Source organism: Podarcis raffonei, chromosome 11 (genome assembly GCF_027172205.1).
Source record: "Podarcis raffonei isolate rPodRaf1 chromosome 11, rPodRaf1.pri, whole genome shotgun sequence".
In the NCBI taxonomy this organism is placed as follows: Eukaryota; Metazoa; Chordata; class Lepidosauria; order Squamata; family Lacertidae; genus Podarcis; species Podarcis raffonei.
The window spans coordinates 49382872-49454960 of NC_070612.1; the positions used below are offsets into that span (position 1 = coordinate 49382872).

At 43.8% G+C, this 72089-nt stretch overlaps 1 protein-coding gene across 4 annotated transcripts; it reads left to right on the forward strand.

Annotated features, from left to right (window-relative positions):
* Positions 1–2747: 2747 nt before the first annotated feature.
* CTXN3 (cortexin 3) lies at positions 2748–24079 on the forward strand. Of its 4 annotated transcripts, none has more exons than XM_053408248.1 (2): positions 2748–2860; positions 22919–24079. In XM_053408248.1, exon 2 carries the CDS (start codon positions 22963–22965, stop codon positions 23254–23256), a length of 294 nt encoding a protein of 97 aa, XP_053264223.1. In that variant the 5' UTR covers positions 2748–2860; positions 22919–22962; the 3' UTR covers positions 23257–24079. The 4 variants fall into 4 exon arrangements, with proteins under 4 accessions (XP_053264223.1, XP_053264219.1, XP_053264221.1 ...); XM_053408244.1 differs by lacking the exon at positions 2748–2860 and adding an exon at positions 17503–17943 and having other exon boundaries at positions 22919–24077; XM_053408246.1 differs by lacking the exon at positions 2748–2860 and adding an exon at positions 17976–18617.
* Positions 24080–72089: the final 48010 nt, after the last annotated feature.

Genomic DNA, 72089 nt, shown 5'->3' on the forward strand with positions numbered 1-72089 from the left:
CTAGGAAAATAATGATAATTTGTTCCTGATATGAAGCAATTTTACTTGCTAGATTCCATTATTCAAGAATTTTCTCTCTCAAATAAAAACTTTTGCATTCATCTGTACAGTGTTTCCTTTCCCTTTTAGGAAGCATTTACTAAGTGCCAAACTATAGCCGATATATAGTATTTTGGTCTGATGTTGAATTGCTGAACTCAGGTTGTTGTTGTTGTTGTTGTTTAGTCGTTTAGTCGTGTCCGACTCTTCGTGACCCCATGGACCAGAGCACGCCAGGCACCTCTGTCTTTCACTGCCTCCCGCAGTTTGGACAGACTCATGTTTGTAGCTTCGAGAACACTGTCCAACCATCTCGTCCTCTGTCGCCCCCTTCTCCTTGTGCCCTCCATCTTTCCCAGCATCAGTGTCTTCTCCAGGGAGTCTTCTCTTCTCATGAGGTGGCCAAAGTACTGGAGCCTCAGCTTCACGATCTGTCCTTCCAGTGAGCACTCAGGGCTGATTTCCTTAAGAATGGATGCGTTTGATCTTCTTGCAGTCCATGGGACTCTCAAGAGTCTTCTCCAGCACCATAATTCAAAAGCATCAATTCTTCGGCGATCAGCCTTCTTTATGGTCCAGCTCTTCCAACTCAGGTAAACAAGACTAATAGTTTTTGCTGTTATAGTTAGATATATTCTTCCCAATATATAGAAACTGGATTAAGATCAAAGTCATACCATAATGAAAGGGTACTGGAAGAAGCAAAGATCACCAGTGTCAAAGCAATGATTCTTCAACATCAACTTCGTTGGACTGGTCATGTTGTGCCAATGCCTGTTTATCACCTTCCAAAGCAACTACTCTGTTCCAAACTTAAAAATGGAAAGCGTAATGCTGGTGGTCAACAAAAGAGGTTTAAAGACTCTTTCAAGGCAAATCTTTAAAAAACGTAGTATAAACACTGACAATTGGGAAACACAGGTCTGCAAGTGCTCCAATTGGAGAACAGCCTTTACTAAAGGTGTCATGGGTTTTGAAGATAGAATCATAGAATCATAGAGTTGGAAGAGACCACAATGGCCATCGAGTCCAACCCCCTGCCAAGCAGGAAACACCATCAGAGCACTCCTGACATATGGTTGTCAAGCCTCTGCTTAAAGACCTCCAAAGAAGGAGACTCCACCACACTCCTTGGCAGCTGTCCACTGTCGAACAGCTCTTACTGTCAGGAAGTAAGATGCTCAAACTCAGGACAAGAAAAGTGCTAAGAGGAAGGCACGCTTGGCAAACCCTCACCACGATCAACTCCCACCCGGAAACCTATGTCTCCGATGTGGAAGGACGTGTGGATCCAGAACTGGCCTCCACAGTCACTTACGGACTCACTGTAAAGGCTGTGTTCATGGAAGACAATCTTACTCGGCTACGAATCATCGCAAAAGAGGAAGAAGACTATGCTGACTGGCAATGGCTCTCAAGGATTTCAAAGATGGGTCTCTCCCAACCCTACCCAGCAAGATCGTGGTATCATTTGCCTTCAGATCATGACCTGGAAGGGGACTAATATTAAAAGTTAGCTTGCAAAACCAATGAAATGTATGGTTTGAATGGGTCCAAAGAGTGTTTTGCAGTATGGTGTGGAAGAAAGAGGTGGCTTCTACAGGCTTTGCTGAGGTTGGTGCGACTGTCCTGCCTTCGAGAGTTTGCCTGATAAAAGTTTGCCTGATAAAAAGAATGCCAGCTGGTTTCTCAGATTCCTAAAGACGCCTTTCCCCAAAACTTCCCAGAGGGGGCTGTAGACATTCCATGGCAGCCAATCCTAACAGCAAGCTAATTTGCGAAACATCTTGTCTCCCTGCCCACTTTGGATGGCCAGAAGCAACCCTCTCCCCTTCGTCAAGGTTTTCATTTTTATTTAATTTATTTAACATAATTATTACAAAACATAAGCAAAATATTGCAAATACATACATACATATATATTTCAGATAAGCACACACATATAAAAAAGAACAAAAGATAAAAAAGAAGAAAAAATAAAGAGGGGGGAAAAGAAGAAGAAAAGTTGGAATAATTTCTTCCAAATTTATTCTACAAATATCTCAATAGGAAAATAATAATAAAATTTCATTGATTGACTTCCATCGCTTACACTGCACTTCCTATATACATTTTAAGCAAGATTGTATCTGTTATTCTGTATTTTCCCCATACTATCTCACACAAATATTCTAATCAATAAATTTTCTAAATCTCTCATAAATCTATTCTAAACACAACCAATACCTTACATTTAATCCTTGTCTACATAAATAATCATTTAAGCATTTCCATTGTTTCTGGATTATATTTTTTGGTTTTTGTCTTATCAAATCTGTCAACTTTGCTAACCAAAGAAGAATGGTTGAATAAATTATGCGAATACTTGGAATTAGCAAAGTCCTCAAGGACTTCATGCTTCTTGCCCCTAGCTGGGTCATTGCTGCTCCCAGCTTCTGATTCGCAAAAGAAAGCTTTCTATAAAAGAACGTGGTGTCAATGTTAAAATACTATGTTGACAGATTCCTTGGTATGGTTGTTTTTTCTTGTTATTCCTTCCCACAAAAGAGGGTGATTTTTTCTGGCAGCGAATATGCAAGCAAAGAGCGAGAGAACGGAATGGAAGTTGTTGCCCATACTGCCATGGTTGCCAAGAAGAATAGGAAGCCAAGGGCATTCAGTGGGCGGGAGCCCTGATGTAGCAGCACAGTGAATGAGACATTGGGTTTCTAGCCAAGGAGGCAGCGTGGAAGAGAAGCATCGCTCCAAGGATGTCTCGCTGCACCTACATAGGGAAAGGAAAGACCAGGACAACTGATGTAATAAAAGTCTTTGGCTTCAGGTAGGCATGCTGCCCTCATACTTCTTCCTCTATCTTTTGCTATATTTTGAAACGGCCATGTGTTTTTCATTCAAAAGCAACCATGGCTTTTAAGTATAAGGAATTGCTGATAACCAAATACAGTGGTACCTCGGGTTAAGTACTTAATTCGTTCTGGAGGTCCGTACTTAAGCTGAAACTGTTCTTAACCTGAAGCACCACTCTAGCTAATGGGGCCTCCTGCTGCTGCTGCACCGCCGGAGCATGATTTCTGTTCTCATCCTGAAGCAAAGTTCTTAACCTGAAGCACTATTTCTGGGTTAGTGGAGTCTGTAACCTGAAGCGTATGTAACCTGAAGCGTATGTAACCCGAGGTACCACTGTAGATAGATATATTGTATTGTGCTTGCAGTGGTTAAGCTTATGTCAGGCATGTCCAAAGTCTGTTTAGGGGGCCCAATCTGGACCGCAGGACAGTTTAATCCGGCCCCCATGGCAGTTTGGACACCTCTGGGCCTTAAGGCATTGACTGTGAGGAGCTGCCGTGGTGGCACATAATGTTCATGAACATTCAGTAGCTCAGGGAACAAAGCTGTCGGAATGTTTGCAGTCCAGCTTCTGTGAGAAGAGGGGAAACTATCAATACGGAGGGGATTAAATTCTACACAAGTCCTAGAAGCGAGAGGAGTTGCTTGGGGCAGGCTGAGGACTGGCAAGAAGACCCAGAAAATGGAGGTGCTAAGGGAAATGGGGATTGAAAGTAGAATGTGGAATGGGAAAGTGATAAAAGGACCTGAGGGAAGGAAGGTTGAGGGAAAGGGCAGAGGAGTCAGGGAAATAAAGCAAGAATGAACTGTGAAGAAACCTCACAGTCCTTAAGGTCAGGAGGGGGCTGTATGCTGCCGAATGGCTAAGGAAGTGGGACAAAGTAGTCAGTTGAAAAGTAGCAACTTGAGTAGGCAATGAGTTATAGGAGCACAGCCATGCAGAGGTACCACGGTGGTGATTCTGTAGGGCCTAATGACAGGAAGAGCTGTGTATTATTGGTAGGAGGGGAGTGAGTTCTGGAGGGTTGGGGCATGTGAGAAAAGGTTGAGCCTACAATCTGGATGCTGACAGAGATGGAGAGGGATGGCACTGTTGTCCCTTAAAGGTTGCACAGGAGAAGAAGTCTACCTGCTGTGGCTTCTGCTGCTACTGAGGTTTATGAGCTGCCAATTGTAATTATAATTATAATTATAATTTATTATTTATACCCCGCCCATCTGGCTGGGTTTCCCCAGCAAAGATTAAAAATACATTAAAATACCACACATTAAAAACTTCCCTGAACAGGGCTTCCTTCAGATGTCTTCTAAGTGTCAGGTAGTTGTTTATTTCCTTGACATCTGATGGGAGGGCGTTCCACAGGGTGGGTGCCACTACCGAGAAGGCCCTCTGCCTGGTTCCCTGTAGCTTTGCTTCTCGTAGTGAGGGAACCACCAGAAGGCCCTCGGAGCTGGACCTCAGCTTCCAGGCAGAATGATGGGGGTGGAGACGCTCCTTCAACCCTAATAGGCTCGCTATAAACAGAAAGAAGTGGTGAACATAGTGAAGAAGTGCCCACATCACAATGCCTAGCTATTGTGGCAAGCTACAAGTGCCTTCTTTTTCTTTCAAAGACTCATATAATTGTAGAGTTGGAAGGGACCCCAAGAATCATCTCACCGAAACCTCTGCGATGCAGGAATCTCAACCAAAGCACCCAAGGCTGATGGCCATCCAACCTCTGCTTAAAAACATCCAATGAAGGAGAGTCTGGAGCCTCCTGAGGGAGAACGTTCCACTGCTGAACAGTTTAGTCCTTATAGTCTACTGTACCAGTATTTTTTGTATTGATAAAAGGTCCTTCCATTTTTCTCATTGCCATTCAGCTCAAGGCATCTCTCTTCCTACTCATTTCAGTGGGACCGGCATAGGAGAGGCTTCTGAGGCAGGGGGTAGCAAAAATTCCGAGGCAATATTTGCTTAAATCACAACAATATGTCACATATTATGACTGCATGCACAGGGCATTTTCTTTACTGAGGATACGTGGTGTGCTCAGAGAGAAAGAATCAGCAGTGCTATGTGACTGGGAAATTCAGCAGTTGCTAGAAATTTGATTTTTGCATTTTTTACAATGTACATTTAAGCAAAGGCACCCAAGTATTGCTGCATTTCAATGAAGGCAGAGATATATCCATCCATCATGTTGAAGAGATTTTATTTTTTGCAATATAAAACCCAGACGTCCATAGAAGCAGTGCCTAAGTATTCAAGCAGCCGGGATATTGTTTTCTTAATTTCTTCCCAGGCCAGAGAAATAGACCCTGCTTAAAGTGGCCTTCTCTGTCTATCCTGAATTTGAATGTAAAAACACATCATTTGTAACATCAAAAAATTCAGTTTCACATAAAGTAACCAATGCATCAAGCTGAGTAATGCAATGAAGTTTGACGTCTGTGCAGCGCTCTCTGTCTTAACAGGATTACGGTTGCTTATGCTGGACAGAAAGAAATGGGAAAACTTTAGCCATAGATAACAAAGTCTGAAGCTATTGTTTGTATCTGTCTCTTCTCATAGCAAAGTGAATTGTTCCAGCAGGCCTCCTCCAACATTAGAAAAGCGAACTGCTCAAGTGGCTGTCTGGGAGAAAGTTTTTTAGGAGCAACAGTTTGGAAAGGCAGCATGGTGTACTTTTTCAGTAGGATCAGGGGGAGCAAATGGATGTTGAAGATACAGGCAACACACAAGGAATCTTTGCAGCTGGGGTGTTCTTGGCCCCAAAGATGATCGCCCATTCACTGTACAGTTGTTACTCGGAAGTCAAACAGAATCTGTTCTGGAAGTCCGTTCAACTTCCAAAACGTTCAGAAACCAAGGCAAGGCTTCTGATTGGCTGCAGGAAGCTCCTGCAGCCAATTGGAAGCCGTGGGAACCCTGTCAGACGTTCAGGTTCCAAAGAACGTTTGCAAACCAGAACACTCACTTCCGGGTTTGCAGCGTCCGGGAGCCAAAATGTTTGAGTGGCAAGGCGTTCAGCTTCCAAGGTACGACTGTACACAATTAAATATTGCTAATGTAATCGGATACGAAATAGGCACAAACATAATAGCATAAGCCTTTAGATCAAATTGTATCCATGTTGCCTAATGATAGAAGGCAGATGCTTCTAAATTTTACTCTTTGACATTTTCCTGTAAAATGGCATTACTAATAATGATCACACATTATCTTCACAACTCCAGCATGCGATATTTCCTCTCCAAGCCCACAAGTTACATTATAGTTCTCATGCCAGGATTCATACTGGTTCTGTACCAAACTCGACTGTTGAGATAAAGAACATCAAGATTTTATTGTGAGGACTTCTGCTTGACGCAGACAACAGATTAGAAGGCCATTCAACAGATTAGAAGGCCAGTGTGGTGTAGTGGTTAAGAGCGGTAGTCTCGTAATCTGGGGAACCAGGTTCGCGTCTCCGCTCCTCCACATGCAGCTGCTGGGTGACCTTGGGCTAGTCACACTTCTCTGAAGTCTCTCAGCCCCACTCACCTCACAGAGTGTTTGTTGTGGGGGAGGAAGGGAAAGGAGAATGTTAGCCGCTTTGAGACTCCTTAAAGGGAGTGAAAGGTGGGATATCAAATCCAAACTCTTCTTCTTCTTCTTCATTCTCTACTGCTACAACCGACTTTGGGTTACGCCTGCAATTGTCTGAACTATTGATCCAATTTAAAGCATTGGATCATGAATTGGCCCTCACAGGGACTGGTTCTTTTGCTGGGCCGTGAAGCGAAAGTCCTTGAAATAATGAGAGCTTTTGTCAAGCTAACGGAAGAAATCATGTTATGCCCAATTGGAACCTCTCCTGGACGAGTTCTTTTGAAAGGGGTGCAACTCAACCATTTCAGGGTCAGTTATACTTTCTTGATCCAGAGTCAGCCTTTAGGTTCATGTTAATATTTTGCCATGAGAATTCCGGGTCAAATATTAATATTATCAAGTTACAGAGAACCAGGCAGAGGGCCTTCTCGGTAGTGGCACCCGCCCTGTGGAATGCCCTCCCACCAGATGTCAAAGAGAAAAATAACTACCAAACTTTTAGAAGACATCAAAAGGCAGCCCTGTTTAGGGAAGCTTTTAATGTTTAATAGATTATTGTATTTTAATATTTCTGTTGGAAGCCGCCCAGAGTGGCTGGGGAAACCCAGCCAGATGGGCGGGGTATTATTATTATTATTATTAATAATAATAATAATAATAATAATAATAATAATTATCTAGAGTCATACCTTGGATCTCAAACGCCATGGCTCTCGAACAAATCGGCTCCTAACAATTTTGGGAAGCTGAATGTCTGGCGCGACTTCTGCGGCTTCCGATTGGCTGCAGGAGCGTTGCAATTGAAAGCTGCGCCTTGGTTTTCAAACATTCTGATCGACTTCCGGAATGCATTCTGTTCGAGAACCAAGGTATGACTGTATTTGAAATAGGGGTGAACCAAGATCACTGGTTGTTCAAAACTGGACGGGCATTTCAGCAGGAGGAAGCAATCTAGGGGTGCCATATCTCAAAGAGCAAAGAAGGAGACAGCCTGAGCTGCTGCCAGCCCGAGCCTGGGGGAAAAGGCGTGTGGGTGCGGGTGCACAGGGCTGCTGCCTCTGTGCCCGCATGCTTCTTTCCCTGACTAGGGCTGGCAGCGGCTGTGGTGTGCAGAGCAGCCCAAGCTTGAGCCCCCCCAAACCCTTTAAAATGTAAATATCCGCTGGGATGGGCATGTTGTCCTCGTATTTATGGGACCGCTTCTCCTGGTATGCCCTGCAGAGGACCTTAAGGTCCATGAATAATCATAGTTTAGAGGTCCCGGGCCCTAAGGAAGTCAGATTATCCTCCACCAGGGCCAGGGCCTTCTCAGTGATGGCTCTGACCTGGTGGAGTGCTCTGTCCCATGAGACCAGGACCCTGCAGGATTTAACTTCCATCCGCAGGGCCTGTAAGACAGAGCCTGGCTTTCAAATTGAATTTAGCCTCCTCTTTTATTCCCCTTCCTTCCCTCCCCCTCCCCTTTTTATGAAGATTACGCGCTCTGGGATCTCACAGCTAATTCTCCCCTGGTCTCCTCGCTGGCCCAAATAGGACTAATTTAGCCAGCTAGCCCTGGTGATCATCTAATGTTTATTGGATGGATTTCCCCCCTAAATTGACTTTTGAATTCTGAACTTATTATTCACATTTTATACTGTATTTTATGCTGTTTTTTGTTGCATCAATTTTTGGATTTGTTGTTAGCTGCCCTGAGCCCAGTTTTCTGAACCGGGAAGGGTGGAGTATAAATAAATTATTATTATTATTATTATTATTATTATTATTATTATTATTATTAAAAAAGAGGACATGTCCGAGTTTTCCTGGACATATGGCAACCCTAAAGCAATTACCATGGCAGGGGGCTATAGCATAGTGGAAACTTTCATGTTCCAGAAACTCTGCTCAACAAATCTCATGTAGACTGAAAGTGCATCTATAGGAGTCTGCCCATTGCTGATCTGAGGGGTTCCCATTGACAAAAGGGGTGTAAGCATTGCTTATTTTGTCTGTAATTCAGCTGTAATAAGCATCTGCTATCCTGCACTCATTGTTTTGGCCAAAGCGTTTGGATCCAGTAAAAGAACTGTTGCTGTTGGCAACACAGGAGGTAAATCATTCGAGCTGCTTCTTAGCTCTAGCTTTCTGCAAATCGAAGAAAAGAAAGATGCTGTTTTATTTGTTGATCTTGTTGTGCCATCTCTGGGGCATGGCAGAGATAGACGTCAAGGAAGGTAGAACTTGAATTCTCTGAAACTGATGGAGCCAAAGAAGGCCAGTCAAATGGCTCAAAATAGAAATGTTTATGAAACAAACTGTTTCGTGCCGGAGGTTCGGTGTGATGACAGCTATAAATATTTAGGTGCAGTTGTGTTAATGATGGATGGTTTATTTTGAATCTCAAAGGCTGAGTCACAAAGATCTCGAGAGCTCACTTTATTTGAATGGTCATATCAAATCAGCCGAGAAGTTTCATATTCCTGCCTTTTCAGTATGGTACTGTGTTGTTGTTTTTTTAAAAAGCAGGGATGGTGAACCTGTGCCCCCTTGGATTTTTTTAAAAAAACATTTATTTAATAAATGCTGAAGCTCTACAGGTCTAGTCATGCCTGGATACAAACTACTGTAAGGTAAAGGTAAAGGTAAAGGACCCCTGGACGGGTGGCACTGTGGTGCCTCTTGGGTTTGCCAGTCGGAAGATCGGCGGTTTGAATCCCCATGACAGGGTAAGCTTCCATTGCTCTGTCCTAGCTCCTGCCAACCTAGCAGTTCGAAAGCACGTCAAAAAAGTGCAAGTAGATAAATAGGTACCACTCCAGCAGGAAGGTGAACAGTGTTTCCATGTGCAAACTACTATGGCCCACCTTGCATTCCACAATAGAAGAAAGAAAGGTGTAATACGTATAAATGTAAGTAAATAAATAAAACTAAATATTCATGGGATTATGTCACACAAGTCCGCTCACCCCTTTTGGTGTGGCGGTGTTGCAGGACGACAGAGGCTCCCTGGGGCCCCAATGAAGGAATTATGGCCTCAGTTCCCCTTCCTTAAGCCTGCACTGCCTATCAGGAGCCAGATCTTGGCCTGCATCCCGCTTTGGCGAATAGGGATGCTGGCTTGGACACGGGCTGTGCAAGGGGCAGTGCCGACAAAGCCATTTAAGCAGCCCTCACCTGGGGCCTGTTGTCTTTGTCCATGGAGTTTTCTTGGCAGGGATACTGGAGTGGCTTGCTGGTTCCTGCTCCAGGTGGATCATATTTGGTCAAAACTCTCCACTATGACCTGTCCATCTTGGGTGGCCCTGCACAGCATAGTTCATAGCTTCTCTGAGTTATTCAAGCCCCTTCGCCACGGCAAGGCAGTGTGATCCACGAAGGGGAAGAATTGATGCTTTCGAATTATGGTGCTGGAGGAGACTCTTGAGAGTCCCATGGACTGCAAGAAGATCAAACCTATCCATTCTGAAGGAAATCAGCCCTGAGTGCTCACTGGAAGGACAGATCCTGAAGCTGAGGCTCCAGTACTTTGGCCACCTCATGAGAATAGAAGACTTCCTGGAAAAGATTGTTGGGAAAGATTGAGGGCACAAGGAGAAGGGGACAGAGGGCGAGATGGTTGGACAGTGTTCTCGAAGATACAAACATGAGTTTGACCAAACTGCGGGGGGCAATGGAAGACAGGAGTGCCTGGCGTGCTCTGATCCATGGGGTCACGAAGAGTCGGACACGACTAAACGACTAAACAACTACTACAACAACACCTGGGGCCACACAACCTCCACACGTTAAACTTAGAAGAAATTAGTGCTGAGAAAATGTGGTAAGGATCACATTTCAATTTTCTTTGTTGGCTTGATTGTGTTACAGTGACCTGGATCCAAAGGCGTTTTGCACAAGTGGAAAGGAGCTTCTACTCATGGGTAAAGCTGAAATTCTCCATTCTACTGCAATCCCCATGCACAGTGTTCCGTCATCCTGAGCACTGCGTGGCTTTGGGGGATGAGTTGCAGGGACCTATAGTGGAGAAAGAAATCTGGGAAACCTCATTGTACAAGTGGAGTTCTGCTCGTTCTTCTCTGGGTGCAATCCAGCTGCCATCATTCCCTTCGATTCTACTGCCCGCTCAACACCGCCCTGATAAATAGCTTGGGATTTTGCTTCTCTAAAATTCAAAACGTGTACAAATTTAACCAATTTTTATTTATTCATTTATCTCTGTTGATTAACTCTGCTAATTGTTTTCCTATTTGGAAACTCTCACTTTGCAGATTTTTATCAATTAGTGATTAAACAAACAAGCAGCTGAGAAGTTTCTTAAATCTCCTATAATATCTCGAACAATTCTTTCAGCAGTTTATGTTATGTGGGTTTTTTTCTTTTTCTTTGACTGTTTCAATTACAACAGGAAGAAAAGGGCGAGGCAGACATCTGAGGTTAACCTGAACAGATCCTTTAAAATTAAAAGGCATCTGTGGGTTGGCTTGTTTTTAGCATTTGGTGAGTGTCAGTCAGTTGACTCTGAGCTTCACTTCATTCCTCAGGAACTCACTGTAAATATTAATGTTCTGAGGCGAAGGAGAGAGACATGCCTCCTTTCAGCTTCTATCAAGTGGAAACTTGCAATTGGTTTGTGTGCCACATTTTTAGCAGGGTGAAATTTGAAGTGGTATCTGGGCGCCCACCCTGGATGTTTCATTAGAAGCAGGGATTTAAATGCACACAGGACTTGTCTGTCAAAAACCCGTTAACACCTGAAACTCAGTTTGGCAAACATTCAGAAGGGCCAAAGCTAAATGCTGGAGCGTTCAGGTAGTTCCAGGTCCCGGTGGCAGACTTTGGGCTCTCAAATTTGGTGTCCCCGCCTCTACAACATTGTTTTTGAGTCCCCTGTAGGGTTGCACCCAGTAAAGAGGTAAAAAGGTAAAGGACCCCTAGACGGTTAATTCCAGTCAAAGGTGACTATGGGGTTGTGGCGCTCATCTCGCTTTCAGGCCAAGGGAGCTGGTGTTTGTCCACAGACAGCTTTTCGGGTGATGTGGCCAGCATGACTAAACCACTTCTGGTGCAATGGGACACCGTGACAGAAACCAGAGCACATGGAAACACTGTTTACCTTCCCACCACAGCCGTACCTATTTATCTACTTGCGCTGGCAGGCTTTCAAACTTGTGCTACTCTAAAACCGCTTCTGTAAGTTTAATCCTGGTGTCTCCAGAAATTGCTAGGACTGATTCCTGTCTGAAACCCTTGACAGCTGCTACCAGTCAATGTACACGGGCTCCTCGAGGTAGCCTGGTCCTCCGGATATATGCATTGCGCATCATGGAATTCCTTTTCTTTCTGGACTGGGTTGTTATGGCTTGCCTAGCGCAGCCTTCAACTCCCATTGTGGACCTTTAGTCCAAAGCAGGGGTCAGTGAACTTTTTCAGCAGAGGGCCGGTCCACTGTCCCTCAGACCTTGTGGGGGGTCAGTTTATATTTGGGGGGGGATGGTCCGAGAGCACCATGAGCCCTGGTGGCTGCTTACCTGTGTCTTGCGAGCGGCAGGGGCTGGCGGCGGTGGAGGGACAATGAGCGGCGAGCGAAAGGGTTCCAGAGAGGGGCTGCTTAAAATGGCGGCTGCTCAAGCGCTGCTGCTGGCATCAACAAAGATCAGCCCCCTTCCTCCTCTAGGCAGGGCAGGGAGAAGCCAGGAGGGAGGGAGGGAGGGAGGGAGGGAGGGAGGATGTAGCGCCGCCGCTGTGTGAGGGAGAGGGATGGAGAGGGAAAGAATGTGCGCACTGGCGATCCATGCGGTGATTCCCAGACCATCCATGGGCCAGATCCAGAAGGGAATTGGGCCTGATCTGGCCCACAGGCCTTAGTTTGCCTACCTATGGTCCAAAGTCTCTGGAGAGCACCAGGATGGCGATGGATGGTCTCAATCTGCATGAATGACTACCACAACCTGCACGAATAAGTTGCTGTCAAAATTATCTTAAGAAATTTGCATAAGTAACTAGGGGTTGGAGGGGGAGGAGGATTTTGTGATGTTCATCCTCTATAATCCTTGATCCTTCCTCCCCGTCCACCCGCCCACAGCAGATGTCACCTGTTTTGCAATCTTGTCATCTTCTTTAACGCATCCTTTATAGGCTACGGTGAAAGTGAGGAACGGAGGAGGAAATGAAAAGGGGGTTGTGACAGTTTGAAATGTTTGTTTTGACAAAAAATTATGAATTATTAAAAGGGCATTGCCTGGTTCTCCCTACTTTGCTACCATTACAGAATAAACAAACGTTGCCAAACAAGCCCAATGCAAATTAATTGGTAAGGGCATTGTAATATGCAGCCACAATCTCTAAAATAATATTTTTTAAAATGCAGCACTCCAGTGAACTCTAAATGTTCTCTGCCTACATCCCTGCACAGGTACAGGAACTATTTGATCATTTCCAGTCCATTCTATTTGGTTTCCCAGTGCAGAGAGGGGCATATCATATAATACAATGGCCCAGTCCATACATAATCTGAGTAGGATAGAATTGCATGCTTCTTTGAGAGCTACCTGGCAATCCATTTCAGTACCAGATCTACAACCTTTGTGTGCTGGGCCCGGGGGTTAACCTGAGCAACGCGGTCCAGGTCCGGTCCCGAATCCAAGGATTCCGCGAGGAGTCAGTCTGACAGGGCCAAGGCAGGAAACAAGGCTAGGTCGGGCGCAGGGTCTCAGGCAGGTTCTAGCAAACAGCAATGTTACTCCCACCACCTGGGGCACAGTCCAACAGCCTTTTATCTTTGCCGGGGTAATGGCCGGTCCCAATCCCCCAGTGACTCACCTCCCTGTCTCGCCCGAAGGCAAGCACTCCTCCTGCGAGTACTCAGGTCTCTCCTTCTCTCAGACCTTAGTCTCTGCAGCTCGGGAGATGTCGGTGGGTTACTAGACCCAGAGGCCGCCTCAGCCTCTCCTGACCCAACTGGTAGTGGAGCAGCTGTAAGTGATGGCCCAGCTGAAGGCAACAAGGTAATCCCCGCATCTGGAGCCAGGGCAGGCTCAGGCCCCTGACTCGGCCCAGCTAGTGCTTGTTGCAAGGGAACTTGTGCAGACTGGGGCTCTTCAGAATCAGGCCCCAGACTTGGTCCTGATGCCGCTTGAGGCAAAGGATCTGGTGCAGACTGAGACTCCTCTGGTTCCGAGTCCGAGCCCGAGTCCCAGGCCATCACACTTTGACACGGGGGGCAAAGGCCTGCACTGCTGCATGTGGTGTGGTGCGGCAAAGTGCTTGTCCTCTACGTGCTCTAGGCAGGTTTCCGTAGAAAGTCCTGCCTCCTTGCCTACTTAGGAAGAGGAAGGTGATGGGGCTCCAGGAAGGGCAGGAACATGGCAGGGAGAGTAATCTGTAAAGACAAATCATACAATTATACAGTTGGAAGGTACCCCCAGGGTCCTCTGGTCCAACCCCTGCAATGCCAGAATCTCAACTAAATCATCCATGAAGGATGGCCATTCAACCTCTGCTTAAAACCCTCCAATGAAGGAGAGTCCACTGCTTTCCGAGAGAGTCCATTCCACTGTTGATGTTAGGGACTGGGCAGAGGAGGAATGGTGGAGACAGCTGTGGCATTTGTACGGAGCCCCCGGTCGTCTCATGGACTATAGACCCGTACACCACTAATCTGCTGCCCCCAACCAGGTCCTCCCAGGTAAATCACTTAGTCTCAGTCAGGTTCTCATGTTAACAAAGAAGAGTGTAGTTTATTTCAGACACAAACTTTAACTGCATTCCAAACGTTGTTACTCTTTACCTTCCTAGTCTTATTTTACCCTGTCTGTATCTCTTCTACCTCCCTCCCCTCACACAAGAACCAACTGCACCAACTGTCTCTATTACCAACTACCTGCCAACTGCTTTTCCAACTGCCTTTCCCAACCAACCAACCCACTAAAACCAACCAACTAACTAACTCAAACCTCAGGCTAAGCCCTTTTATAAACAGGGAGGCTCCGCCTCCAGCTTTCCTATTGGTCGACATTTTAACCCTTTCTCTCTCCCCTGTACAGACATTTTCTAAACGAATGGGCAAACGCCACATCCGCCTCCCCAGCTTGACCCTTCCAGCGAGGAGGAAGAGGAAGACAGTTTAGCTTTACAACAGGGGTTTGAGGGAGGTCACAGCTCAGAGGCAGATGAGGGGGAAAGTTAGGAAATGATGGGAGAGGACGAGGAAGCACCAGGAGGCAACAGCTGATGGACACAGTGTCTTTAGAAAGCATTCCAGACCCTCCATCTCCCAGAACCCAGCAAGCCTTGAAAGTAGGAGAGCAGAGAGCTCAAAGACAAAGGGCACATAGAAGTGACCTGTAGAAGTGTCAAATGAGGAAGTGGGGGTGGATATTCACTCAGGATAACGCCATTATCCAAGAGGCTGGGTTCTATAGCCTCTCTCTGTAAATACTGAATAAAAAGCAGACGATAAGAAACATTTCCTTGTCTTTGTACGTTCCTGGGCAACTGGCCAGCAGCAGCCTGACAGTTGAACAGCCTTACCATCTGAAAGTTCTTCCTGATATTTAGTCAGAATCTCGTTTCTTGGCACTTGAAGCCACTGATTTAGGTCCTATCTTCCAGAGTAGGAGAAAACAAACTTGATCCATCTTCCATGTAATCAACACAAGATGTCTTCCATGTGACAGCCCTTTAAGTCTTTGAGTTTCAATCTAAACCACTGAGCCTCTTGGGCTTGCCGATCAGAAGGGCGGCGGTTCGAATCCCTGCGATGGGGTGAGCTCCCGTTGCTTTGTCCCAGCTCCTGCCAACCTAGCAGTTTGAAAGCATGCCAGTGCAAGTAGATAAATAGGTGCCACTGTGGTGGGAAGGTAAATGGCATTTCTGTGCACTCTGGCTTCTGTCACGGTGTCCCATTGTGCCAGAAGCTACTGTTAGGTCCATCATGAGACGTCCGCCAGCTTCCAACCATGGATACCAGCAGCCTTCAAGGAAGCAAACTTGCCTTATTATCGCTCCCTAGCCTCCCACTGCCAGAGGATTGCCTCCTTCCATTCACCACTTTGCCTCCTCCAAGCGGAAGAAACCTGGGCAGTGCTGAATGTCACATCCATTGCCAGGTGTGTCCTCTTGGAAATAAAAAAAGGGCTTTTCTCTTGGCCTGCCTTTATATCCACTCAGTTGCCAAGTGCTTTTGTGACATCACAAGAAACCCACAGTCAATGGCAACAGCTGGGGAGGCATCACTTTCACTGCTTTGAGCTTCACAATGGCAGGTGGACCTATCAGTGATTGTGTGCTTGTTTATTTGGGACACGGGTAGAGCTGTGGTCTAAACCACTGAGCCTTTTGGGCTTGCTGATCGGAAGGTCAGTGGTTTGAATCCACGTGACGGGGTGAACTCCTCTTGCTCTGTCCCAGTTCCTGCCAACCTAGCAGTTTGAAAGCACACCAGTGCAAGTAGATAGATAGGTACCGCTGTGGCGGAAAGGTAAACAGTGTTTCTGTGCACTCTAGTTTCTATCACAGTGTCCCATTGCGCCAGAAGTGGTGTAGTCCTGCTGGCCACATGACACGGAAAGCTGTCTGTGGACAAACACCAGCTCCCTCGGCCTGAAAGCGAGATGAGTGCTGCAACCCCATAATCACCTTTGACTGGACTTAACCGTCCAGGGTTCCTTTACCGTTTTTTACTTATATTGAGCCAAAAGAGATTAATGGATGGGAGCACTCTGGGGAAGGGTTGCAGGGAGGAAGAAGCTACCCGGTAGATCCTAACCAAAATGCAATGTTCCGTTGGTGCACCTGTTACCAAGGCAGTCATTGTGTTTGTGCCCTTTGACCTTCACTCTACAGGTGATGGTAGAAAACGTGGGTTTTCCCAAGCATGGCAGAGGAAGCATGCCATGGCATGCACAGCCTTCCTTCCCTAATAGGAATAAGGCTTGCTCACATTACCATGGGAAGCAAGGACTCTAAATAGATGGAAATATCCTTCTCTGCTCCTTTTTTCTTTGGCACAAAGTGAGCGCAAGCACGCACCTCTGTCTGAACCTGTATTTGTCCCAGTGGCAACGAAAGTGTCTTTCGAACCAGAACCCACCTCTGAATTCATCAACATCCATTTGTATCTCTTAAGATTAGGATCTGCCACTCTAGGTTTGCAAATGGAACCCTGTCTGCACCAGGTATTTTTGCACTAGGCACCCCTGATCAATGAGAGTATGACCCTAGATTTTCCATTCACATTTGCACCTAGAATTCACCACTGATTTGTGGTGGGATACTTAGAACATCCCAACTCTTCTCATTTAGTATACCCACCTTTTGTGTTGGAAACTTTCAGCCAGATCTTAAGTACTGTTCATTTTTTCAATCCACGTAACCTTCCCCTTAGTAAGCAGAACGTTTAAGTTGTTTAACTTCTTTATAGGATCCTCCAGGACAGATTGTACTAAACTTAGCTAGTTCACCCTCATTTCTCCTCTACCCTGACCCCTTGCCTCCTTTTCCATGCTTATTTCCCCCATATTTTATCAGTAACCTAAAGGGAATACAGGACGCAGGTGGTGCTGTGGTCTAACCACAGAGCCTAGGACTTGCCGATCAGAAGGTCGGTGGTTCGAATCCCCACGACGGGGTGAGCTCCCATTGCTCGGTCCCTGCTCCTGCCAACCTAGCAGTTTGAAAGCACGTCAAAGTGCAAGTAGATAAATAGGTATCACTCCAGTGGGAAGGCAAACGGCGTTTCCGTGTGCTGCTCTGGTTCGCCAGAAGCGGCTTAGTCATGCTGGCCACATGACCCGGAAGCTGTACGCCAGCTCCCTCGGCCAATAAAGCGAGATGAGCGCCGCAACCCCAGAGTCGGCCATGACTGGACCTAATGGTCAGGGATCCCTTTACCTTTACTAAAGGGAATACAAAGTCTGGTGCTTTCCTTTAAGCCCATTTTAGGAGGGTTTAAGGAGAACCCAGTCCCAGGAAGGCTTCAGGGTAGCTGATGGATCTTGCTTAGCACGAATCCTGAGTTATTAACCTATAGGTTTTCCCTACAAGTCTTCTAATGAAGAAAAACTTACCCCTTCTGCAGAACTTAAGAGGTTCTATTGGCAATCATGCTGCATGTATACATTCTGTTAAGTAATGTAAATAGAAGAATAAATGATCAGTGGGCATGGAATGTTGGGGAAAGAACACGGGAAAACAGGGAGGAGGAAGAATCGGATGAATTGTCTTGGAAAGGGATACTTCACTGGCATTTTGAATAAAAACACTTTGCGCACGGCAACCTTTCGTTGGAGTCCAGCCTTGAACAGAACATGCAGCACACCCTGGTCTGAAACAGCACATGTGATCCTCTAAAAGTCTCCAGATCAAAGCTTCATGGATGTGGCTCCTCTTTGCTGATAGATGTCGGGTTGGCAGCGTTGTCAATATGTTTGGTCCTCTCCTGTGGAGAAAAAGCAGATCAAATCCAGCCAAAGAAACCTCCTAGGAACAGAGAGCGCAAGGTACCAGATTTATGAGAAAGAATAAAATGTGCCTTGATGAACAACGGGGCATCTTAGTCACCAGGTTTATTTATCTTCTATTAGCCTGCGGTATTAATGTATAAGTTTTCTGCACAAGTCTTATGAAGGAGTGCGTCTCAAAGTCACTGACTGTAATGAATATTTCCATTGGCTAATGCACGATTGCAAGGTGGCATCTGAAAGGCAGATTACTGACAGCAATCAATAGAGCACAAAAGCAATGTATTTCTTTGATTGTTTATTTTGCAAAGATATGGGGAATGCCCTGTGATTTTTTGATTATTTCTCTGTACTCCTTCTGAATGTTAATGTTTTCTGAAGATTGTTTCAGACAGGCTGTTAGGTTGCTGTTACTCACGGAAGCAGCAGCGAGCAAGGAGTTGCTGAGGCAGAATTCACATCATGGCTTGGGTCAAAGGAACGAGAGGATATGTCAGCTAATTGCTGCCTAACACAATCAGAATCTGTGTGTGTGTGCTTTGGAGACCAAGACATACTCGGGTCCTAAGCTTTTTTTCAATCCAGTTCCACAGCTTGGGCTGTTTGCCTAATTTTCTTTATGCCTTGGAAGACCAGCAACAAAGAATGGGGACAAAACTACCTGTAACTGCTGCCGTAGAATGTGGGCTAAGTTTTCTCTCGACTGGACGAAGGTACTTCTATGACAAAAGCTGAACTCCCCAATTGCCTCTTTCAGCTTATGTGTATAACTTGATGTGAAACAAAGGCTCCCTGGAAACGGTAAATATTGCAGAGAGGACTGCGCGTTCCTTTTAAAAAATATATCAGCTGAGCAGATTTACTGAGAAACAAAGACATATTAGATCTAGAAGCATTAAGAAGAAATTAGAAATCAAAGTATATTTTTGAGCAATTGTTTATAGATTCAGAAATGATGGTGAGTTTTTGCGGGGACGTGTTTCTTTTATGTGCTTTGTTTTGTTGTAATTGACTAGTGCCTGGAAAATCAAGCTTTAAACCAAAAATGTCTCTATCTTTTAAAAAAACAACCTTTTGGTATTCGTTGTTCTGCTAAACCTATGGCTGCAATCCTAAGAATGCTTACTTGGGAGTAAGCACCATTGAACTCAGTAGAGCTTACTTCTGAATAAAGAAACATAGCATCAGGTCACACATACCATAAAAATAGAGTTGTGTGCTGCATGGATAAAATCATACAGAATGACAGGTGGAATTAAAAAGCAGCAGAACCCTTAAAAATACATTGAGCATCATTAAGAAATTGTACAGTGGGTAATTTAGTTGACGGACTTTCTTTCTAGGGTGTTATTGGAGGAAAGGCTAACTATGATTAAAGGTTTGTTCTCTACTAGCCATTCGAATGTTCAGTAATTTCTTCCTTCCAAACTATTTCAAAGTAGTTCTTGAGAAGTGTTCACATTTATTTATTTAAGAGATCATTTCCTGCCTTTTGATTCTAAGGTCCCCAAGAGGGATGACCTGTACTTTATAAAATAAATTTACTGTTCAGGGATTTGCTGGATTTGCTGGAGATTGTGATGATGAATATCATGATACCACAACAAAGTTAATAAACAAGCCAGTGCTTTTTCCCTAAAAATAAATAAAAAATGTTTAGTGGTACTCTCATTTTCCTACTCATATTGAAATACTGCCCCTCAAAGAGGCCAAACTTAGATTCACAAAATGTTTAGGGGTGTGCGTCCCCCCAGGAAAAAAGCGCGGAACAAAACTGCTTTTAACAAATTCTTCAGAGCCTAATGTCTGATACAGTACAGATTGGTTTAAAGTATTACTGCCTAGAATGTATGGAACGACACTATAATTGGAAATCAGATACAAGCCTTCTTGTTTGTATCTTTAAAGTACTGTAAGAAAAAAGTGTGTCTTCCCTGATTTGGGGTGACTTGGGAGTCCCCTTTTGTCTCGACAGTTGCCTGTGCTCACAGGGCAGAATTGTGCTATTAAGCCAAGTGTTATTTGCAAGAAAGCACAGAGCCAAGTGTAAAACCGAAAAATTAAGCAAGGGGATTTGTGTGGTGGACGGAGCAGCACTTTCCCCTGTCCTGTGTGGTAAATGCGACCAATCTTAATCTAACACCTCAATCCTTTTGGAACGCATCAACAACATGAAAGGCTATTATATTATCTCTGAGAATTAAAGAGCACGAGGATAGATGCAATGGTTCTAGTTTATGGTTTGATTTAAAAAAGAAAGATATCTGAATAGTAAAAAACAGCAACCACCCAATTTGCATCCCAATTATACACAGCAATATTTTATCCTCATAACAACACGGAGAAGTAGGTTAGGGTGAAAATTTAGGATTTGGTCAGCCTGCCAGTAAACAGGGAACAACAGGTAGAAGCCTCTCTACATGGGCCAAATAGAATTTCAGCAAGATTATTAGCTTGCACTGCTTGCCCGCCAAATGGACTGAAATGTTTAAGAGCATGTTTTAAATTAGTTGTCTTTTTTTGCAGCTGGCAGTTCAATTTTGCTGCAAGGAAATATACAATGTTTTGAGAACTGTGTTGTATGGTTGTATTATAACATATATATATATATATATAGAGAGAGAGAGAGAGAGAGAGAGAGAGTTGTTTATTTTTTTACATATATTTCATCTGTGTCAGACCAACGCGGCTACCTACCTGAATCTATATTTTTATTGTGAGTTGCCCTGGGAAAGTTTTTTGATGCGTAGGTTGCAAACAAAAATACAAACATACCATGTGTAAAAGAAGGGTTTGATTCAAATAGCTAGGAGCCACTTTTTTTACTTTTACATTAACTCCAAAAGGCCACGCTCCTGCATATTTTTCTCACATTCTTACTCCATGTGTTCTTTTTAGATGCTTCTCTTTTAATGCCTTTTTATACAGCACTATGTAGCTCTGTCCCCCAACCGTTCATCAGAACACTTTTGGTCTCCTACTCCCTTGTAGGCTTCCTCTCCTTTGTATAAAAGGTAAAGGTACCCCTGCCCGTACGGGCCAGTTGTGTCCGACTCTAGGGTTGTGCACCCATCTCACTTAAGAGGCCGGGGGCCAGCGCTGTCCGGAGACACTTCCGGGTCACATGGCCAGCGTGACGAAGCTGCTCTGGCGAGCCAGCACAGCACACGGAACGCCGTTTACCTTCCCGCTAGAAAGCGGTACCTATTTATCTACTTGCACTTAAGGGTGCTTTCGAACTGCTAGGTGGGCAGGAGCTGGGACCGAAAGACGGGAGCTCACCCCGCTGCGGGGATTCGAACCGCCGACCATGCGATCGGCAAGTCCTAGGCACTGAGGTTTTACCCACAGCGCCACCCACGTCCCACCTCCTTTGTATAGTGTACATTTATACTTCATGTTGTGTCCGCTTCAGGTTTGTGTGTTTTCATCTTGCGTCCCGTGGGAACCTGGAAGTACCATAATGGGTTACTTCCGGGTTTCGCCGCTTGCGCATGTGCAGAAGCACTAATTCACGCTTCGCGCATGCACAGAAGAGCCAAGTTGTGCAGCATGCCTGAACAGACATGGCACTTCAAATTGTGGGTTTTTCACATTATGGACGGGCCTCCCGAACGGATCCAGTCCATAACTCGAGGTACCACTGTACTCTCTTTACTTTGGTCGAATACCATCTTCCAGCTACCCCCATTATTTCTCTATCCATTATTTCTCTACCCTACCCTATCCCACAGGTCTCTACTTCCTAATATCTCAGCTATGACCCATTGTACTTTAGTTCCCAATCTTCCCAGCTTCTTACTCCATTTGTAGAAAAGCATAAGACAAGGTCATGTTGGATCAAAAGCCCAGCTCTGCTTCCAGTAGTAACCAGGGAGATAGATGCCAGATTTTTCCCATTTTCCACATTCCACGCTGCTCTGGCCAGCGGTGTTTATTAAAACACTCAGAACAGGAGTTATGGCATTCTTCATTTTGCATTACTAACACTGTTAATTCCACCAAATCTTCAAAAAAAGGCCAACCAAACAACAAAATATACTTGACTGAATCGGAGTGATCCCTGCTCTGACAATGGGTGGGGGGGCAGATTTATTGCACCACCATAATACAAGCCTTTCCCTTGGTTCTTAGAAATATATTTTTGGACAAGGAACTACAGAGTGAGAAGAACTCTGAGCAAATAACTCAAATAAGGAATTGCTTCCAGACTCAAAGTTCAAACACAATCCCTTTTATGCATTTGGAAGTCACCTCTAAACATTGTTCGGGATTAGTCCTAACCAATTTTGTATTTCTATAAACTCTGTATCCAATTTAGTTAACTTCCAATTTGCCCTTTGCAAAACCTCATTTGTTACTTCAGTGGAATTAACTTTTGCTATCTTTCCTTATGCCGGGGCTGCCATATGTTCAGAATTTCCCAGACGTAGCCAGGATTCGTCTGTCAACAATGGCGTCTGGGCTGAATTTTCAAGAATGGTTTAAAATGTCTGGGAAAACCTGGGCATATGGCAGCCCTTCCCAATGTCCATGTCCGGATTTTCACTTTCTAAAATATAGCAACCCTACCTTATGCACCCTGTAATATTAAAAAGATGCAGCATGAATAAATTGTATTGTTATTGCTATGTTGGACACAAATGGGCAGATTGGCTGCTCTTGTCTAGAACAATGGGGGGTTTATTGAGTTGCTTTTATTATGTATTTGGTGCTTTTAAATTGTGATTTTATGTTGTAAATGCCCTGAGACCTCCAGGTATAGGACGGTATACAAATTTAATTTAAAAAGTAATAAATAAACTGACTGGAATGTCACCCGTCACACCTATCTGCTAGGACTTGGTATGAGAGCATTTCTTCATTCTCCATTCTTCAATCATCGGTAATTCTTCTTTCTTCCATTTCTGCCTGGTCTAGGGTCACAAAGAAATGTTTCTCTCTTTGCATCTTCAGAGCCTTGACATCCTACTCAAGACAGACTTACTTATACTTTCGTTTCTCATCTCTTCAGTTTCAGGTAATGAAGGACCTGCAAATGATTCCTACCATGCCCTGATGATGAAAAGAAGAAGACTGTGGAATTCCTTCGTTCCTCTTTCCTGGAGAATGGATGGTGAGCCCTTCACCTCTGCCTTCTTCTCTTCTGGGAACATTCCCGCAGAAACCGGCATCACCCTGGAACAGAAAACAACCTTTGTCTTTGTCGTTTTGTTATTCATTTTCCTCGGAATCCTCATTGTCCGATGTTTCCGGATCCTCCTTGACCCCTATAGGAGCATGCCAACCTCTACCTGGGCAGATGGACTCAACGGACTAGAGAAAGGACAATTTGATTATGCCCTGGCTTAAAAACCAAGGATGCAAAAACTTTATCGATAAGTCTCTGTCATGTGGAACACGTTTCTCGCACAGGCGAAAATATTAGGGCGTTGTTTTTAGGCAGCTGTAAGGCAGGTGTGGGGAATCTTTGGCCCTCCAGATGTTGGTGAACAATGTGGTCAATGGTTATGCTTGCTGGAGCTGTAGTTCATCAACATCTGGAGGGTCAAAGTTTCCCCACAGCTGCTTATGGGAAACCAGCAATTTCCTCCAAGAAGAAAAGATGGAAATTTTTCGTATGCAAAATTCAGCTTTGGGTATACAACGCACACAATATCTTTTAGCTCAGACAGCACTTTGATTTGCAGCTGCCTTATTTCTAAAAGGAGATGGCTCTTCCCTCTCTCCCCCCTCAACTACCTCTCCAAACCTTTAATGAGCATATCCATATTTAAAAGCAAGCATGTGATTTTTGTGGCTTGTGTGTGGACATTAGGTAATGTTTTTCGAGCACAGGCAAAAAATGTATTTCCACTCCACTTGTCCCTCTTACCAGAAAGGTAAAAGTTTCTCAGCAACCTTAATTAAAGATTGATAGCTTCAAGGGCTGATTTCAGTGGAAAATATGGCTCACTCACAGTACAACCTTGATTAGGAAACCATGACTGAAATCATAGATATAAATCAGGAGTGCCTTTCCAAGTCTGAAGGTATATAATCTGCTTCGTTTCAAATTATAGTAGGTTCTTTTAGGTTTGTTTCATGTTGGGTCAGCTGTAGCAATTTTAGTTAAACTCACTAAAAATATGTATATATTTTTAAAAAATGCACATCTGCTCCCAGTACAGTGGTACCTCGGCTTGCATACGCTTCAGGTTACAGACGCTTCAGGTTACAGACTCCGCTAACCCAGAAATAACTCAGGTTAAGAACTTTGCTTCAGGATGAGAACAGAAATCGTGCTCCGGTGGCACAGCAGCAGCAGGAGGCCCCCATTAGCTAAAGTGGTACTTCAGGTTAAGAACACATTCAGGTTAAGAACAGACCTCCGGAATGAATTAAGTACTTAAACCGAGGTACCACTGTAGTGCTGTCTGGACAGAGTTTTAGGGCAGGAGTCCAGAGCCATACTCAACAGAATGAGCAGAAAGGCCCCCTGAATGCAAAAGAGTTGGCTTACCCCATTTTGAAGTAAGGGCTACTCCAAATTTCTTTTTTATTGCATATTCATGATGATTTGTGCTCATTTGTGCTCAGAAGGATGTGTCCATTTGGTTCTTTCAGTTTTGCATACTGGATCGCACCACATTAAGAGCTCATCCGAATCAGAAGTTGGTTTCATGGATGCATCCAGCATTAGCAAGAAATAGACAATTCACAGCAGTTGAGGCTTGTATGAAATGCCCCCATGAAGGCACAACTACAGCTCATACATTCAGGTCGGTGCAATCAGTTTCCATTCACACTGTAGATCAGGGGCATAGCGTGGGTTGCTGTTGCCCGGGGCAGGGCAAGTGTTGCGCCGCCCTGGTGGATTGGGCAGCAGGCAGTCCCTTTGCTGACCAGCATCTAATCAAGGGAGTCTTTCCTTACAAGCTAGGCCCAACCATGGCCCCCCATGCTATGCCACTGCTGTAGAAGAAGAAGAAGAGTTTGGAATTGATATCCCGCTTTATCACTACCCAAAGGAGTCTCAAAGCGGCTAACATTCTCCTTTCCCTTCCTCACCCACAACAAACACTCTGTGAGGTGAGTGGGGCTGAGAGACTTCAGAGAAGTGTGACTAGCCCAAGGTCACCCAGCAGCTGCATGTGGAGGAGCGGAGATGCGAACCCGGTTCCCCAGATTACGAGTCTACCGCTCTTAACCACTACACCACACTGTAGGTTAATTATGTGCTAAAGGGGAACACTTGCACAGCTCACCTTAATACAGCTGAATTACCACAGCAGTTGTGAACCAGAGTGGAGCGTTCTTACCATTCAGTCTTCATTTCCTGGGCTTCCAGGGAGGTCAATGGGACACTGTGTACCTGGACAGAAACTTAAGATGCAAATGCAACCTTACAGCACAATCCTAGACATGTTTACTTAGAAGCAAGTACCACTGAGCTCAATGGGATTTAATCTGGATTAAAAGGGAGAACTGTAGCCCTAGGCAACTGCACAAACACAATGCTCTCATCTTGAATTAACAATAGTAATAGTTGCTACCTTTCTCACTGGACTTACACCAAACAGCACCAACAAATCTAAGTCCCCATTATTTAAAACTCATCTCCTAAAATTCACGAGGGGAATAGGAGATTGAGGCACATGCACAACTGGCTGCCAATGGATTTTATTCTTGCCCCGGTCGTAACTCTCCTTGCTCATGATGACCTTCCTGAACTGATGCTCCATCTTTCATTCTCCTCAACTTCCTCCAGTCTCTGGTCACCAGTGATTATATTCCACCCCCAGGTCCTGCAAGTCTGAATAATGCATGCCCCTCAACTTCCTAGAATAGCAGGCAAATCACTTTGGCAATACATCTTCCTCCCTTCCTCCCCCTTTGTCAGGATTCAGAAAGAAAATCTATGGATATTATAATTTCATTTATCATATAAATTCTAATAATGTAATATCCATGGTTTCTTCAGTGACAAAGGCTAAACATTTAATGGATTTATTGGCATGCTTCATGTAAGTGGTGATTTAAATTCCAGAAAGCAACAAATTTAGATGCAAGACAGAATCATTTTTCCTGGATAGAAAACAACATGAATTTATTTATTTTTACACTGTAGCAAGGCTCCAGCAAATATCTGCACATCTGCCCAGCTTAGGAAGAAATCAGATCTATTGATTAAAAGCGTGCTGTACATGATAAAGGCAGATGTTTCATTGCTCACCTTTAGATTTGCAAGCATGCTAGCAGTTTGCTTGACAAATATGTCAAACCCCATGCATTGAGACCATCCCCAGCTCCCTCCCCACAAGGATTCCAGTACTGTGCTTGCATTCTGACATACCAAAATATTAGGTACGTTTGTCACCCAGCTAATGGTCAATGGTGGACTTCCACCTTATGCACACCCCATCATTTAAGGTCTCTTTATATTTCCATCCTTTAGAAGTGGAGGCCTCATTGAACTTGACAGTCTTCCTTGTCTTTGACAGGGCCATTTATCCTTCCTTCCATCCATAGCTTCTTGCTCATACCTATTGATCTTCCAAACTTCCTTTAGACTCTACATCCCTTCATTCATAGAGGCACTTGTTTTCTCAAGGCTCAGACAGTGGCATAGCGTGGTTTGCTGGTGCCTGGGACATGCATGTGCACACCGGGGGCAGAGGGCGAATGGAGTCTGCTGTGACAGCCCAGGCCTCACCGCCAACCACCGCTGGAGCAACTTCCCCCATTGGACCCAAACAAGGCCATGCTGCACCACCTGCCTACCGCCTGACCATCTGAGGAACACGCCAAGTGAGGAGCAGGCGAGCACTGGCCAGGCAGCCATTCAGCGAGGGAGATGGGGATGTGGTGGTGAGGCTGGGCCCCTGGCAGCAAGCAGGGAAGGATGAGGTGCTGGGGACAGGGCCTGCCAGGACACGCCTGGGTGGGATCACCACAGAAGCTGGCGCCTGCTGTCTTGCCAAATGCAAGGTGGTTCTTTCAAAATGAAATTCAGAAGTAATACAAAACACAAGTGAGTGAGAAGATTAAAGATTCTATTCTAAGCAGCAAGCAATATATACATACCGAGCAAGCACTTCCACCTGCCACTTGGAAGCCCTCAAGAAGCAGCAAAGTGACTCCACCAGGTAGCCTCAGTTTGCACGGCCCCACAGCCGTCAGTCTGTGCACGAGCTTCTCCAAAACACTCTGCCCAAAGCCATCCAATTTATAGATAGCTAGCCTGTGTGGCTTGCCCAACTGACTACATGCAGATCATTCATTACTGGCTATGTGCAGATCATTCATCAGCCACCCCTTCCCAATGCCTCACTTTCTCAAAACAATGTCCAGCATCAAAGAAGGTACCTACCATTGTCATTTCCTTCCAACTCATTAGGGCATTAAAGGCTGTTCTCATGCCATCAAAGAACTTAGCAAGAGATAAGAAGGGTAAGGAACAGAGGCAGAAGGAGCAACCATGTTAGATCACTAAGTCCTCAATAAACAATTTATCTTCTGGATGGATTGCCCATACACCTGCATGGGGGCACCTGGTTCGTGCTCCCTCAAAAATGTGTGCCCAGGGCCACAGACCCCCTGTGCTCCCCACGCCATGCCCCTGTGCTCAGATATTGTCCATAGGATGACTGGCTGGCAGTTGAATGTATGAACTGGCACCATGGGAACACAGAGTGTCTCTAAAGTCACATAGAAGTTGTACCCAGCATGGACAATCTGTGATGGACAATTGATATATTCAAGCCATTCAGACACACCCGAATGTGTATGTATGAACTAGCCACATACTTGTAAGCATGCTTAGACTTTTAAGGTCTTATTTGATTCTCGCCATTGGAGATAAAGCTATCTGTCCAATTATTATAGTGCATTAGTGGACATGTCCTTCAGAACCACAGTCAATTAGGAAATCATTTGTCAAAACTGGATGCAGTTTATAATTTAATCAACCTGAAATTCTTGTGCTGTCTGTCGGAACAAATCTCTCTGGGTGGATCTACACGCAGGAAAAACACACACTATAAATAAGTCAGAAATTAAATCTTTAAAAGAAAAGGGAAAAAAACATGGAAAATCATGTAGAATTTTTTTTACTCTCTGGCACCATCTGGTGTTGCATGGTTACAAAACATTCAAAACACTGCTTCCTGACTAATGTAGCTGAGTCCCCAGTGTGTGATCTCTCTCTCTGAAAATATGTTGCGTAGGGAACATGTCAGATTAGAGAGTTGTGATATTGACTCAATTGTACAATATGTCCTTGGGTTCTGTGACTCAGTCCTTCTCAACACTAGGGAATTTTAGCAAAAACAATCTCACACTTGCTACTGGTTGCACTAGTAGAATCCATCATGCATCTATTGTTGTTGTTGTTGTTTAGTCATGTCTGACTCTTCGTGACCCCATGGACCAGAGCACACCAGGCACTCCTGTCTTCCACGGCCTTCTGCGGTTTGGTCAAACTCATGCTGGTAGCTTCCAGAACACTGTCCAACCATCTCGTCCTCTGTCATCCCCTTCTCCTTTTGCCCTCAATCTTTCCCAACATCAGGGTCTTTTCCAGGGAATCTTCTCTTCTCATGAGGTGGCCAAAGTATTGTAGCCTCAGCTTCAGGATCTGTCCTTCCAGTGAGCACTCAGGGCTGATTTCCTTCAGAATGGATAGGTTTGATCTTCTTGCAGTCCATGGGACTCTCAAGAGTCTCTTCCAGCACCATAATTCAAAAGCATCAATTCTTCGGCGATCAGCCTTCTTTATGGTCCATCTCTCACTTCCATACATCACTACTGGGAAAACCACAGCTTTAACTATACGGATCTATTAGACCTGCCCAAAAATGTTATATGAAAATAAACTTACAGTGCAATCCTATTCATGTCTACTTAAATGTTAGTCCCATTGAGCTCTATGGACTTACTCGAGGAAGGATGAAGAACTAGATCAGTCCAGAGAAGTGGCCAACTCTCCTTGGATCATTTTGACAAGTGGGTGGGCTCGCATAGCCCTGATCTTGCCATTACTGCACCCATTCCCTTCCCAGTAAGAGACGCTGTCACTGGGAGACTCTTGCTGGGGCTCCATCCCACAGGGCAACCCACTCTTGCAGTTGATTATTCAATATCATGAGTGCCAAATTCCATTCTGAAGTAGCATACTCCACACACAGGCAAACCACCACAGCAGAGGTCTCCTACTTTACAAAGGAGAAGAGGTCTTTCTGCTCCAATTCTGGTTTAAAAGTAAATAACCATAAGGAGGGAGAGCAGAGTCTCTGAAATTGTCCACCAACAATTAAAAGGTAAAAGGTAAAGGGCTCCTGGATGGTTATGTCCAGTCAAAGGTGACTACAGGTTGCAGCGCTCATCTCGCTTTCAGGCCGAGGAAGCCGGCATTTGTCCACAGACAGCTTTCTAGGTCATGTGACCAGCATGACTAAACCGCTTTTGGCACAACGGGACAACGTGACGGAAACCAGAGCACATAGAAACGCCGTTTACCTTCCCACCGCAGCGGTACCTATTTATCTACTTGCACTGTCATGCTTTCCAACTTCTAGGTTGGCAGGAACTGGGACAGCGCAACGAGAGCTCACCCCATCGCGGGGATTCAAACCACTAACCTTCTGATCAGCAAGCCCAAGAGGCTCAGTGGTTTAGACCACAGCTCCACCCGTGTCCCGAATAAACAAGCACGCAATCACTGATAGGTCCACCTGCCATTGTGAGACTCAAAGCAATGAAGATGATGCCTCCCCAGCTGTTGCCATTGGCTGTGGGTTTCTTGTGATGTCACAAAAGCACTTGGCAACTGAGTGGATATAAAGGCAGGCCAAGGGGAAAGTCCTTTCTTTTATTTCCAAGAGGACACACCTGGCAATGGATGTGACATTCAGCACTGCCCAGGTTTCTTCCACTTGGAGGAGGCAAACTGGTGAATGGAAGGAGGCAATCCTCTGGCAGTGGGATGCTAGGGAGCGATAATAAGGCAAGTTTCCTTGCTTGAAGGCTGCTGGCCACCTGTGTCCCTATAAAAATTAGCATCCAGACAACAGACTAAGCACCAGGTGACCTGATGTATTTCTATTTAAATCTGTGCCCTCTTTTGGCTTTTGGGGGTGGGGGTGATGTAGTTCCCCTGTTTTGGCAATGCCACTCTACATCTCAGTGGGAAGTGGCCGAAGACTTGGAAGGTCAGCATCCAGGCCAGGGCAAATGAATATCTCAAAGATTGCTCTTCCCAACAGATAATCCCATCAGCTGATACTGCTGGGCTTCTTGAAACTGCAGTAAGAGACACCCAAAAACGTCTGCTGCTAATAGATCGGATCATATCTGATGAGAGGCTTATATTGCTTTTGGCCAGCCGTTGCTGCTGTCCAGAGAATAAAAATAAATTTCCGAGATATGGCTCTCAGAGAGTCTGTTTCAAGATGAAAACTCGAAATTAAAACTTTAAAAACAATGAACGTACACCCAATGTACCAAGGGGGTTTTCATTATGGCCGCTGACTGCCAAATCAGAAATACTTTTTGCACAAATTATTGAGGTGACCACAGCATAGAGAGCATCGCTGCGGGCCACATAAGGATCAGTATAGCTGCTAATGGAGAAACTGACTCAACGGGGAATTGCAGTGCTGAAAATCCTAGGAAGCCATAACACTTTGCGATTTGGAGAGTGGTCTCCTGTTACAGGAGGCACATAAATGTTATTGTTCTGTGCAAGTGCGTACCGTTTTATGCACTTTTATGGGATGCCACTGACAGTTTGGCGAGAGATGGTATATTGTCCTGTTGGCAATTTCCAAATGCTTTTATGTGCTATAAAGAGGATATTTGAGTGCAATTCCCCTCTGCCTGATAACAAAGATGTATATATGTATTTGTGTGTCTGCAGGTCTGGTAGCTGACCATTAAATATCTTTATTAGCAATATGGGCAAATAGCAGCAGCTGATGTCATGTGAATTCAAACAGGAAGAATACGCTGTCAAATGTGATGGTTTGCTTCCTCAGAGAGGGATACATGTGTGGGTCATATTTTCTCTTTTTTAAAACAAAAAACATGTTAGAAATATGTATAAGCCCCATTAGAGTCTTACCATTTAAAATGCGTATATTGTTGCAGTGGAAGTTTTTAATGTTTGATGTTTTATCGTGTTTTTAATATTCTGTAGGGAGCTGCCCAGAGTGGCTGGGGAAACCCAACCAGATGGGCGGGGTATAAAATAATATATGATGGTGATGGTGATGATGACATCTATTGCATGATGTCACCAATCCATGTGGAAGCAGCTATATAAGAATCAGAAGCTCAGGTAGACAGCATGGTACTATTCAGATATCTGTTGTGCTCTGATTCCTGTCAGTGCCAACCAGCATGTCCAATGGTCAGAGAAGGTTGGAGTGGAGGCATCTGGAAAATACCACTCTGGCTACTTCTGCAAGAGTGGAGAAGGCTCCTGAACATTTAATGGTTATCCAACTTTAGGAAGGATAGGTAACATCACCCTCACAGATACAATATAATTTCATAAACCGCCAAATGTCCAAAAGACCGCCATGTCCTGCGCAGTTTAGAAGGTGGTGCTCCTACCAGCTGGGCAACTGATGAGTCATCTGAATTGAAGTCCTTCTCAAGTCTGCACCCTGAAACAGAGGACATGCCACCAGTCTCGCATCAATTTCAAATCAAGGACTAACACTGAGAAGGACAGGAATGGTAAGCCTTTCCCACCCCATTTAGCTAGGCTGAACCAGGGGTGAAGGAAAGGCACTGAAAGGGCTGAAATGCATATTTCCTTTTTTCCCCCCTATAATTTTTATTAAATTTTCTGTTTTACATTTTAGAGTATTCATTTAAACAAGTACCAGTGACTTCCCTTCTCATTCCATGGTTCATTTTGCATACCATAAATCCCTGCATATATTAGATCAACTAAACCATTCAGTATTCCATTATTACAGCCATCAAAACTTATTTACACTGTTGAATTTATCTGAATGCTGCCCACGTTTTCAAGTGTACACAATTCCCTCCCACATAATCAACAAAGGTTTTCTGATCTTCTCTAACCGTATGTTCTTCTTGTTCTCGTATTCTATATGTTAAGTCCGCAAGCTGCGCATATTCCATCAGTTTAAGTTGCCATTCTTCTTTAGTTGGGACCTTGCTCGTTTTACATTTTTGGGCTAATGAAACACGGGCCGCACTAGTGGCATAAATATGTAAATAACCCTTTTTGACATCTGAAATGCATACATTCTTAACTTGCTCTGCAGATAATGTCTGACCATTTGGAGATTGGCTAACGTTTCCGATGGGTTAATGTTAGAACTTCAGGAAAACCAAGTGGATTCAGTATTAAAAAACCTGGACGCTTCCCACTCCCCAAAAATATTAACTCTGCCTTTATTGAACAAAAACAGAGCAGCTGCATCCATCCCACTATTCCCCTATTCATTTTCATACAGGATGTGTGAGGGAAGGAGGAAATTGAGTGGAAAGCAGAATTGTGCCAGAATCATATCTCCATAAAGGCTTTACATCATGAGTCTACGTTTGGCCTTCGGCTAGCGACTGACAGAGGAAGCTCAACAGTGGTTTTAAAATACCCCAGGAGCAATCAGTTGCTTCAGCAGAAATTCGGCACAATTGAGGTCTCTGAATTCACACAGAGCTACGGAAGATGAAACAATAGAAACTGGGGTAGAGCACTATCAGGTTCAGGCAGAGTACCATTGCATTCATCTCCGGTTTGTGTGCTTCCCACAGGCATCTGGTTGGCAGCTGTGAGAACAGGATACTGGACAAGATGGGCATTACCTACAAAACTTCCAGCTTCTCCATCAATAACCTGCAAATGCTTCATATAAGGCTTGGTAAAGGTAAAGGGACCCCTGACCATTAGGTCCAGTCATGGCCGACTCTGGGTTTGCGGTGCTCATCTCGCTTTATTGGCCGAGGGAGCCGGCGTACAGCTTCCAGGACATGTGGCCAGCATGACTAAGCCACTTCTGGCGAACCACAGCAGCGCACGGAAACGCCGTTTACCTTCCCGCCGGAGCGGTACCTATTTATCTACTTGCACTTTGACATGCTTCCGAACTGCTAGGTTGGCAGGAGCAGGGACCGAACAACGGGAGCTCACCCCGTCGTGGGGATTCGAACCGCTGACCTTCTGATCGGCAAGTCCTAGGCTCTGTGGTTTAACCCACAGCGCCACCCACGTCCCTAAGGCTTGGTAAAGATGCTCAACTGCAATAACATCTAACAGTGTAACCTATATTCACAAGGAGGTCCCATTGAGCTTAGTGAGGAGGACTCCCTATCAAGTGATGGCCTAAATTTATACAATAGTAATTGCCCATTAATACATTTTATACTGACCCCTATTTCTTGAGAATTGCCTCTCATTTCTGCAAATATTCATATGTGATTTTGTATCTTGTGAAGTAGCTTTCAGTTCCATATAAATCTACCAGCATAGAGTCAGGCTGACCCTTCATGAGGCAATTTCAGACCCTCCAAGAGTCCCTATTTTCCAGGGACACCCCTGATTTAGAGAAGCTGCCTCGGTTTCTGATTTGATCCTGGAATGTCCCGCTTTTCCTTAGGATGTCCCTATTTTCATTAGAGGAATGTCGGAGGGTATAGAGTGTTATATATATATATTTGCATTTTTAATAAGAGACAAAAAATCACACATCCCACATCCCCTTCCCTCCCCCCAAGTGTACAAATTTCATACCAATCTTGACATACCTGGTGATTCCCCTTCCACCCTTTTCCTGGTTTCTTTATTTTTCTATTACCGTATTTTGCGCCCCATAGGACGCTCCGGCCCATAGGACGCACCTAGTTTTTTTGGGGGGGAAATATAGAAAAAAAAATTATTTCCCCCCCAGGTGCGGGGCTGGAAGAACCAGGTCAGGGAACAGCGGGAAGGCGCGCTCTGCCTCCCCGCTGTCCCCCGAGCTTGTGGGGCTGGCGATGGGGAGAAGTGCACTGAGCCGGGGACTGCAGGCAGCTCTGCGCGGCCATCCGGAGCGGGGCGGGACTTCGCACCCGGCTCCCGGTGGCCGCACAGAGCTGCGCTGAGCCGGGGACTGCAGGCAGCTCTGCGCAGCCATCCGGAGCGGGGCGGGACTTCAGCTGTTTTGGACTACAACTCTCATCATCCCTGACCACTGGTCCTGTTAGCTAGGGATGATGGCAGTTGTAGTCCCAAAACAGCTGGAGGGCAGAGTTTGGGGATGCCTGACCCAGACAGTCGTCTTCAGAGTGCTGCCTGCTGCCTTGTTATGAATGCTAGAAGGCAACGAGAGGGAGCCCATTTTAATTTTCCAGTGGAATTTCCTGCCCGAAATGATCAGATGGGTAAGAGCTCATTTCCCTCCTTCTGCTTTTCTATCTGATTCCTGTACTCGATATTAAATAGATAAGCAAGAAATAAAATTACTGTGTTCTGTGGCCTCAGAGAAATAAAGCCCTGATTCTTTTGGCTGGTAATAAAACATTCCAAAGGGGTGAGAGAAATCTGGAAAGGAGCAAAAACCATCTTGACGATGGACGTTTCTGCATACGTATTAATTTGAAGAGGTTGAGTCAGACTTTGACGACAGTTTTGAATGCGAGGGACTGTCGTATGTGTTGTGCACATAAAAGAGGAGCAGAGTGCATCTGAGGATATGCAGACTGCCTTTCCCTTTCAGCGATTACAACAGCAGGTGATATGGTGGGGGCTGCGTCGGTCACCTGACAGAGAGGAGGAGGAGCCAAGCGAGACCGGCACAGAACAAATGTGTCAATCTGGCACTCCTGCCAGTGTGTTTGCACTGCGCTAACCTCACCCCTGCCTAAGCCCACTCCATCCTAGGATGAGCAGCCGGGACTCAGATGTGGGGAGCTCAGCTGAACAGGGCAGCTCCATCACCCTGTCTCCTACAGATTGAGTCAACCCCATCAGCCCCTGTTCATCTGAGATGTACCATCCAGGAACTTAAGAAAAGACTGCAGATTTGAGAGACTAGTCATCATGGCATCATCTAAATCTGCAAGTTCTATGAGTCCAGTTCCTAAAGAGGTACATCAGGATATTTCTGTCAAGTAGTATTTAGGCCAGCTATCGGTGCAGCATAGCAATGAAACATGTGAAATGGAAAGGGTTTAGTTCAACTCTTGTTTCATGTACAAGGTGATAGGTGGCCTGAGCCAAGGGCCTCAGTCTCCCCATCTTCAGTATGGACATATTATATTAGGGGGCCATGGTATGGATCCTAAAGTAGGAATGTGAAACTTGAAATTCACTTAACGGAAGCTCATTAACACAGTACAGTGGTACCTCAGGTTACATACACTTCAGGTTACAGACGCTTCAGGTTACAGACTCCGCTAACCCAGAAATAGTACTTTGGGTTAAGAACTTTGCTTCAGGATGAGAACAGAAATTATGCTCCGGCGGCGTGGTGGCAGCAGGAGGCCCCATTAGCTAAAGTGGTGCTTCAGGTTAAGAACAGTTTCAGGTTAAGAACAGACCTCCAGAACGAATTCAGTACTTAACCCGAGGTACCACTGTATACAGGGCCGCGGGTGATGTTGTGGGTTAAACCACAGAGCCTAGGACTTGCCGATCAGAAGGTCGGCAGTTCAAATCCCCGTGACGGTGTGAGCTCCTGTTGCTTGGTCCCTGCTCCTGCCAACCTAGCAGTTCGAAAGCACGTCAAAAGTGCAAGTAGATAAATAGGTACCGCTCTGGCGGGAAGGTAAACGGCGTTTCTGTGTGCTGCTCTGGTTTGCCAGAAGCGGCTTAGTCATGCTGGTCACATGACCCGGAAGCTGTACGCTGGCTCCCTTGGCCAATAAAGCAAGATGAGCGCCTCAACCCCAGAGTCAGTCATGATTGGACCTAATGGTCAGGGGTCCCTTTACCTTTACCTTTAACACTGTATACAAAAGAGACTGAGGTGGAATCTAGACACATATTTTGAAAAGTACATTGAATTTGGCACAGCTCACTTTCGCTCTCTAGTGTCACATTTGTATATTACACTTTGCAACACATTTAAAACGGTTGATTTGCAACAGTATAGCTGAGTCCTTGGTTCCTATTGGTGCAAGAGCTAAACATAATAAGCCCCTTTTAAAGGCCCTGACCTCATTAACGGCCATGGAGCCAGGCCATTCTTTTTCTCAATTTGGATTGAGGCTGGCAAAAAACAAAGAAGAAAAATCAAAATGCAGTATTTCATAAGAAATGTCAGGATCGATACAGATTGTGGCTAAAGTCACATGCACACTGATTCCCAAACCAGCAGTGGGAACACATTGGATGCAGAGTAAACACCATTGCAGCATGCAGGACCATTCTAGAAATGCAAATTCAAGTCCTGATGCAATCAAAACCATATGTTCTGTTCTTTTCCCAAGCAGGCTTGAGTATTTGTTATTGCGTTACTATCGCCATAATTGGAAACGGAGAACCTCTGCGTATTACTCAGAAGTAAACCTGAGTGTTCAGTGGGGCTTACTCGAAAGTCAGGGAAAAACACACAGATTGTTTAAAGATTAAAATGCTGCACAAACAATGTGATATTTTCAGACTACTAATTGACAGAGCATGGGGCTTGCTTTGTTTTCCTAAAGAGATGCCATCAGGTCTCTGTAACCATGACAATAGCCAGAGCAGCAGGTCTCTTAACAAAAATAAAATTTGCTCCTCCAAACGATGACGGGCGCTTTGAAGAGGCGATCTCTGTTGTTCATGTTGGGAATTATTTGACTGATAGCCATAATGCCATGTAGGAGCTCCAGTTTCTCTTACCGCATAAGCAACCTGGCCGCTGGTGGTTTGGGGTGTTATTTTGTGAAGTTTTATGTCACTGACACCCACTGTTACTCTTTCTCTTATGAAATATGTAAATGATAAACAGAAGCATCCCATATATCTTTTCTGAGATACCCCACCGCTTTCAGAGGGACTTACTCCCAAGTAAGCACACATAGTCTCAATGGATTCCAGATTCAGGGGCATCTTCAAAAGAATGGAATGTGGGGAAAACTCACACTGGTGATCACCACTCCTGACTTTTCAAGTTAAAGAATGACTTCCTGCATCCAGTTTGGGGAGTGGAGAAGTAGCAGCTGCCAGCTGCGAACTAAAGGCACGTGTTTTCTTATTTTTTGAAGCCTTGTCAAATTCAGAAAGAGTGACCCCCCCCCCATCTCCAAGCAGTGTACAGAAAACTGAAGTAACAACAGACAACTTGAAATATTACAAAAATACAGTTACATGTAAAGATGTTACATTAATGCAAAGGCACCAATGTTTGTGTGTATGGTTTTTTATTTATACATTTCAAATTTATACATTTCATTAATTTTACAATCAATTTAACATTTCAAATGTTGACTTCCTTCCCCCTCTTTTTGCAGTTCCTTAAATTTATTTTTTTATATCTTCTGCATATCCAAGTTCATTTAACTGGCTCATTTCATTAATGTACTGTAAATATATACTCTTATGAAACTGCAGGTTATTCCAATAATCCTGCTAATGTTTTTTATCGGTTTACAATTTATCTGTAAAAATTCAATAAACCATTTCCATTCTTTTATAAAAAGTTTGTTGTCTAGATTTCTTATTCTTCCTGTAAGTTTCACCATTTCTGCATATTCTGTGAGTTTTTGTATCCATTCTTCCTCTACTGGGACTTCTGCTTCTTTCCATTTTGGGGTGAGTAACATTCTTGCTGCTGTAGTAGCATACATAAATAAATTTCTATATGATTTAGGTAGTTCTGTCCCTATAATTCCTAAAAGAAAAGCTTCTGGTTGTTGTTTTTTGTAAAAGTTCTTTTGAACATCCTTTTCAATTCTTTGTATATCATTCCCCAGCAAGGCACCAATATATAAAAATTGGTATCAATTCATTTTCCTTCTGACACACCCTCTCTCTCAGTCACTGGGTTCCCACACAGGCTCTGAACAAACTCTCAGCTCACCCACGCAAGTCTCACAACAAAAAGAGTTTTTGGAAGCAGTGGATACCACCCTAGTCTCTCACTTGATTTTTATGGGCAGGCCCAAGGTGGATGGCGCTTCCTCAGGCTGCCCACAGAAATGTCCCATTCAGATGGGTGCGGGTGGCGCTGTGGTATAAACTACCGAGCCTCTTGGGCAGGCACCCGCAACCTGCGGCCCTCCAGATGTTTTGGCCTACAACTCCCATGATCCCTAACTAACAGGACCAGTGGTCAGGGATGGTGGGAATTGTAGTCCAAAACATCTGGAGGGCCAAAGGTTGGGGATGCCTGCTCTTGGGTTTGCCAGTCAGAAGGTTGGCAGTTTGAACCTGCATGGCGGGGTGAGCTCCCGTGGCTATGTCCCAGCTCCTGCCAACCTAGCAGTTCGAAAGCACACCAGTGCAAGTAGATAAATAGGTACCGCTGTTGCGGGAAGGTAAACAGCATTTCTGTGCACTCTGGCTTCTGTCACGGTGTCCCATTGTGTCAGAAGCTACTGTTAGGTCCATCATGAGACGTCCGCCAGCTTCCAGCCACAGATACCAGAAGCCTTCAAGCAAGCAAACTTGCCTTATTATCGCTCCCTAGCATCCCACTGCCAGAGGATTGCCTCCTTCCATTCACCAGTTTGCCTCCTCCAAGTGGAAGAAACCTGGGCAGAGCTGAATGTCACATCCATTGCCAGGTGTGTCCTGCTGGAAATAGAAAAGGGCTTTCCCCTTGGCCTGTCTTTATATCCACTCAGCTGCCAAGTGCTTTTGTGACATCACAAGAAACCCACAGCCAATGGCAACAGCTGGGGAAGCATCATCTTCATTGCTTTGAGCCTCACAATTGTGTGTGGGGGGGCTATCAGTGATTGTGTGCTTGTTTATCCGGGACACAGATGGTGCTGTGGTCTAAACCACTGAGCCTCTTGGGCTTGCTGAGTGGAAGGTCAGCGGTTTGAATCCTCACAACGGGATGAGCTCCCATTGCTCTGTCCCAGCTCCTACAAACCTAGCAGTTTGAAAGAATGCCTGTGCGAGTAGATAAATAGGTACTGCTGTGGTGGGAAGGTAAACGGCGTTTCTGTGTGCTCTGACTTCTGTCACGGTGTCCTGTTGTACCAGAAGCGGTTTAGTCCTGCTGACCACATGACCTGGAAAGCTGTCTGTGGACAAATGCCGGCTCCCTTAGCCTGAAAGCGAGATGAGCGCCATAACCCCATAGTCGACTTTGACTGGACTTAACCGTCCAGGGGTCCTTTTTACCTTTACCTATAAGTAGCAGTATATGCCAGAAGATGAGTCCTGGGGATCAGAAATGTCCATCATTACTGGGTGTTGCATGCATGTATGTTAGCCATGTTGCGAATTCCGTTCCGCCTTACGAAACAGACATGGGATTGTTACGTGTCACATGTCTGTTTACATTCCAGCACAGCTTGCTGGGAACATCCATTGTGTATAGCTTTTGCTTTTGCTGTTCTCTCTGAGACGACGAGAGAGAGAGAGAACATGTTTCTTTGTCCTGATTTATGATTAATAATTCTGTAGTTATAGTATGCTTCCACAAGTCTCACACCTATTCTGTGTGCGCAGTTTGATCTGCTGATAGTGTGCCCTGGCTTTGAAGCCCAGGTCACTGATTTACATCGGAGCAGAGGTCGATGGGTCTTCGCAGCAGGGTGGCTGGAAGGAGACGGCCCAGCTGGGGCTAGTCAGTTGGCCTCCCGGCCCTCTGCATGCCGACAAGCCCTAGGGTGAATGCAGTTTTCATTATGTAACCAAATAACTAAAGGTAAAGGGACCCCTGACCGTTAGGTCCAGTTGTGACCGACTCTGGGGTTGCAGCGCTCATCTCGCTTTATTGGTTGAGGGAGCCGGCGTACAGCTTCCAGGTCATGTGGCCAGCATGACTAAGCCGCTTCTGGCGAACCAGAGCAGTGCACGGAAATGCCGTTTACCTTCCCGCCAGAGCGGTACCTATTTATCTACTTGCACTTTGATGTGCTTTCGAACTGCTAGGTTGGCAAGAGCAGGGATCGACCAACGGGAGCTCACCCCGTCCCGGGGATTCGAACCTCCAACCTTCTGACTGGCAAGTCCTAGGCCCTGTGGTTTAACCCACAGCGCCACCCATGCCCCATGAATCCAAATAGCCAGTGGTATAAGCATGGATGTTCAGTGCTCTCTGAAATCAGGAATATTGAAGGAAATGATCCCCCTAGTCGTGCAATAGTTAATCACACAGCCGATGCTTTTCTTGAGACTATGCCATAGACTCGACTGTTCCCCTGCAACTTCCTGTTCTGTTGCAAGCATATGTGTGGTGCCACCGTTTCGACATGAGTCAGCATCACACATTTCAAAGAGAAGGAAAGGCTGGGAAGACCTTTGCCAACGGCGGAAAAATGAAAAACACTTGGGGCTGCCAGCATCTTCTTGTAGGTGGCCATGACTATGCCTTTCCTTGATCCCAGTACGACCATCTTTGTCGATTTGTATCACAGCTCAGTGTTTCTGTTAGAGTGAACTGCAAGGAGGGGGAAAAACAAACCGCACAGATTTTTGTATTATGGCGCTGAGTTTCCAAACCATTAAGAGCGTTCAGTCCAGCATAGCAAATATTGGCCTGATATCATGGGAAGGTGCAAATACACTATTCGCTGTGTGATATTGTTGTCGAAACTGTGACATATTGAAAATGATTTGCCTTAACACGGCTTGCATGGTGTTTCTCAGCTGTGGGAATACGATTTTTTTTTTTGCATCACCTAGAGGCGGAAAAAGATCTATGTGTACTTTCCCCCAATCATGCAGGAATAGCACATTCACTTAATTTGTGGTTAGGGCTGTATGGATGTGCATCAGTCTATCCAACATTCATTTCCACTTTTGTCTGGTATTTCCTATTTCAGTACAATTGGTTTATTTTCAATCATTCTTTTTTCTGTTTTGTTGTTTGTGGATGCAGAAATATACATATTTTAAAATTTATATACACATAAGTTTAAAATATACATGTTTTAAAACTTTTATACATATAAGTTTAATGGGGTCAGCAAACATTTTCAGCAGACCTTGGGTGGGGGCAGACTATATTTTGGAGAGAAAAAAGAATGAATTCCTATGCCCCACAAATAACCCAGAGATGCATTTTAAACAAAAGCACACATTCTGCTCATGTAAAAACATGCTGATTCCTGGACTGTCTGCGGGCCGGATTGAGAAGGCGATTGGGCCAGATCCGGCAACCAGGCCTTAGTTTGCCTACCCATCTTTTTAAATATGCATATTTTTAAACTTACAAGATTTTCCAGAGGGATAGCCCTGCTAAGTCTATTGCAGCAAAAACAAAAGTTAATCTTTAAAAAAGCAAAAGCAAAAACAAACAAACAAAGAAACAAACCATTGAGTCTTGTGGGACCTTAAATGAAAAAGTTAATGAAGTATCTAATTGCCTGTTAGAAACCTGTTCACAGCAGCAGGTCTACTCTAAGGCACATTGAATTCAATGGGACTTACTTCCACATGAAAGCATTTAGAATTGCATCCTCTCTCACTATTTGGATTTCACAGTTCAGAATAAACTTGCCATGCTTTCTCATTTTGCCCAGGGAAGGTCAGTTGATATTTTACTTTTGGGTCCTAACTGCATGTATTCATGTGGGCATATTTAACATCTTCCAGGTAATCTCCTTTGCTCATATGTCCCTTGTGAATTACCATAACATGGAATTGTAGAATTGGAAGGGATCACAAGACCTATCTAGATGATCAGGTGACAACAAAAACTGCAGGGTTTTTAGCAGGGGCAAGAGGCTCAGTGCTTTAGACCACAGCTCCACCCATGTCCCGAATAAACAAGCACACAATCACTGATAGGTCCACCTGCCATTGTGAGGCTCAAAGCAATGAAGATGATGCCTCCCCAGCTGTTGCCATTGGTTGTGGGTTTCTTGTGATGTCACAAAAGCACTTGGCAACTGAGTGGATATAAGGCCAGGCCAAGGAGAAAGCCCTTTTCTATTTCCAGCAGGACACACCTGGCAATGGATGTGACATTCAGCACTGCCCAGGTTTCTTCCACTTGGAGGAGGCAAACTGGTGAATGGAAGGAGGCAATCCTCTGGCAGTGGGATGCTAGGGAGTGATAATAAGGCAAGTTTGCTTCCTTGAAGATTGCTGGTATCCATGGTTGGAAGATGGTGGACGTCTCATTATGGACCTAAGAGAAGCTGGCAGATGTTGGTGGATGGAAGCCAGTGGCTTTTGGATTCGGAAGTTGGTGGAGGCTACAAGGCTAAAGCAGACTGATGTTTGTGGATATCGGCTGATGGAAGTTCACCTTTGGAAGACAGTCAACAGAAGCCAGTGGATATTTATGGATTGCAGCCAGGGCATGAACGTGAATGGATGCCATGTTTTTGGATGTCAGTTGGTATATGTTTGTGTGAGTAAATGGGAGGTTTCAAATGTGGTTGAGGCAAAATGGTGTTTGCATGTTCACGAATGTGATGTGTGAAAGGTAGATATTCAAGAATAGATGGAGCCCAATGGGAGGGGGGATATTGGGTTCATGGAATCAGATAATCAGGGAATCGAGTTTGGGAGGGTCATCTAGCCCAACCCCTTACAATGCAGGAATCTTTTGCCCGACTTGGGCCTCAAACCCATGACCTTGAGATTAAGAGTCTCATGCTCTACTGATTGAGACACTCATTTCATTAGACTTGAATTTTTTTTTTAAAAAAATGTAGAATATGATGTATAGATATGAATGGTGATGTCCGGGAAGTATTGAAATTCAGACCTCCTCACTAACAGCAAGGAGCCTAAGGAACCATCTAGAATAAGAGGAGCAACAGGGAGTAAAAAATATACAAAGAGATTAATCAATTTAGACCAAGAAACAAGAACGTGTGTTTTTTAATTATCTTGTGGAGACTGTGTGCGGGTTAGGTTTCGTATTTCACATTCTCTCCTCAGGCCTCAAGGGATGCATGAAGGAAACTACTGTCTGAATTTGTTTGTGATAGTCAATTGAAGGGCTTCTGACAGAAGTCTGCACTTCTCTCTATTTCTACATTTATTTACAAAGCTAAATTGGGTCCTCAAGGGACCTATTTATGCCCATGCACGTAACCCAGAGCTTTCTCCTTTGGCGTGTGCATTCGGAACACCCGCCCACCTCTCCCTACTTTTAGGGCTTTGCGCTTGACCTTGCTATGCCGTCGTGTGTTGTCTGTCATTGGGACAGGGGCACGGCAGGAATTTTTCCCACTTGGCTGATTGGCTGGTGCCATTTGGGTTTCGCCTGCTGTGCAGCAAATCGTCACAACTTGTAAGGTTGCAGATAGGCTCTGGTTCAGGTGATAGGGATGGGAGAGCGCTCTCGCCATCCCTATGTGAAGGGTATTCCGTTAAAGGAATCCAGGGACTTGATGGTTTGGTCAACCCCTGAGAGGGGGTTGTGCCCGTGCCTGAGTCCAGGGGGACATCTGGGTGGTGGACATAGCCTGTTCCCAGCTTTCCGCCTATCCGGGTGTTCACCCTTGGCTGACCTATGATAAAGCTCTGGGTCAGCGCTACCTGCAAGGGTGCAGGGAGCCAGTGGCGTAGCGTGGGTTGTCAGCACCCGGGGCAAGGCAAGTAATTTGCGCCCCCTAACCCGTGGATTTGTGCCCCCTAACCCTAACCCCCAGATGTTGCGCCCGGTGCGGCCGGCCCCCCCTGCACCCCCCACACTACGCCACTGCAGGGAGCTAGTCGAACCAGAGCCTATGCAACCACTCACTTGCTATAATCAAGTTGTGGCCTAAATTCTGCCAAAAACCAAACCAAAATTTGAGTCTTGTCTGAATTTATTTAAGGGGGAGGTTTAAAGGTCTGAACACGCAAAAGCATGGCTTTGTCTCGGCTGTGGCACCAGAGCCAATTGTTGAATCAGAATTATGGAGGTGTCCTAGAAGTGGAGCACTCCAGCACCAATCAACATTCTCTGTCCTTTTACTCACACCGGCAGCCAAACAGTGAACATTGAATCGTCCACTGATTGGTGGCCAAAACATTAATAAAAAACAAACAAACATTGAGAGCTGTAATTACAGACTTTGCCCAGAACATCTGTGTTCCTGGAGTTTGGCTTTTAATATACACAGTTTACATCAATATCTTAAGGTTTCCAGAATGCACTCCAAAAACCAGACCACATTCTTAAAAGACTCTGGGACCTAGTATAGCAGGAATAATAATAATAATAATAAGAGAAGCAAACCACTGTTTTATTTTTCAAAATAGTTCCCTGCAAATGTCAATTCATCTCTTTTCTCCAATGTCCAGTGCAATTAACGTGCCTTCGTGACGCACATATAAGTATTTTTTTATCATATGCATGAAGTTGGTTGTAACATGGTGGGTTTTTTCTACTGGGTATTTGCTTTTAAAAATGTAAAAAAAAGAAGTTCTCTTTGTTCCTAATACATTTTATGGATTTCAAGAAAACAAAAAAGAGCAGCTTTGAATTAAACATACGTAACAGAATCCAGTCACAGATTATAGAATACCCGGTACAGAATCAGACTAGATCACAGCAGGTAATTAAATTTTCTTAGAAGAGTTGCTACCTGTTTTATTATTGTTCCGCAACAGCCTTTCCTACTGCAAGTAATATCAGCCAGTCATTGAGGGCATGTCTGACAAAAACTATAGCTGACACCTCACATGCTTCCAGGAATACAGCTGTAATATAGACTTGATGTTTGAGTCGGTCGTCATTTGCCTTTCAGTATTTTAAGTTTTGGAACTCAGTCTGGCAGAATCTCTTCATCTGGGATGCCCTGGTAACCAACGCCAAGATAGCTTTTCCTTTATTAACAATACTTTCCAACTTGATTTATCACTAGCCGCCATCTCCAATTTAGTATATGATATCCCAAGGTCAGTCCTATCAAATTAGAAAAGATTTTTCATTCTACATATGGTTGCTTTCATTCTCGGCTGCTAGTAAGATCTGGGTCAAGATAAGAGGGAAATAATACATTTTAAGAGGCTTTAGCATGAAAATGTAGGGTAGTCTCTAATGTTAGCCATATTCACTGTAGACCCATTAAAGCTATTAGGCATGACTAACTTAGATCTATTAATTTTAATGAGTCTGATCTGAGCAAAATTTAATTGGAATAAAATGTATGGCCATAGCCACTCAAAGCTTACAGGGTGGGCATGAATTTACCATATGAATTTCAACCTGCATCTTATCTCTACCTGTTGTAGTATTTGACACAGAGGCTGCTAGTGAAGAACTGTAATAATACTAATACAACTACTACTACTACTTCTAATTTATTTATACCCCGCCCATCTGGCTGTGTTTCCCCAGCCACTGTGGGCGGCTCCCAGTAGAATTAATGATATTGATGATGATGATGATGATAAGGCGATAAAACATCAGACATTAAAAGCTTCCCTAAACAGGGTTGCCTTTAGGTGTCTTCTAAAAGTCAGATAGTTGTTTATTTCCTTGATGTGTGATAGGAGGGCGTTCCACAAGGCAGGTGCCACCACCAAGAAGGCCCTCTGCCTGGTTCCCTGTAGCTTAACTTCTCACAGTGAGGGAACTGCCAGAAGGCCCTCAGGACTGGACCTCAGTGTCCGGGTTGAACGATGGGGGTGGAGACACTCCTTCAGGTATACTGGGCCAAGGCCGTTTAGGGCTTTAAAGGTCAGCACCAACACTTTGAATTGTGCTCAGAAACAGGATGGGAGCCAATGTGAACTCATATTTCCCACAATGGACGAAATAGCCCTTTTAACAGACTGTTGTCCCCCCACCCCCATTGCTACAGTGACATGAAATGATGTGTTTTCAAATGTTTGTGTTTCAAGGCACAGTGGCAGAACCAGTTTTGTTTAAATATTGGCATACTTATTATTTGGATATGAAGCATCTCCTGTTCTCTGACATGTTCTTTGTGATCCTGTCTTCGTGCTTTACAGAGAGACAAATGGGCAGCAATGACTGAAGACTCATTGCTCAGAAGCAAAGGCAGAGAAAGGAGGATTACACAAAGGCCTAAAATGGGTGGCCATCATTTTATGTCATCGTAGCAATGGTGGTTGGGGGGGGGGAGAAGGGTCTGTTAAAATGATCTCTGTTTGGATCTAAATGTTCATTTTACTTGTTAAAAAAAAGAAACATACTTTTCAGAATATACATTTCACTGATTTTACTGTCATTTTGACACTTTTAATACTTGACTTCCTTCCCCCTCTTTCTGCGGTTCCTTAAGTTTATTTTTAGTTTCTTCTGCATATCCAAATTAACTTAACATACTCATTTATTTATCTTCTTTAAATATATACTCTTATGTAGCTGCAGGTTATTCCAATAATCCTGCCAGTGTTTTTATCTGTTTACAATTTGTCTGTAAATATTCAATAAGCCATTTCCATTCTTTTATAAAAAAGTTTGTTATCTTGATTTCTTATTCTTCCAGTAAGTTTCACCATTTCTGCATATCCCTTATGTTTTTGTATCCATTCTTCCTTTGCTGGGACTTCTCCTTCTTTCCATTTTAGGGCAAGAAACATTCTTGCCATCGGAGTCAAATACATGAAAAACATTCTATACGATTCTATCCCTACAATTCCCAAGAGAAAGGCTTCTGGTTGTTGTTGTTGGGTTTTTGTTTTTTTACAAATGTTAATTTTAACATCTTTTTCATTACATTGTATATCATTTCCCAGTAAGCCTTAACCCTACTACAAGGCCACCACATATGATAAGTTCATTCCACTCTTCATTGTAGAGCTTGGCTGTGCCATTATGCAGAATGAGGTGGACACCTCAGGTGGTAGATTCTGGGAGATGCAGAAAGATAATGAAGACAATGAAGAACTAGGTGTGCTATTCACAGCCTGCCTTGCATTCCCTAACTTGCTTCCCCCAGATGTAGTAGAGGAGGACATCCCATCAATGGTGTTGTAAGAATTTGTCCTTCACAGCAGGAAGAAAATGTCTTGGGCCAGTCTGTCTAAGCCATGGATAGGCTACTAAATCCGGCCCATGGACGGTCCAGGAACCAGCGTGTTTTTATATGAGTACAATGTGTCCTTTTATTTAAAATGCACCTCTGGGTTATTTGGGGGCATAGGAATTGGTTCATTCCCCCCCCTTCAAAATATAGACCGGCCTGCACAAGGTCTGAGGGACAGTGGACCGGCCCCCTGCTGAAAAAGTTTGCTGACCCTGCCACCTCGCATCACATTATAAATATTGGACCTAGGGAGTAAAATCAGTACTTTTGACAAATAGATGCCAGCAGGAAGCCTTAGCTTTTATTGTCCTGTTGAGCCCTAACCTTTTAATCCAATATATTTAGTATAGACGAATACTCCCTTTTCTGCTCCTCCGATATAAAACGGAGTGTGCTATTCATTTATTCCGTTAAATCCACTTTGCAGACTTATGTGGAAGAAGGGGGAGAATTTAGATCAGATCCGAATGAATCCAGATGGACAGAAATTTGATATATATAAGGAAAAACAGGACAAGCGTGGGCTATTAGATTTCTTCAGCTGCATCCCCATGATTAAACTTTGAAAAGAAGTTTTGTTCCCGCCCCGCCTTCCTCAATCAGAATTTGGAGCACAAACCTTAATTCCTACCCAGGCCAGAACCGGGGGTGGGGGGGCAATGGGCATGGGCCTATGATTTTGAGGAGGCCTACTTTGAGTTTCCTGGGGCACATCTCAGATGGACGCCAGTGCCACTCTAAGAGAATGAGGGAGGCGTTCATGTGAGTTCCGGCAGCTCTTTTTCTAGAAAAATAGCACTGTGAGCCACCCTGCTTACTGGCTTTGGGAAGACAGCACGAGACTGCCAGAGCCCTCACACTACTTTCCCAAAGTTGGGTAATGGAGACACCAGGCTTTGGGAGGGAGGCGCTAGGGCTCTGACAGTGTCCTGGAAAGGTGTATGAATTTTGTGGCATACAGAGTGCATGCCACGACTGCGGCCCATGTTTTGTTAGCCCCAAAATGGAAAACGAGACAAGTCCCAACTAAAGAAGAATGGCAACTTAAGCTGACGGAATATGTGCAGCTTGAGGACTTAACATATAGAATACGAGAACAAGAAGAACATACGGTTAGAGAAGATCGGAAAACGTTTGTTGAATATATGGGTGAAAATTGTACACACCGGAAAACGTCTATCAGAGCATAGGAGTCAACTCCTAGGGGCCAAAATCCCTTCAGTCTCCCCACAAAATAGTTGAGCAGGCCACCCCCACACACAGCTGAATTGCCATTCAAATGGTGTGTGTGTGTGTGTGTGTGTGTGTTGCATCTTGTGATGGATTATGCAAGGAAGGGCTTACTTGAGCCATCCCAATATTTTATTCAAGTTGACACCCCTGTGTCAGAGACATATTAGCTGTGATTCCTGCATTGACTCTTGGGATCCTTCCAACTCTGCAATTCTACGATTCTACGAATTGAAAGATACATTCAAAACATATGGAACAATCGTTTTCTATTCTTGCCCTTGACTGTCGCTCCAAGCAAAGTTTCTGTTGGAATCCACTGACTTTTTTAATTTATGAAAGAATGTATGCAGTATGTTCCTGGCAAAGCAGACTGTGACAGAACAGCTAATATAACCTGAGACAATATCTAATATTCCTTCCACCTACACATTTCCCCCTTCTTACATATAGATGTCTTTAGAGTAATGCCAGCTTCAGCAAATCAAGGCGGGTGTAATTGTCGTAACAGGAGAGCTGCCTAGAGATTCTCTTCCTTTTCCATTCCCTTCTCAAAATGCACACTCTTTCCGTTTGAAGGGATCTATTTCTGGCTTAAAGACGCGGGTGGCGCTGTGGGTAAAACCTCAGCGCCTAGGACTTGCCGATCGCATGGTCGGCGGTTCGAATCCCCGCGGCGGGGTGCGCTCCCGTCGTTTGGTCCCAGCGCCTGCCAACCTAGCAGTTCGAAAGCACCCCCGGGTGCAAGTAGATAAATAGGGACCGCTTACCAGCAGGAAGGTAAACAGTGTTTCCGTGTGCTGCACTGGCTTGCCAGGGCGACCCACCTACAGCGGTACCTCGGGTTACAGACCCTTCAGGTTACAGACTCTGCTAACCCAGAAATAGTATCTCGGGTTAAGAACTTTGCTTCAGGATGAGAACAGAAATCATGCAGCGGCGGCGCGGCAATAGCAGGAGGCCCCATTAGCTAAAGTGGTACCTCAGGTTAAGAACAGTTTCAGGTTGAGAACGGACCTCCAGAACAAATTAAGTTCTTAACCAGAGGTACCACCGTAGTGAGGTACAGGTCCAAGTATAGGTCAATTATTGAGAAGGGAGGAGGGAATGTTGAATATAATATTATTAGTAAGTTAAGAGTTTTAGAAGTATTGTTCTATTATGGGAAATCTTGATCTGTTTTGAATTTCAGATTGTTATAATCTGCTGATTTATAAATTATATATGATTATGAGTTTGACCAAACTGCGGGAGGCAGTGGAAGACAGGAGTGCCTGGCATGCTCTGGTCCATGGGGTCACAAAGAGTCGGACACGACTAAACGACTAAACAACAACAGCATACTATAGTGGTACCTTGGTTCTCAAACTTACCATAATCCATTCCAGCAGTCCGTTCAACTCCCGAAATTGTTCAAAAACCAAGGCGCGGCTTCCAATTGGCTGCAGGAGCTTCCTGCACTCAAACGGAAGCTGTGTCAGATGTTCAGCTTCCAAAAAAATGTTTGCAAACCGGAATACGTATTTCCGGGTTTGTGGCGTTCGGGTTTGCGATTTGTTCGGGAGCCAAGCCGTTCGAGTGCCAAGGTACTACTGTATTTTGAAACCAAAAGAAGAATGTTAAATGATATAAAGCTGCATATATATTTGTTGTTGTAGCTGGCATCCATCTGTCTCGAGAGAGAATGGAGTGTGCGTTTGGGGGTGAAGTTAAACCACTGTGTTAGCAGCCCCAATGTTACCTGCCTCGGGCGCAAGCCTGGACAATTTGTATGGAGGTCCTGGGTTGCCCAGACAACAAGATCCCCATCTCATCCTTGCTGACGTGGTCCAAAGGAAAGCAATTCATTCTTTCTTTACGTCTACTATATCTGCTACCTATTTGTTAATGCTTACTATATGTATGATCAATTAGCATTGTGTGGGTATTAATTATTCAAACAAAAATTGGCGGGAAATAGTGCAGCATTCATTGCTTTGGGGCAGATGATTGATACCTATCTGCAATGTTATCATAATAAATATGTTTCCCAGAATGATCGTTCTGGGAAAGGCTACATTCAAAACACATTCAGGATAATGGAAATATCCTCTATTATATTCTGGGCTTGGCTCATGCCCTAAAAATAAATGGTGCACTTGTACATTTGCATATTGTTTCAATGTTGTTTTTTTTAAAAAAAGAGCTGGGTAATTTGAGTTCATCGATTTATGGCACGGCCAAAAATAACCTCTGTGTACAGCCAGGAACAAGATGAATACATATCTATATAGATACAGATATATGGATATAGTTTAGATAAGTATCTACCCACGGCCTAGACACAGTCTAGATTTTACTCTTGTCCTCATAGTTAGAAAGATCCCCAGTTCACAGGGATTTTAATGTTAGGCTTCATCTAGGTCCTAGATTCCAGGAGTATGCACCAACGCTCTATGGGGCTTGGCTAACCAAAAGGTGATTCAGGGGCTCCCTGACCTCTTGAGTCAAAATGTGATGTTAGTAAACCCCCAAGCTGGTAGTGTATGCATACCCCATAAGGGTCCCTTTTTAAGCGGAACATCCCAGATCACAGAATCCAAACATGGCTTCTGTTTGGATCCTGGAATGTCCCATTTCTTAAGCCCATCTCTCGCCCCAGGGCACCGGATCAAAAGACGTTCACTCTGGAGCAAGTCGCAGGGTTGCTATTTCTCTGGAACAGGAGAAAACAAACTTGCTCCCCCTTCCTTTAAATATTTATTTATTTATTTATTTGCTTTTTCAAATTAAAATTCTACACAGATATATCAAACATAAATCAACAAAAACAAGATTTCAAGGAATCTCCTGGACTTCCCTCCTGCCCTTTGTGGGTCCTGTTATTAATCATTTCCTTCTGCATCTTTTTTGATAGTCCAAATCTTTTACATCTCTATTGTATCTAGAATTCACCCTTAAACTACAAGTGATATTCCAATCGTACTTTTACAAGATTGCTCCATCTTCCATGTGACAACCTGACAGGCATAATCTGTCATAATCCGGCCAGCATTCACCCACACCACTGGTAATTCAATTAATTAAATCGGGTGTTAGCTGCCCTGAGCCCGGTCTTGGCTGGGGAGGGTGGGGTATAAATAAAATTTATTATTATTATTATTAACCTTGTTTTGTTTGTTTGTTTTTAAAAATCCTACCTTTACTAAAGCAAATTTAGCATAGCTGAAAATTATGGGAGCTAGAAATAAACATGACAATATCTCCTCTTTGGACTAGATCTGGCATCCCCAAACTCAGCCCTCCAGCTTTGTTGGACTACAACTCCCAACATCCCTAGCTAAGAGGACCAGTGATCAGGGATGGTAGGAATTGTAGTCCCAAAACAGCTGGAGGGCCGAGTTTGGGGATGCCTGGACTAGATTGTTTTCTTGCGCTAAATCTCATTAGCCCCCACTCCTCTAATTTTAGTTCATTGTAAATATTTCGTTGCAGCTGTTCATATTTTCAGTATCAGCAATAACAAGCTTCTTTCATAGTAGGTTCCTTTTTAAAACGTTCTGAATTCGTTTTTTAAGTGGATCAGTTTTAAGCTGCATCTCCTCCATGCTAAAAAACAGCAACAACAAAACTAAGAATTAGTTGGTGCTGCAAGAAGGAAAAGCGTTAGGGAAGAAAAAATACATTAAAGACATAAAACCATTTGGCCACTAGGTGCCGCTCTTCTTCTTTGCCAGTCACCAAGTTCTTCCACAGCAGCAGAAGAACATTGGTAGCCTGGAAAGTTTTTAATTCAGTGGTTGCATACTGATTCAGTTCGTGCCAACCTTTTTCATTGTCTTGAATTTTTAGCAAAATGATAAGCTTTTCAGAATTTCCCCTATTAGTTTCCATAGATTTTTCAGTGTCGCTAGGACTGGAGAGGATGAATATGAATAATTCAGTTGGCTGAATAATTCAGCTTACATGTTAATGCAAATCTCCCTAATTTGTACTCCCTGAAACAGGGGAGGCTAAATGCCAGCTTTTAAATTCACCCTTTTCTGAATTTTGCAATGTAGTTCTCCAACAAACAAAAAAAAGTGCAAAAGTGTGTTGATTAGGGGGAAATGTACACAAATAACTTACAAATTAGGGAAATTTGCTCGCCGAAAAATGTGTATATTAGGAGAAATGTGCCCCCAAATTCTGAATATTCATGAGGCCTTCTAACAAAGTAAATTGCAAATCAATGAAGAAATGTGGTGATCTGAAGATTGGAAAAATGAGTGATCGGGACAAAGCAAAATCGGCAAATTTGTCCATCTCCAGGTATAAGAACAACTTGAGATTACTTTAGCATGCAAGCCATCATAATAACTATTCAGAGTTCCTTGCATTTCAAACAAATACAGTACTAGCAATTGCCATACAAGATTTGGGTGCTTAGCTCATGGGTGGCTATGTTTTCTTCACCAGAAAACAATGACACTCTCCATCTGGTTTATTCACCTTGGCGCCAAATCAAGAATTACGCCAGTGTTGCATGCAATGTTAACCCAGCAGCTACCTTCCTCTTCGGAACAAGGAAAATGATGCTTAACTCTTCCCTATTTGATGATTTCCCTTTGAAACATGCCCCCAAGGTATGTGAAACCAACCCAGCCAGGATTCTGGACTTAGGTCTATATCATAAGTTCAAAAAGAAATATGAGATAAGCTCTGTGGTTCAAAAAACATGAGGACTGGTTTTGTGAGTGATAGTATTAGTATTAGTATTAGTATTAGTATTAGTATTAGTAGAGTGGTACCTCGGGTTACATACGCTTCAGGTTACATACACTTCAGGTTACAGACTCCGCTAACCCAGAAATAGTGCTTCAGGTTAAGAACTTTCCTTCAGGATGAGAACAGAAATCGTGCTCCGGCGGCGCGGCAGCAGCAGGAGGCCCCATTAGCTAAAGTGGTGCTTCAGGTTAAGAACAGTTTCAGGTTAAGTACAGACCTCCGGAATAAATTAAGTACTTAACCTGAGGTACCACTGTATTTGAATATCTATACCGCCCTATTCCCGGAGGGTCTCAGGGTGGTTCACAGAATAAAATCAAGATATAAAACCACAAAATACACAATAAAAATAAAAACAACAACCCAATAGCCCCCCCCAAAAAAAACACATTTTAAAAGGGCATAGGATCTAAATCAGATCAGCCAAAGGCCTGGTTAAAAAGGAATGTTTTTGCCTGGCTCCTAAAGGTGTATAATGAAGGTGCCAGGCGAACTTCCCTGGAGTGAGCATTCTGCAGACGGGGAGCCACTGCAGAGAAGGCCCCGTTCTCATGTGGCCACTCTCCGGACCTCTCAAGGAGGAGGCACATGAAGGAGGGCCTCAGAAGATGATTTCAGGGTCTGGGTAGGTTCATATTCTCTAATGATACACAGCACCCAGGTCTGGGAGGCATTTCTGTGAAATGGAATATAATTTCAACACTTGACAAAGCAAATGTTGGCTTTATTTAGGGTTGCCATATTTCAAAAAGTAAAACTCCTGTTGTTGAGCACTTTTTTTTAGGAAGACCGCAAAATTCTTAAGCTTTTTGCCGGAACAAACCCAAATTGTTGAGCTTTTCTGGAGAAACCTACCCCCAAAATTGTAATTTTAAGCTTTTTGAACTGTTTCTGCTGCTTTTCCCATCATGTTGCCATCCATCCGGGTTTTCCCTGACAGTTTGCCGGTTTGGCAAAATCCCCCCATGCCATTTTTGCACCCGAAAAACAGGACATGTCAGGAATTTTCCAGACATATGGCATTTGTACGTGTTCCCCTCTTCATACAACCAGCTTATTGTTCTTAGTACTGTGCTCTTAGTGCTAGTTATGACCCCGCAAAGTAATGCAATATCCCATTCTCATGTAGATAGCAGTCGCTTTTAAAATAAAATCTGTGCAGAAGTGCACTCCGGTGCTATAAATATAGCTTTCAGAGTACTAAAGAAAAGCAAAAAAATAATTGTAAGGCCACTTAGAAATGTGGAAAGAATGAGGTGTTGTACATCATGTATTTTTTTTGGTGTGTCTCATGCATTAATTGATAATTGTTTTCTTTTTCTTTCTTTTACGTTCCTTTATGTAATGCCTTTGGAAATCTAGCCATAGAGTGGGGAACATTACTTATGAAATAAATGGAAAAAAATAAGAAAAATTTTGAAAAGCCAAAGGTTTGTGGGAAAATACAGAAGAGGGTCACTTTTTGGTGTTTGGCGTTTAAAAGAAAGAAAGAAAAAAGAAAAGACTATATTAAGGCTCCTGCAATGTTGTGGCAAAATGGGAAAGTGGAGATCAGTGCAAAGAACTACTACAAAAATAAACTTTTTCAAAAGGTCAGGAAGTGGTGTGAGTGAGGGATTGTGTCGTGGTCTCTAATGATGCTATAGAAGTTATCCTATATGTTCCAGCGACAGTCCCTCAGCCACATTCCCCAAGGCAATCACAATGGATGTAATAACTGGGGAAAGAATTTACATTTTTCTCAGCAACAAAATTCTGGGAAAATACTGTATCCCTGCGGCATGAGGGCTTCCTTATGTTTTATACAACAAACGAAAAAGAACTGTGTGTTTATTATGTGATGAAAATCATCTGTAAAAGCCCTGAGGGAGACATGAGGAAGGCCCTTTTCAAACTATAAATACCCAGTTTTCTACATGGCAATTAGAATCTCCAAAGAAATGACTCTTGCGTAAGTCTTCAGTATTCATAAATTCCATCTAATCTGATTACACACTTAGATGCCTCTGGTGCAGAAGGAGATGTTGCCTCCGCAACTTTATAAATTAGTCATTCTTTTGTTTAGCTCGAGAGGAAGAAAACGCTTTTGTGCAAGCTTCCTTGTTTGGGTGCTTCCTTGTAACTGAAAACTTTGAAAACGTACGTGGGCGATTGGGTCTGAAAAGAGACATTTGTCGAGTGTGCAGAGTGTTAATGTATTATAACATTTCGAGCTGGAACCAGAGAGCCACTTGTCTTTGCCTCACAATCCTTTGGGTGACACCCGAACTGCTCATGTGATAGCGCTCCAATATGAAAAGAGACAATGGGCATTGTTGGGCGTGCATATTAATAAATAAAAGAGACACCGTGTGGGCAAACAAAGGCCCTGGAACACTGTGTCACAAGATTCCCAGGCCCAAAGCCCCCTTGGCTTGCTCACATAAGAGGCATCATAGAACTCATAGAACCCAATGTTTGGTTCTCTATAGGGGCTGTTCCGTGTTGGCTAAAGTCAAGTGATCATTGTCTGATGTTTCTGCATGTTTCTTTGCAGCTATTTGACGTTTACAGGACAGTAGGGCTCAACAAGCACTCCGAATCCTTCACAAAAGAGGTGAAGACTCTCCCTCCACAAGTTGGAGGGGTAACGTTTGAAGAAGGAAGCCAAAACACGTCTTTTTCATGGGAGCTGAATAGGATTTGCCATCAAGCATGCATGCAATAGAGCCACGGACATTGCCAGCTCTCTAATGTATTCCCAAACACCTGTTTGTCATTACAGTGGTACCTCAGGTTACATACGCTTCAGGTTACATACGCTTCAGGTTACAGACTCCGCTAACCCAGAAATATTACCTCGGGTTAAGAACTTTCCTTCAGGATGAGAACAGAAATCGTGCTCCGGCGGCTGGGCGGCAGCAGGAGGCCCCATTAGCTAAAGTGATGCTTCGGGTTAAGAACAGTTTCAGGTTAAGTATGGACCTCCGGAACGAATTAAGTACTTAACCCGAGGTACCACTGTATTACCATCTGCATCAGGCCCCTCAATTCAGCTTTCAAGACTCTTCCCAAGCCATGTCTTTCTTACACGGTGGGAAGCTTTCTATACTGGGAGTCTTGAACAGTTGGGGAGGCATCATCTTCATTGCTTTGAGCCTCACAATGGCGGGTGGACCTATCAGTGATTGTGTGCTTGTTTATTCGGGACATGGGTGGAGCTGTGGTCTAAACCACTGAGCCTCTTGGTCTTGCTGCTCAGAAGGTCAGCGGTTTGAATCCCCATGATGTGGTGAGCTCCTGTTGCTCTGTCCCAGCTCCTGCCCACCTAGCAGTTCGAAAGCATGCCAGTGCAAGTAGATAAATTGGTACTGCTGCAGCGGGAAGGTAAACAACGTTTCCGTGTGCTCTGGTTTCCGTCATGGTGTCCCATTGCACCAGAAGCGGTTTAGTCATGCTGGCCACGTGACCCGGAAAGCTGTTTGTTGACAAATACCAGCTCCCTCAACCTGAAGTGAGATGAGCACTGCAACCCCATAGTTGCCTTTGACTGGACTTAACCGTCCAGGGGTCTTTTACCTTTACTGTTTACCTTGTGGCAGTTATTCTGTACATCAAAACAGCAAAAAAAATCTCTAAATTTCTTTATACCTTAACCCTAAATATGCAAATAGCAAATTGGATGGAAGGAACGTGCAAGCTGTTTCAGACGTGGTGCACAACACCTGCCTGTTTTGCTTTGGAACAGTATGTTGGAAACATGGCAATAAGGACTATTGCTACTTACCCTTAAATTTTGTCCTTAAAAATGTAGTCTTGTCGTCTATTCATAGAAAATAGTTACTTTGAGATGGGCAGTAGCGTTTTAACATGCAACTTATATTAAAATCTAAGTTCCATGCTACTTCCAATTAGAGCTCATCAGACAGTATTTGGGTGAGCATGAAGAAGCATGCCAGTTTCATATGAGAAAAATGCTCTTAATTTGAGATTTCCAGCATCTGTTTCTATTGTATGTATGACTTTGGTAATATTATAAACGTGTTCTGATAACATTGTGCGTGAAATGTTGCATGTTTGTTGTATGATAAATATGAAGAATATGCTGTTTAAACTAGAAGCAGTGTATTGAACTAAGAAAGGTTTGACGCACTTGCGAGTGAAATGGTCCTTTTAGATACCATACTGCATACCTTGCAGAAATATTTCTTATAATTTTATTTCCTGTTTTTATACGTCAAGCACTTTACAAGACATTCCTTTCGCAGGCAGGGATTTTCCACGGCTGGCGTCAGTGACATATAGAAGAAAGTTTAAAGGAACGTCTTGCCAGCAATCAAAGAGAGAGAGAGAGAGAGAGAGAGAGAGAGAGAGAGAGAGAGAGAGTTGTGTCTCTCGTAACTTTGCACATCACAGCCAATATACAGTGGTACCTTGGGTTACATATGCTTCAGGTTACATACGCTTCAGGTTACATATGCTTCAGGTTACAGACTCTGCTAACCCAGAAATATTACCTCGGGTTAAGAACTTTGCTTCAGGATGAGAACAGAAATTGTGCAGCGGCGGCACAGCAGCAGGAGGCCCCATTAGCTAAAGTGGTGCTTCAGGTTAAGAACAGTTTCAGGTTTAGAACAGACCTCCAGAACGAATTAAGTACTTAACCCGAAGTACCACTGTACAAGGGTTGCATGAGACTGACATGTGCAACTGTAATCTACATAGTGATGGCGGTTGTTGTGCTGTTGTTGTTTAGTCGTGTCCGACTCTTCGTGACCCCATGGACCAGAGCACGCCAGGCACTCCTGTCTTCCACCGCCTCCCACAATCTACAAAGTGATGGCGGTTGTTGTAGCTATAGGCTATTTGGCAGAAGAATCTCACTTCCCCCCATATAAAGAACTGTGCCTAGAATATCAGAAAGGTGAAATGTGGGGGTTGTTGATTTTATTTTTGTTAAGTTGTGGATGAACATATCAGACGACACAGCGATTGTTCAAACAGCTCTTCTTTATTCAGATGCCAGAACAGAACTGAACTGAAGGGCTCAGTCAGCCTCTTATATAGAGCTCCAGTACCGTGTTATTGTAACAACTTTCTAAAACTATCCAATCACTGAACGTCACTTTCGATCCTTCATTTGCATAACTATCTACAGTATCCATCCAATCACTGAATGTCACTTTCGATCCTTCATTTGCATAACTATCTACAGTATCCCCCTGCTGGCCCAGGGTGAGAATTTTGATTATAAATTTTGTGGTTTTATATTTTGATTTTGTTCTGTGGACTGCCCTGAGACCTCCAGGTATAGAACGGAATATAAATTCAATTAATAATAATAATCATCCTCCCCCCACACAGAAATTATTCTTAAGCGGATATGCTTGGCCCACATGCTAGAAGAATAAGGATATAGCTTGAGTGCCTCCCTTGTAGTTCTAGAAACCATTTAATGTGTCAACACAATGGAAGTTATTAATATTGCAGTTGTTGTATAAGGGATTATTATTTTGACCGGAATGTAATTGAAATTAGTAAGATTTTGGAATGCAGAAATAAAGAAAATCATCAAACCATCAAATCTAGCATGTGGGGAGCCACCTAAATTCAGTATTTGAATGATTGGTATTAGTAATTGTATTACAATTATGTATTGTTATAATGAGGCTATAATTGGATTGTAATTGAAAAAATAATAATAATTCTCATAAAAAAAGAGGAGATGCTTGGCCCACGTACACCAAAAGAGTAAAACCATTGTTGGATTTAAACATTCTAACGGAAAGTGTGTGTTAGGACAGGAAAATCAAGTTTTTGCAAGTCAAGTTTATAATGTCAGATCAGAGTTAGTGACCTCAGGACTTCAGGTCTTTAAGTTTGGCCTTGGGGGCTCTCTCTAGCCCGCCCCTGTCACCACCTCCTGTGTTTCATACCCTTTGAGTGTTTTTGCCTGGCTGCAATGTGTTTTTCATCTCTGATAAGGATTCCTGCTTGCTTGGAGGGATAGAGGCAAGAGTGTCTGACTGTGCATAGAAACTATGCTACTATACAAAGGCAAAATTTGCCTTCATTTCTCTGCCTGCTCTTGCCTCTAGACACATCCTTCACTCCTTTCTTCCTGTATGTAGGATGCCAGAACCCTACGCCCACCGGATCTGTTTTTCACATGTGGTGGTCCTGTAAAATAATTCAGGAATATTGGGAAACTATAGATTATGAATTTAAAAGGATACTTAAAAAAGCTTTCCCCCAAACAACTGAGACTTTCCTCTTGGGGGATGGTAACAACGGAGGTCCCCCAAAAAAACAATAGAGTTTATTACTGTACGCCACTACTTCAGCTGGAAGCTTATTGGCACAAAGGTGGAGAACAAGTATAGTACCCACCAAGGAAGAATGGCAGTGTAAAATGTGTGAATTCAGTGGTACCTTGGTTCTCAAACTTAATCTGTTCCGGAAGTCTGTTCCAAAACCAAAGCATTCCCAAACCAAGGCACACTTCCCCAGAGAAAGTAATGCAAAATGGATTAATCCATTCCAGGCTTTTAAAAATAAGCCCTAAAACAGCAATTTAACATGAATTTTACTATCTAACGAGACTATTGATCCATAAAATGAAAGCAATAATGTACTGTACGATAAAATAAATAACACAGTATTGTAGATGTTAAAAATTAAAATTGATCCCCCCCCCTTACCTGCACTGATGATAGTCATTGTTTGGATGGGGGGCTTTTATCCATTTCCGCAGTCACACAATCAATCAATCAATCAGTAGCTGAACTGGGTTCCACACAGTCACAAAAACAACTTAACCGAAAAAGCCTCAAAAACAAAAATGCAAAATAAATAGCAAAAACAAAAGTGTGAAACTTCATCCAAAGTCCATTTGACTTCCGAAATGTTCAAAATCAAGGTGCAGCTTCTGATTGGTGCAGGCGCCCTGGAAACAATAGCCAACAGCCGCATCGGACGTTCGGCTTCCGAAAAACATTCCAAAACTGAAACACGTACTTCCGGGTTTTCTGCATTTGGGAACCAAGGTACCACTGTGGATTACGCGGAGTTGTAGAAAAGGAAAGGAACTAGGAAAAGGGTGGAAGGGAAGTCATATGGTATATGTATACATGCTGTATTTGGTACAAAGTTGTCAGTGGGACAGGGACAGGGGGGTTAAATATGCTCTCTGCTCCTGATTTTGAAACGGCAAATAGAATATAAAATAGAGTAAAGAACCCTACCCCCACCCCACATCGTTGCTTGACCATTGTGGCACCCATGAAATTAATTTATTCCACTCCTGTGACATCCAGATATTCACACCATGTCTGATTATAATATACCATTGTACTATTTGCTGTAATCTTCCCCTAGGATCTAGTACAGTGGTACCTCGGTTTAAGAACAGTCCTGTTTACGAACGATTCGGTTTACGTAGTAATAATAATAAAAATAAATGTTATTTATACCCTGCCGTCCCCAGCCAGAGCTGGGCTCAGGGCTGCTAACACCAGTAAAATTACAATAGAAACATAATAGGGGAGGGGGGAACCAATTTAAAATACAGGTTAAAATGCAATTTAAAAATGCAGCCTCATTTTAAAAGTAGCCCATAGATCAAAACTGTAAGGGGAGGGAAGACATGAGGGTCAGACTGAGTCCAAACCAAAGGCGATGTGGAACAGCTCTGTCTTGCAGGCCCTGTGGAAAGATGTCAAGTCCCGCAGGGCCCTAGTCTCTTGTGACAGAGTGTTCCACCAAGTCGGGGCCAGTAATGAAAAGGCCCTGGTCCTAGTTGAGACCAATCTAACCACCCTGCGACTTGGGACCTCCAAGGTGTTGTCATTTGTGGACCTTAAGGTCCTCCGCAGGGGATACCAGGAGAAGCGGTCCCATAGGTACATAGGTCCTAGGCCGCATAGGGCTTTAAAAGTCAAAGGTAAAGGTAAAGGGGCCCCTGACCATTAGGTCCAGTCGTGACCAACTCTGGGGTTGCGGCACTCATCTCGCTTTATTGGCTGTGGGAGCCGGCGTACAGCTTCTGGGTCATGTGGCCAGCATGACTAAGCCGCTTCTGGCGAACTAGAGCAGCTCACAGAAACACCGTTTACCTTCCTGCCGGAGCAGTACCTATTTATCTACTTGCACTTTGACATGCTTCTGAACTGCTAGGTTGGCAGGAGCAGGGACCAAGCAACGGGAGCTCACCCTGTTGCAGGGATTCGAACCGCTGACCTTCTAATCGGCAAGTCCTAGGCTCTGTGGTTTAACCCACAGCACCACCCGCATCCCTTAAAAGTCAAAACCAGCACCTTAAACCTGACCCTGTACTCCACCGGGAGCCAGTGCAGTTGGTAAAGCACTGGATGAATGTGATCCCACGGCAAGGACCCCGTAAGGAGCCTCGCTGCTGCATTCTGCACCTGCTGAAGTTTCTGGGTCAGCTTCAAGGGCAGCCCCCATAGAACGAGTTAAAATAATCAAGCCTGCAGGTAACCGTCGCGTGGATCACTTTACCTCAGTCTACAAATGGAAACTGAACAATGGAAGGGCACCGGCGGCGGGAGGCCTCATTAGGGAAAGTGTGCCTCGGTTTAAGAACAGATTCAGTTTAAGAATGGACTTCCGGAACGGATTAAGTTCATAAACCGAGGTGTCACTGTATATCATAGCAGCTCAGGTGCCCTGTTTCTTTCTCTGTGTCAAATTTGGCTTTTGCGCGGCATTATCGCGGACAAGTAAGAATGTTGAAAATGCCTGTTTATGTAATGACAATGGGGCACTGGTCTTATGGGGAGCTTTACAGACTGGCTGGTGGAAGTATTCTATTTAGGTCAGTGCCCATTTAGATTGTTTTCCTTATGTTTCTTTGCAAACTCGGCTCTATGAAAGCCACAGGATATTTCAGCTGGTGCATTTCTAGAGGATTATTGTCCTTGCTGGGTGGTTAAACATCATCCCAGGCATGCAATAATTGCCCAAAAATGCATTGCCTATTGTGTTTTAAAAAGAAAAGCAGATCTAGTGAGAACAACTTTGTTTGAAGTTGGGTATTCTCAGTTAGAATATTCAGATGTGAAAGCAGCATTAAGCATTCTTTTGTTCAAAATAATGTTTCCCTGGTAGCATTCTATACTGATATTAGCTGGGTGGAGAATCGCAAGAATTCTGGATGTTAGACATTTAAAATACCCTAATAAATCTAAGCTTATTTCCCAGTAGCAGCGGAAAGCTCACTACAGATTAATGTTTTGTGCAGAATTCACTTATGCGGCTAAATTTACTCACAGTGGGATCGTGCAAAAGTTAGCCCTGTTGAGCTCCATGAAGCTTACTCCCAGGTAATTGAGTATCAGATTTCAGCTTAAATGGCATTTGTATTTGATGCAAACATAGTTACATTTTATTTTTGCTGAATGGGAACAGGCAGACAACCCATAGGAGATGCATAGGGAAAGAATATGATGGATTCTTTTTTTAAAAAAAGCTATTTTGAGAATATTGCATTCATTTTTTTATCCTTACCATGAAAGTTGAAAGGTTAAGGACCCCTGGACGGTTAAGTCCAGTCAAAGGCGACTATGGGGTTGCAGCGCTCATCTCACTTTCAGGCTGAGGGAGCCAACGTTTGTCCACAGACAGCTTTGCGGGTCATGTGGCCAGCAGGACTAAACCGCTTCTGGTGCAACGGGACACTGTGACGGAAACCAGAGTGCCCGGAAACACTGTTTACCTTCCCACTGCAGCGGTACCTATTTATCTACTTGCACTGGTGTGCTTTCGAACTTCTAGGTTGGCAGAAGCTGGGACAGAGGAATGGGAGCTCACCCCATCACGGGGATTCGAACCGCCGACCTTCTGATTGGCAAGCCCAAGAGGTTTGGTGGTTTAGACCGCAGTGCCACCCGTGTCCCACCTTACCTTACCTTTTCCTTACCATGAAACCAAGAGCAGGCAATATAGCAGACAACAACACATAAAAAGATGAGATAAAAGGATACATGTGACAGTTGTAATGTTTCATATGCAATACAGTGGTACCTCGGCTTACTTACGCTTCAGGTTACATACGCTTCAGGTTACAGACTCCGCTAACCCAGAAATATTACCTCAGGTTAAGAACTTTGCTTCAGGATGAGAACAGAAATCGTGCTCCGGCGGCACGGCGGCAGCAGGAGGCCCCATTAGCTAAAGTGGTGCTTCAGGTGAAGAACAGTTTCAGGTTAAGTACAGACCTCCGGAACGAATTAAGTACTTAACCTGAGGTACCACTTTATTTATACCAACGAGTTATATTATTATTAATAATTACTACTACTACTGGTAGTTCAAAGAACGGAAAACAAAGCCAATGCAATTTTTTATTTTGCCATTTGCATCCATTTATATCTGATGTAAATTGCTGGTGCGGTGCCTAACTAACATCAACACTGAATTGTCTGGATAGACAACAGTAGTATAGTCAAGGGCCTTACTGAATGGGGGAAAGATTGTCTCTTGCACTAATCTGTGGTCTCCACACCAACGTGTTGGCATAGTCCTAAGATCCTGTGATCTGCATAGGAGTTACCAGGAATGTTGGCACAGAACTTTCTGCGTGGGGTGAAAACTAAGGGATGTAGAAGACAAGTCAGGAAGCGGACAGCAACAAGCTCATGTGATCATTTTGATAGGCTTTTTTCGCTAATGGAAGAAGTTTAGATGGGGATCGTACAGCTTATTACCCCTCTGGCACAGTATGAACATATACAAACAAAAGCAGATTTCTGGATCGTTTCCCCATCAAAACATGATTTCTTGGTTGAAGTTGTGTGTTGTTGTTTTTTCATTTAATATGTCATGAAACTAAAGGAAGTTTTCATGGCAGCGCTGTGACAAACATTCCATCAGTATAAGCCGCTCTGCTCCCCCTTTCTTCCTTAATGTGATTTTCTGGGGGTTCTCGTGACCCAATTTGGGGTGCGCAATGGAAAGGAGAGGGGCAAAGAACCCCATTGCATTATAAGAAGTATTTGTACAGGCTCCCACTAGCAGTACTCATTAGCTGACTCCGTCCCCTACTGTTTATATTTTTTAGGAACTGAAAACAAAGTTTGGGCAAACAAACGAATGGTTGGAAAGGAAGAAATGGTGGGGAAAGGGGGAAGAAACATGTACTGTGGAAAAGACAGCGGAAAAAGGGACTACCCACTAGGGATGCAAGAGATTGCATCAACGATTTGGATGAGTTTCACTGGACAAACAGACATTTTTTAGATCAGGGGTCAGCAAACCTTTTTAGCAGGGGACTGGTCCATTATCCCTCAGACATTGTGGTGGGCCGGGCTATATCTTTTGGGGGGAAATGAACGAATTTCTATGCCCCACAAATAACCCAGAGATGCATTTTAAATAAAAGCACACATTCTACTCATGTAAAAACACCAGGCAGGCCCCACAAATAACCCAGAGATGCATTTCAAATAAAAGGGCATGTTCTACTCATGTAAAAACACACTGATTCCTGGACCATCCGCAGGCCGGATTTAGAAGGTGATTGGGCTGGATCTGTCCCCCAGGCCTTAGTTTGCCTACCCATGGTTTAGATGTAGAATTCTCTGCTTGAGCATCTGAGCTTGGACTAAGCAGACCATGGGGATATCGTTCAGCTATGAGCAGTATTGTTGAAGAGGTTTCATTCATCCTTAATCAACAGCTCTGGAAAATAACTAGTACAAGTAAGTCCTGGAGAAGCTTTGGGTAAATAAAGACTTTGTGTTTCAGAGGAACTGGCTCGCTTCCATGGAAATCCTCTATCCGACCTGTAATACCTCTACATAATTTGCCCCTTTATCTCTCTTCCAAGCACAAAGCTGGCAATATTTGGACCGTCACATGAAGCAAATGGAAACAACAAATATCTGCTACAATGACATTATTGTTATTATTATCAGACCAAAATGGGGTTTGAGAAATGGATGAGAAAGGAAACTTGATTTACCTGTGCAAGCATGGTGAACTTAGAACAGGCATTCTGAAGCATGAACTGTTCATTGAAAACCTATTAGTCTAAACTTCCCATTTTTACACGGAGGCATGCCTTTTACAAACAGGTCATCTATTTTGTAGGGATATTGTTTTTATTACCCAAATAACTGTGTAATCCATGAAAGATAGTGCCCTTGAGTATATAGCATCATAAGGTGTGGAGTGACCAAAACGATAGCAAACACAGTATTCGATTGTAATATACATATCAGTGGTTCAGTGCTGATTTCTTCTCTTTCCAAAATGGATTATTTCTTGAACAATTGCAAACGCAGTAATAAAGGGTCCACTTGTGATATACCAGTGGTTCAGTGCTCGGACGTCGTTCCGGTAATCCGACTTTTTGACGCTATAGAGCTTAGTCATCGAGCTGTCAAAATCAATTGTAACAGAATTGCACTGAATTGACAAATAGAATAAGGAAAATTACACTTAAAAATACATTGAGAATGCAACAAGTAGAATAAGAAAAATTAAAATTAAAAATACGTTGAGTGCATTCTTTCTTGGTCTGTCAACACTGCATTGCCTGCAGCTTTGATACAATTAGAGCCACCCTCCTCCTTGCCTGTCTGAGCCTGACGGCTGCAAACGTCAGACATGATGGGGCTTTCCCTACAGCTGTATCCTTAGCTGCCCCCTCTCTCATCCTCAATCCCACGCCATCCTCTCAGTGTTTCTGTTTTATCTGTGCATGCTAGGAGAGGAGGCATGTCCTCCAGCCCAAACATGGTTGCTGGGGAAACTTCTGGCAAATACTGACAACATCATGAGCTAATGGCAGGCACCTCCTCGCAATGACCTTAATTAGACCCAGCTCAAATGTTGGCACATGATACAATCATCACCAGCCTCTGCAATCCTCACAGACCTCTACCACCTCACAATGCATGGATAGAGATCATGTAGAAATGAGAATCTACCATTTTTTTTTAAAAAAGTAAGCTTTTTCCCAACTGCACCATCCCTCTGCAAGCAGAGAGGTGTTGACATGAAGATATATTTAAATATCTAATCTTTCACGTGTATTTTGAAGTCGTACAATCTTATGTGGGGATGAGTGATAGGTTTTTAAGACACTGCGGTGGTTAGAGTGTTGGGTTAGGACTGGGCAGACTCAAGTTTGTATCAATACTCAGCCTTGTAGCTCACTGAGTAACCTTGAAGACTTGACATCTTCTGAAGACTTGACATCATCTTGACATGTATCTGAAGAAGTGTGCATGCACACGAAAGCTCATACCAAGAACTAACTTAGTTGGTCTTTAAGGTGCTACTGGAAGGAAAAAAATTTTTTTGTTTTGACTATGGCAGACCAACACGGCTACCTATCTGTAACTTGAAGACTTGCCGTCTCTGCCTTAACCCACCTCACTAGGTTGTTGGGAAGATAAATGGCAACTGGGGAGAGCTGCCATGTTCACCTCTTTGTGCTCCTGTATAAGCAACATGGGGCATAAGTGAGTATTTGCAAGTAAAAGTGAGTATTTTACTTAAAAAATGGAAAGAGTGTGAGGACTCCTTAACACATTTCATATTTCATTAAATCATAGACTCTTAGAGTTGAAAGGGATCCAACGGTCATCTAGTCCCACCCCTGCAATGCAGGAATCTCCGCTAAAGCATCCATGACCTCTGCTGAAAAACCTCCAAGGAAGGAGAGTCCACCATTTCTCATGGGAGTCTGTTCCACTGCCGAACAGCTCTTACTGTCAGAGTTTTTCCAAATGTTTAGTTGGAATCTCCTTTCTTGCAACTTGAAGCCATTGGTTCGAGTCCTACCCTCCAGAGCAGGAGAAAACAAGCTTGCTCCCTCCACCATGTGACAGCCCTTAAGATATTTGAAGATGCCTATCCTATCTCCTCTCAGTCTCCTCTTCTCCAGGCTCAACATACCCAGCTCCTTCAACCGTTCCTCATAAGGCTTAGTTTCAAGACCCTTGATCATCTTGGCTGCCCTCCTCTGCACACGTTCTAGCTTGTCAGCATCCTTCCTAAATCATGGTGCCCAGAATAGAACACAGTATTCCAGGTGTGGTCTAAGGCAGAATAGAGCGTTACTAATACTTCCCTTGATCTGGACACTATACTTTGTTGATGCAACCTAGAATAGCATTAGCTTTTTTGCTGCTTTTTTTGCTGCTGTTGACTCATGTTCAGCTTGTGGTCCACCAAGACCTCTAGATCCTTTTCACATGTACTGCTAATAAGCCAGTTGTCCCCCATCCTATATTTGTGCGTCTGGTTCTTCCTGCCTAAGTGCAGAACCTTACATTTGTCTGTACTGAAATTCATTTTGTTAGCTTGCGCCCAATCTGTTAAGGTCATCTTGAATTCTGATTCTGTCTTCTGCGGCATTAGCTACCCCTCCCAGTTTGGTGTCATCTGCAAATTTGATGCCATCACTTTAGGTAGTGAATCCTAGGGTTGAACAGATGTGTGTGTGATACATGATTGAATCATACACATTCAAATTTCAAAAAGCTGCAGTATTACAAGCCAGTATTACAAGCAACAAAGTTCTTATCAGCCAATGGAGGATTTGGCCGGGGAGATTAAATGGAAGAATGTTGTGCCAAATCCTTTTCTCCCTCCCCGCCTTCTTTTTATGGTCACTCTTGCAAAAAATAAATATTTGTTTTCCTTATTGGATCCTTCCTGCTCAGCCTTCTGCTGTAGTCTCCAAGCATCCAGGCTGCATAAGTTCAGAGCACTCAGCTGCAAATTCTGTCTGAAACAAGCAGATTATTATATTTTGCTTAAGACAAATGTTAAGATTTGCATTAGTCACAGGCAGACAAACAGCTATTTGTCCAAGCTCCAATAAAAGAGGATGCCACTATAGCAAATAAATGTAGGGGAAACACATATTCAAATTCTGAAGAGGCCATTGTTTGTGAACCAATTAATTTGCACCTAGCTAATTAATTCCCAAGGCTCAATTGAACTACCATCACCAAGAGTAAACAAGCAACATGCAGGGCTATGAATCAGTCTGAGTTACCACAGACAGCTGATTTCTAGTTCCGGTTGTGGATCAGACTGTTGGCACAGTGGCGTTTTTAGCTCATTTCTCCGCCTCCCCTCCAGCTAACATGTTTGCCAATCTGGTTCATGCAGCTTGTGTTTGCAATTCTGTGCAGTTTCAGAAAGGATGTGTGTGTGACTTCTGGTCTCGGTATGCCACTCCAATTGCTTTGAGATCATACTTAAGCTCTCGGGACTTCAGATTATTCATGTGTAATACTGGAATAATGCCTACCTCCCCGGAAATTTTTGCAAAGCTTCATTAGTGAGTCTGCAAGGTGAAAGCCTCTTTACTGAACTTGGGTCCAGTGATTCATAATCTCTCTCCCCAAATCTCAAAATGCAATTAAGGAAAGTTAACTGGGAGAGGAGCTGCAGGTGATTAGTCAGGTTTCTACACTCCTTACTGACACGAGTTTCCCCTTAAATCAGATCTCCCCCCCCCCCTTCTGCCACTTTCTACATTACTAAGATATTAAACTCAGTTATGTCTTGCCTTCGTGCTGGAAAGCCAAAATGCACAGCAAAATCACATGCGTAAGTGACGGGAAAATGACACAATGGAGCCTTATCACTGTAGGAAGGATGAGAAAAGGTGAAAGCAAGAAAGCTTTTGCAGACCTCATTAGGTGCACCAAAGTGTAATTATAATGCGAAAGGCTTTCCTCATCTTATTTTTAATTCTTAAAATAATTTGCTGGAAGAAATACATACATTTCACTCAGGGCCTTTCCAGGTGGTTATTTTTTTGCTCAATAAATGTTACAAATTTGTTACCTGGTGTTCAGACTCTTCATGTAACATTGCAGTGCCAAATTTGTATAAACTGACCTGCAGAGATTGGGGACTGGCTGATGGCAGGTTTGGTTTGACCCTGCACTTGGAGTTTGATGCTTGGAGTGGGGAATATTATGTTAGTCTTTCTGATTATAATGCTAGTGCTTCTGTCCTGTTTTCTAATGTTTCTTTCATGCTGCAATATTTGTTGTGTTGCGCGCTTTGTTTGGGCTGATATGCCAGCATGCCGCACTAAATTCCAATCACACAACAACTAATGCCACCAGACAACGTTTTGCGCACGCATGCTTCTGTTCCACCAGGATTGTCTCATCAAAATGGCAAGGAAGAACTGTGTGCTGGTATTCTGCCCTAAATTTCACCACTTTGCTACTGCAATTTTTCAAGTTGTAAAGGTAAAGGTAAAGGGACCCCTGACCATTAGGTCCAGTCATGGCCGACTCTGGGGTTGCGGCGCTCATCTCGCTTTATTGGCCGAGGGAACCAGCGTACAGCTTCCGGGTCATGTGGCCAGCATGACTAAGCCGCTTCTGGTGAACCAGACCAGCGCACGAAAATGCCGTTTACCTTCCCGCCAAAGGGGTATCTATTTATCTGCTTGCACTTTGACGTGCTTTCTAACTGCTATGTTGACAGGAGCAGGGACAGAGCAATGGGAGCTCACCCCATTGCAGGGATTCGAACTGCCAACCTTCTGATCAGCAAGTCCTAGGCTCTGTGGTTTAACCCACAGCGCCACCCACGTCCCTTTTCAGGTTGAGGGGACTACAAAAGGATTCCCCGCCACCACAGCCCCACAAAATCCAATAACATGAAAATGAGTGCTAAAAATGCAGTATATTCCATTAGTTTCCTAAAAGTGGCATGGACATTGTGTGAATCTCAAATACAATGCTGAAATTAACAGTTAGGGAAACAGCAGGGAACTGGAATAAAATACGAGTATCTTCCTAGCTAAATAAGGAATCTTGCACACAAATGGCTTCCACACTGACTTCTCCCTTCCTACCTGATCACTAGCCAATCAGTACATGTACTGTCCTGCAAAGTCTGAATAGCTCTGATAAATTATTGGGAATGGGGAGCAGATGATTTTGTCACCCTTTTCATCCCTGCCTGTTGAACAATTACTGGCTTACATGCGGAGCTGGGATCTCATACTGCTCAGAAATTTGATTTCTCCTCAATATAGTCATAACAAAATTAAACATTATGACTTTTTATTTTAGTAGTGTTAGAGATATGTATTCAAAATTAAACACTAATAAAATTTAACAGTTCATTCTGAGACAAAAAGAGATGAAGTATTTTTAGCTACCTATTGATCTTTTCCCATAGTACAAGAGGCTACAGGACAGAATGTTTGGAACAGAGTTGAGGGTCAATAGAAAGCCCTTAAACCATGTTAAGCCTCTAGTGTTTTGGACGGGGCCCATTAATAACAGTAGGCTAAGCATCCGAGAGCCTGTTCACATGACACTATTGGCACTGAGAATATCAGGCCTGAGTTTTAGCGCCTCGGCTACTTACAACACAATGCTCAATCCTGGTTTAGTGTGCTAGCATAAAGCTTCATGAGTTTTGTCTGCTTGTATAGTAGCATCAGTGTACCTGGCATTTTGGAGAGTACAAGAGCATAGGTCTCTTTTCTTCATAGCTAACAATCAAAACAGTAAAAATATACTATCATTTATAAGTATACAGTAGAACCTCAGTTGTCGAACGTAATCTGTTCCGGAAGGCCGTTTGACTTCCGAAACGTTCGACAACCAAGGCGCAAAGGGCTGTCAGCAATTTCCATTGAAAAAATTGAAAAAAAGCAACAGAAGCCATTTGACTTCCAAGGCGTGTTCGAAAACAGAAGCATTTACTTCCGGGTTTTTGGCATTCGGGTTCTGAAACGTTCGGCTTCCGAGACACTCGAAAACTGAGGTTCCGCTGTACATGTAAAACATATAAAAGTATGCTTGAGTGATTGCACAGTAAACGTAGGTTCTGTTAAGTTGTGGGTGAACATATCAGATGACACAGCAATTCTTCAGACAGCTCTTGTTTATTCACAGGCCAGAACAGAACTGAGCTGAAGGGTTCAGCAACCTGCTTATATGGAGCTCAACTACAACACAACAGTAACAACTTTCTGTAACTATCCAATCACTGAACATCACTTTCAATTTCTTATTTGCATATGTGGACCTGAGTGAAAACTATCTACAGTATCCCCCTGCTGGCCCAGGGTGAGAACTTCAGTACATAACAGGTTCGGTCAGGATAACACAATCCTGCTTCCAGTTTAGTATATGTACAACTCAACCCACAACCTCACTCTATTTGTGCTGTCAGATCCTGCACCAGAGGCATGTCTATCTCTGTACTTCCTTCTTTCTAAAGTCAAGATTTATTTTAAGCTTAAGCCACCCTAAGCAAATATATTTACTCTAAGCAAGCCATCACTGTCAAATATCACACTAGTGGGTGCAATGGGACTTCCCCTGCCTCTCTCCCCCCCTCTAGTAGCCTCCAACCCCCCCATAGTTTTTCTGGAGGCTGCCCTAGCCCTACTCTAGAGAAGATTTGGAGGGGGGCATTCAAGTAATGCAAGAGGAAGGAGAAGCAGGGGAACTCCCATTTCTTTGAGCAGGATTCTGTTGTGCAAGCAGACCTTCAATGACACTGAAAAGCTTTGAAAAACATGAGCTTAACCCTGAAATGTGGTTTTTGTTCTTCTTCTTAGCAGTTGTGAAATAGGATGCACCAAGGCTACACCTCCCCAGTCCAAGACTGCATGCACAAAGATACGGAGATTATTTTGTAAGCTTTATAGAAACTCTTTTTTAAAAAAAATAGGGGGAAGTTACACTCAAGGGGAAGTTGAGGAGACCCCCCCCCCCTAAAGATTAGGTTTCTAAACACAAAAGTTGCAGAATCCAAATGTTTACTCTGCACAGCTGCTTGTACTGGTGTTGACTGATTTGACCAACACAACAATGTGTTGGCAGTATCCCTTAAGCTAATGCCACAATTCCTACATTATTACTCCCACATGCCATATTACTAGCAAATTCTTTTTAAAATACTCATAAAATACTCCTTCCCATCAGAGACAAAGGGCCCAGCCTTTACCTGATGTGTTATGTATAGGGTATTGTTTTGTTTTGTTTTTTGCATACTTCCCTATTCAAACACTATGGGACCTCTTACCCATGTTAATGAAGAAGAAGAAGAAGAGTTTGGATTTGATCACTACCCTAAGGAGTCTCAAAGTGGCTAACAATCTCCTTTCCCTTCCTCCCCCACAACAAACACTCTGTGAGATGAGTGAAGCTGAG

What these genes read in the sequence shown, in the direction of transcription:
- CTXN3 (XM_053408248.1), top strand. Translation starts at nt 22,963, where the DNA reads ATGATGAAAAGAAGAAGACTGTGGAATTCCTTCGTTCCTCTTTCCTGG.